Raw genomic sequence first — 72,089 nt, forward strand, 5'->3', positions numbered from 1 at the left:
CTTTGGATTGGGAACGATTGAAAGGGCCTGTAGGTTGCCAGATCGTATTATTTTGGTGGGGGACTTTAATACGCCTGATATTCATTGGCCTTCTGTAACCACACGTAAGGGAATACGATCCGTGGAAAGGAGACTTATTGACATGATCACTACTTTTAAACTTAAACAACATGTTACGTCCCCCACTCGTAGACGAGGTGAGAACCTCCCGCCTCTTTTAGATTTAATTTTAACTTACGATTGAGAATCTTACTCATTTACCGCCCTTGGATAAAAGCGATCATGACATACTCTTCTTTTCATTAAGGGATAAATGTAAAACTCCTGAACCGACTAATCCCCCTGTTAGATTTGCCTACAATCGTGGTGATTATGAGCTTTTTAGAGCTGCCCTTATCGCAAAGGACTGGGAGTCAATGAATAATGCCACTATTGTCAAAATGTTGGAGATATTTGTATCTTTTGTAACTGAAGCGCGTGATGACTCGGTACCACTAGTGAAAAATTACTCTACTGAGCGTACAAGTTTACGTAGAGAACCAGGTGGTCTTCTGATAAAGAAAAGTTAATTTTGGAGAAACGCGACGCTTTTAGGACATATCGCATATCTCCCTCAGTAGAAACCAGGCACAACTTCGCGCGAAAACGAAACCAACTGAAGCAGCACATACGTTCATCCAAGTTTAGATATGAAGCTCGCCTAATTGAAGATATTCCTAACAATCCTAAAGCTCTCTTTTCACACATTTCGCGCTCTCTCAAGCCTAAACCCCCACTAATGATTGTTGAAAATGTGGATGGTGAGCCACTTCGGGATCCAATGGAAATTGCTGAGGCGCCAATGATTATTTTCGCTCAGTTTTCATTAGTGACCCGCATCCCGAGGCGGTGTATTTAGGTGACTTTTTCTTCTGTTTTGAGCAAACTTCCCTGTTAAACTACAATAACTTGTCTCCAATTGACTTTGGGTTAACTTATGCTGCAGTCCGAAAATACCTCAGTCGCTTAAAAATTAACAAATCTCCTGGACCAGATAACATTAACCCAAGATTACTGTCAGTAGGCTCTGTCATTTTGGCCACTCCATTGCTAAAGATTATTAACTGTTCTATATTAACTGGTCGACTTCCATAATTGTGGAAGAAAGCAAATATTACAGCAATCAAAAAGTCTCCCAGCTCCTGTGCGGTAGATACTTTTCGTGGTATCAGTTTGACTTGTCTTCCTTGTAAGGAATTAGAATCTCATGTTAGGGACACGCTGGTATCTATCCTAACTGAACGGTCATTTTTCTCAAACGATCAACACGGTTTCATACAGAAAAATTCTTGCTTTACGAATTTACTATTTACTATTGAAGAGGTCACGCAGTTCCTGGATAATGGGGACTCTGTCGACATTATTTATCTAGATCTGCGGAAAGCCTTTGATACCGTGCCGCAATCGTTACTTATCCGTAAAATGGTTGACCTGGATGTTCCTCCCATTATATTCGATTGGGTAGCGGATTTTTTGAGGGATAGATCCCAGCGTGTTGTGATAAACGGTGTCTCTTCGTCATGGTGTAATGTTACCAGTGGTGTACCGAAGGGTGCGGTGTTGGGACCCACACTATTTATTATCTTTATTAATGACCTGGCACTTGTAATTAAGAACTGAAGCTATTTGCGGATGATAATAAAATTGGTCGTGGCATTTCTGGTCAAACTGTTGCTCAAGCACTACAAAGTTATATTAACGCACTCGACTTTAGGGTGTCTTCCAATTGCATGAATTTTAATCCAACTAAATCTATGGTTTTACACTGTGGTGATAGGAACCCATGTCAGCAATATAGGTTGCACATTCTGTAGTAAGAGACCTTGGATTTATGCTCTCAGGTCATATGTTGGGAGACACTCATAGTCGTGTTGCAGCCGCCGTGGGATGAGGGCACTGTATATGCTACGTAAATCTTTTTCACACTTTAGAGTCAAGTCCTTTAAAATTCTTTACAGTTCGTATATACACCCTCATCTTGACTACTGCTCCAGTATTTGGTCCCACACCTTTTGCGTGATATTGACAATATATTAGAGAGGGTTCAGAGGCAAGCCACGAAACTTGTCACGGGTTTGAGTAAATTACCATACCCAACTCGCCTTAAGCGTTTGGGGCTTCTGTCACTCGAGGGCAGAAGACTGCGTACTGATTTGATTGCAGTATTTAAAATTATTTATGGTAAAGCTCCTACAATCTTTAAGAAGAGATGTGGTAGCCTCTCTCGAATATGTTTTTTTACACAAAGGGTAGTTAACCATTGGAATGACCTGCCATCGATAGTAAAGGTCTGTTCATGCATTTAAGTCGCGTCTTGACAAGTTTCGGGGCTGGTACTAACACTTGAGTATTTTTCTTTTCATTTGTTTTTTTTTTTATTTTTTTTTTCATTTTCATTTTTCTTATTTTCTTTTGCTTTTTTATTTCTTGATTTTGGGTTTCCAGTTTTATTAGGAGTTACTAACGTTTATATCCTTGTGTATGTATTCGGGACTCAATAAGTGCATAGCACTTTCTCTCCTGATAAATAAAATTATTCTTATTATTATTATATCAGAATGAAATCCACCACCAAAAAGGGAAAAATAATGCCAATGCCGATGTTCTTAGCAGGCTGCCTTTGCCAATCAAAGAAAATTCAGCAACGCCAATACCGGCTGAATATGCTTTTTTGGTCAAGTCACTAGAAGAGTCTTCAGTATCAACCCAAGCGTTATCTGAAGCCACCAAATTGGATTCCATGCTTCAACAGGTATGGAAATATATGATGGAAGGTTGGCCAAACAAGGAAAAATTGGGCGAAGATATTAAAATTTACCATAGGAGGCAAACAGAGTTATCTAACATTGACCATATAATGCTAATGGGTGACAGAGTGATTGTTCCGCCACAACACAGACAAGCCATCGTCCGTGAACTTCACAGTTCCCACAAAGGGATAGTAGCAATGAAGGCTTTGGCTCGTTCAAAGGTCTGGTGGCCAGGCATCGATAAAGATCTGGAACTTAAGGCTCCAACGTGCAATAGCTGTCAAGAGAATGCCTCAATGCCAGCAGCAAAATACAAAGAATGTCCAAAGGCTGATGGTCCGTGGAAACGAGTCCACTGTGATTTTGCGGGACCTTTTGAGAATAAGTATCTTCTTATCACAGTTGATTCTGTCACCAAATGGATGGAAGTAGATGTTACACATTCGACTTCGACAGCTGAAGTCACGCAAAGTCTACGCAGACATATTGCCAGGTTTTGAATTATGCCTACTCTGGTAACTTATAATGACACTTGTTTTTCATGCAAAGAGTTTATGGATTTCACTAAATTAAATGGTATACAACATTTAACTTCAGCACCATACCACCCAGCCTCGAATGGGCAGGCAGAGCGCAGTTTAAGGACAATCAAGTCAAGCCTGAAGAAAATAAATGGAGGTCACACGGATGAAACCATCCTGATTGACGGAGGACTTCATACCTTCAAAACCGGAACTCTGGAAGAACGCATTTCAAGGATTCTTTGGAACTATCGACGCACACCCAATGCAACTGGGAAATCACCCGCAGAAGCTATGTTGGGCAGAATCATTTTAACTCGTTTGGACATTTTCAAATCTTCCAAAGCATTCTCAGAAGAAGGAGATAAAGGGAAGAAAAACCCAAAGCCTTATCATTCGTATCAAATAAATAATGATGTATCAGTCTTAAACTTGGGGAATGGTCCAAAATGGATAAACGGCAAGATAAAGGAAATTCTAGGAAATATGATGTTTGGAATTTCTGCTCCCAAAGGCATATTTAGAAGGCATAGAAATCAAATAAGGCCCAACATACAGTCAAGGTCCGAATACCAACATACAAGCACAGCTACAACAATTCCATCTACAACAACGAGATCATTAATAACAACGCAGCCGACAGTAGCTACCACATAAAGTTATGTATTTGTACCCCGCCGTTCCGCTAGGCACTACGGCGGCCCACAACACTCAACCAGGTCCGGACAAAAATGCGCTTTGCGAAAAAAACGTTCGGCCAGTGAGACAGCTATAAGAACAGGCTCACATATGGCAAACAAACGCCCTCATCACGGCCCAACAAAAGGCGACACCATGGGCCTGCCCGAGAACCCATCCTCGCACAGCTGAGGGCTAGAGAGACTTTCTCTTCCACTGCAAATACCATCCCCGATAAGGTTATCAAATGACAGGTATGGAGCGAACCATCGCGCAAACCCAAAGTCCGAGCCCAGCAACCACGAACACATCCGTCACCCCTCCGGCTGGCGGCGAAGGGGGCGATGCGAACTGGCGCGCAAGCCCAGAAATCAGGCGCGGCAGCCGCGAACGACACCAGTGACCCCATTAAGGACAATCCGGATAGGGACAGTGATACCTGTGCAAATCAGCCGCAGGTTATTAGCCATACGTTGCCCGGCTCTCGCCACGAGGAGGCTTTGCAATCAGGATTTAAGAGAGTAGCTACCACAGCAGCGACACAGCAAACCATACACCAAGCAACCAACAATTCAACCCACCGCATCAGCTGCACTACTATCACTGAAATTATCTCAGCCAGTTTCTCTACCAGAGGTAGCAGAGCAAGTAGAAAATCAAGTATCAAGAGATAGGCGGACCATTCAAATTCGTTTGGATTTTGCCACGCCACAAAAGCAACCATGAAATCCAGAACAGGTTCCTATGGAGCAAGGTCAACAAGTTCCTATGGAACAAGTTCAACAAGTTCCTTTAGATCCGGCGAGTTCAGTACGATGAAAGGTCGTACGGCCGAATAAGGAGATTCAGAGGTTAGACAGGCCGTGTAGATCCAAGAAGACAACAGCGAAGTTAAAAGACTTTGAAATGAGCAAATAATTTTTATCTAGTGTAAAATAATATTGTAACCTAGAAAGAGACTTTTTCTTTTATGGGGAAGGTACTGAAGTGTATGGATTATTATTATTTTACTACCGCATGGGGGGCGCCACGGGAACCAGAACGCGCCCGGTTTTGGGTTAGATTATTCGACTAGCAAGGGCCTAGAAAGGATGTTCCTAGAAATATTAGTCTTTCACAATTCCAAATATTAAAGTGTATATTAACTAGTAACCGAATTAATTATTCAACATACAACAAAAATATACAACACCACCTTAAAACAGCTCCACATTACGAACGACAAACACACAAACTTATTATTTTATTTATAGTCGCGATGCTTTAGCGCGAGTTTGATCAAAATAGGTTAAGAATTGAGGCGAACAACAAACCCACAAACAGACATAGTATTTTATTTATATAGATAATCTTCATTGCAGACCAAGGGAGTATCCATAATTTTATTTCGGTGGAATTTAACTTGTACCTCCTTTAAGACCTATAAGTCAATTACGTTTTGCACCATATCGGGTGGTTGAACCTTTAACCCCCTTAAATACGTCCTTTTTGCAGACTGCAGGATCGGTGTTCAATTTAACGTGGATTTTTGAGGTTTCCAGCCTCAAGTTTCCCCACGATTAGGAATCTCCAGTTCTTAAGGCTTCACTCTCCGTAGTGACTCTAGGTTTCCGGTCTACAGGATTCCAGTCACCAGTAGGCTCTGGGACTTCCAATCTCCATCGAAATTGCAGAGACTGGAGATTGGAGGCGGCAAGTCTCAGGGGGCGTCTCAGTGTTAAAGAAAATTGAAGGAAAAAAAATATTTTTATAATCGGGGCAAGCAATGGGGGTGCCATAATCGGATCTCGCTCCATCTTAAAACTTGCCTCGGGCTGGCACTGGGTACGAAAAAAATAGTAACGTCACAGTCATTTTCGCATAGCGTGAAGCCCGTGTTAAGAACTCAATCTAATGAAAAATGTATCGTTAGCTACATATAGGAAATAGGACTTGAAAATGGCAAATTATCATTCGTTGAATCTGCTATTAAAAAGTATGAAAGAGAGGAGATCTCTGAAATTCGGTCTGAATTTTCAAATAATTCTGAAGCCTTTTAAAGGGCTACACCAGCGTTTGATTTTACTGGTTTCGAACGCGTGCAAGTAGTATTATTTTGCCATTTCTGGAACAGTTGGAGCCGTTGGAACCGTTGCAGCTCATTGGAGCCCAAACTTTTTGTAGCTTATCTATACGAGGCTGATATAAGATAATGTGTATCGGTACTTAGAGGACAGATAACTTAATCAATGGTGCTTATTGCAACTAAAAGTAAACACGTACGATTTGAGGGATCAACAGTTTCCGTTATTCCGTATGAGGATAGATGCCAGGGGCGCAAGGGGGTGTATTCTGCTTCCCCCCTCCCTCCCAAATTGCCAGAATTTGTTATCGCTAGCCAATCTCTCTATATTTTGCTAGTGAGGGTAACCTCTCCGAAATACATCATGTACCCAAAATTAGACCGCAAGTGTTTTCTTTTTAGGGGAATCTCTATGGAAGTTTAACATTACAATAAAGCTAATAGGTCCAGTTGGGGGTACTTTTGGTCCGAAATGGGGTATATAGGGCCGAAAATGGTGACGTTGGTCGCTTTTAGGGTAGTTTTGGTCCATTTTGGTCCATTTTTGGGTACATCAGAAAAGCAATTGGAAAAACGAAGAGCCGTAATTTTTTCCTCCCATCCCCAAACTCCATATACTTATCGCTATATCTCCCCCAGCTCTCATTGTTTACCCCGTTAACCATTATTTATAATCTCTAGGCAATAAAGAACAAGTTATTTAAATTTAATTTAATTTAGTATAAATTTTCTGATTAATAGGTTAAAATACATTTCCAATATATAAAACAACGCCGTTTTTTCATAGCTTACCTACTGTTGTGTCCAGTGTTGGAAATAAGGTGGTGGCGTCGGTCAAAGACCAGTTTATTTTGGACTATGACCACTTTGACCAGTAAATTAAATGAAATCTAGGGGGTTCACTAGTCATAATGACCAGTTTATTTTTAATTAAAAGTATAATTCTATACCGAAAAGAGAAAGTGATAAAAGCGTTGCGCTCTCAGTTTCCCACAGCCAATGAAATTGCGGATTTTGACTTATTTCTACTCCTAATTCGAACGTATTTCCCGGCATCTGGCAGTAATGAAATTTGACGTTATTATGTTACAATCAGTGAGATTCGTCGAGCTAACTCCGGACTATCTAGATTAATCATTAAGAATATGTTTAAGAAACATAAGCATATAAGACATTGATGTCTTTCCTGCAATTTCTTTATGGCTTTTAGAAACAAAAAAGAAGGTCAAAAAGGAGTAAAACTGTTTTTATTCAAAGGCAAGAAGATGATGTAAAACTGTAAATACGGATAAGTTTTTATTCGAAAAACAAGAATATGATGAAATATTTTTTAAAGTTCATTAAGAAATGTGATAAATATCAAAGCTATTTGGTTTGTGATAAATAAATCTTATTATAGTTCCTAATCGCTATTAACAATTCACTTTCAAAGGTAAAGTAAAAGAGGGATGGAGATAAGTTAAATTGCCCAGTATGGAGCTGCCAGATGATAAAGTCAGACGTTGAGACGCGGGTGGCGCCCGTGCCCCGCCGGTGCCCAGCTTCCCATATCAGACGTCAACGGGGGGTGCGGGGCACCATCGGGGCGCAGGCGCGGACGCGGGGCACCCGCATTTCAACGTCTGACTTTATCATCTGGCAGCTCCATACTGGGCTATTTGAACATTTCCTTGACTATATGACCGAAAAATTGTTTAAAGGTCCATCTACTTGGTTACAAAATTTGTTAAATACTTGGCTTTAAGGCCATCTAAATTAAAGTTAGAAGAAGCTAGACAAAGAGAAATTGTTCTGAAAAATAAAGTTAAAGATATAAAAACTAGAGGTGTGCAAACACCATTTTTTTCGGGATCGAATCGAATATTAAATATTTTTTTTCAAGGCACGTCAAATACCAAATAGAATATTTATAACGTCAAATAATTTGGTCGAATATTTGTAGAGCAAAATTTTAAGCCAGTTAACTGATCAAATACCAAATAGTATTTCGAATACCAAATAAGTCGACGTATTTGTTTTTTAAATAATGAAATAGTTTGCATATTTGTCAAAAAAATAAAAAAGTAATTGAAATCACTTTTCATTTTACTTGCAATAGTAAAATATTAAACCAAATGTATAATTTATATTTTATTTTATTTAATAAATTTAAACTATAATACTAAACGTTTTCGAAGAAAACTTTTACAAACAAAATTTAAAATACACATTTTTAAAGTTTAACTACCCCAGGTCCAAGTCAGCTAGCGACTTTTATTTTTTAGTAACTACTAACTACAATTAAAATCAAAGGATCTGCTATATTTTTCATGCTTTGCAAACACTTCATTAAAATCTCGAGTTTTTAAATATATGTAAAACACGAAGGAGCAGATCTTTTATTACAAATACAAAAATTATATTTAATTTAGTTTATAATAATTTTAAACCAATAATTTAGTGAACTCAAAAAATCGAAACAGAAAAATCCAAAAAGTTACTTACTTGAACCTTTCTCCCAGTTATTAGTTTTGTTTTGAACTTGGTTTACGTTTTAGTTTTACTTTGCTATTCTAGAAAATTCCATAACAAAGAACTCGCGAATAATCTAGCCAATAGGCGCTAGAATAAACAGCTTCTGCCTTTCGCTAAGAATTTTTAATACACACGGCATCAATAACTATTTGAAAATACCAAATACATTTTTCCTATCTTTTCGAATATTCGACTATTTGATCAAGAAAAACGAATATTCGCGAACTTTCCCAATATTCGATTTGGTATTCGATCGAATTATTTAGTCTAACCAAATATTTTGCACAACCCTAATAAAAACAGATATAATTGGACTGAAAATATTGCAAGATAGTTGGAAGAATGCAGAGAACTAGAAATATAAAGTGAAACACGCGAACTAGTTTAAACAGTCTCTCAGTTCGAAACGAAATCTAGAATAATTGCCATCGTGAATCAGTACCATTAGAACTTTTTGTAATATTGTTTACCATTAAGTGGCTTAAGTCCTGTTAATATTGTGCGATTTAATTTTAAAATAATAATATATGTAAATATCAATATTGAAATATTTATAGAAATAAAAGGTGACTATTGTAGAAAATAGAAGAGATCCTATTTAAAACATTTCTTAAATTCTATATTGACTTAAAATATTTACAATATTTTACAAATTTTTAACGTCTATATTGGTCTATGAGTTAGTGTACAAATCGTCGGTGGGTAAAATATACTGGATAAAGCCATTTGGAGATAAATAAAGTTTACTTTCAGTGTTATTGACCGGTTGTGGAAAGTTACCATGGAGCGGAGGTAGCTTAGCGACATCTCGATGAGCTCTAAAACTCTGTTTTATTTACCCTTTAGATTTTGTCTAATATATTTTTATAGTTCAGTTCTCTAAGTACCCATATAGCTTCGAAGTTCAGTTCTCTGTCCTCTAAGTATACCGATAAACCGTCGGAGTTAGTTTCAATCGCCTATTTTATTTCGCATTTTAATCGTAATCAGAAGCCATCACTTTTGGCATAGATAATTACTTATCGTAGAGATCGAATCGGAACTTAGACGCAATATCTTAGATTTCATTTGAGATTCATATCGGTATTTGATGTTTGATATCGATTAAATATGAAAAAAAAGATTAAAGAAAATAATTTTGAGATTTTTTTATATCAGGAAATTGCAAATTTTATTTTATCACAAATACTGTTTTGAAGTACCAACAATTATAGTAACCATTTGCTTACAATATTTAAAACTTAAAAATGTCGAATTATTGTAATCTTCAGTTATTAATTGATTCGATAGTAAAATTACTGATGGCACTTGAAATATGCATGTCCACACGTTCCTTCCCATCATGTACAACACACTCACGTTGTTATTGTACTTATCAAAAGATTAAATAGGTAGGAAAGATTTTAAATAGAGAAATATTATGGGATTTTTTTATGAATATGAGGAATTTTTTATATTGCTAAATTTCCAATTTGTATTTATTCAAAAATACTGTTTAAAAATACAAACAATTATAGTAACCATTTGCTTACAAAATTCAAATCTTAAAAAAAAATGTTGAATTATTGAAAACTTCCGTTATTGACTCGATATTTAAATAAAACTAATTGCTCTATGAAATGTGACCTCGCTCTCTCTCGTTGTAGCCTCTATCCATACAAAGTGATTTAAAATGACGTTACCCTCGATATCAGAGCAATGACTTAGTTTAATCGGTGGTATTCTGAGATTTTTTCAATAATCGATGATGAACTATAAAAAAGGGTTTTTAATATTGGAGTTTGTTCATGCCATTTAACAATGACACTTTTCCTACAGACACTGATATCTAACGACGTCATAATAAATTAACAGGGCTTAGCTCGGAAAAATAGCCAAAAATTTCCGATAAACGTTGGTACATTGATACCTTATTAATTTATTTATGAACAAAATAGATATCAAAATATAGGGAAATTTATAAAATCTAGTCACGACGTCAGATGAATTTTTATTTATTTTAGTTCAATGTTTATTTCTATGATTGGTAAAGTTAGCAATGTGTAATCGCGATACAAAGTTCCGACAGTGTTATAAAAACCAGACTCAATTACATTGAGAATTCAAAGTTTAATAATCGGTCTCAGCACCCGTATCTGGAAAATCTTCAGAAATGGTCAAACGTCCACATTCCGATTCCAAGAGTTCCGGCGATTTCAGTCGGGATATCGATTATGATCCACGGTCCACCATCCGACTACCAATAGGAGTAAGTAAAACTAATTTCATAATCACCCTTTTTTATTATTTTCATCCGTATGTAATGGTAATTTAAATGTGTATAGTTCAGATGCCGAAACTCTAACGTACGCCCCGGGTCCATCGCTCTTAGACCCATCCAGCATCCCATCCCACCAGTTCTAAATGAACTAAAAATAAATTATATAAATGCCAATGCCATAACGTATGTTCACATATTCGCTATAAGTCATCCAAATAATTATTACAATTTTTTATTTATTTATTTATTTATTTATTTATTTATTTATTTATTTATTTATTTAGTTATTTATTTATTTTATTTTAGATATGCTCATAAACGCTATTATCTCGTTTATGGGACCCATGATTGGGGCACCCGGGTATGGAACGTCGTTTGTGTCACAATCGACACGATTTTGTCTAGTCAAAATTATGTCTAGTCAAAACGACCGTCCAATCAACGGTCAAAGAAATTCCAATCCACCAATAAGAATAACGGAAACGTTACGAGACGATTTTTCGACACTACGCGATAACGAAGATGTAAAAATTGTGTGTAGTCATTTCTTATTTTGTCTAGTTGATTTTTAATCCAATCGTAATGGAGAACAGGTAAATATTAACCAATCACTTTGAGAGTTTTCCACCTAATTAATTAATAACGTTAAAGGACCAATATCGGAGTCGTATGCGAAGTAGGAGGTACAAGGGTGGAACCATGCAACGATGCTACTACCACAAAATGTATACACATTTTTGACTAGACAAGACTAATATTTCACTAGACATCAATTTTGCAACGACATTTACCGAAGCGTGTCTAGTACTTTAAATCCAAAAATTCGGGAAACTATCATTGGCTATTCGCAGAATATTACACATTTCATTGGTTAAACCTAATTCCGCCCTTATTTTCTTGTTTCCCCGCCCTTTCATTTCAACGCTGCATTTACTCGCAAATTTGAAAATTTCACTACACAAAACTTTGAACGTAAAATTACGAAACAAAACTTGTCGAGTCAAAATTCTGTCTAGTAATAATATCATCCCTAGTGACTATGTAAAACATTTTGAAACGCCTACTGTATAAAACGAGGCGTGACAGACAGTGAACTACATTATTACTCGTTGTAAGACTTAATAAAGCTTTTCTATTGGTCAACTTATATAACCAACCACTGCTTTAGGAAAATTACAAGATTATCATTGGTTGCAAAACTTAATAAAGCTTTTCTATTAGTCAATTTAAGGCCATACTCCTTACCAAAAAAATCCAATTACTAAGCATGAATCCAAAAAACCTACACATAGTTCATTTTCGACTAGACATAATCGAACGACCAATCGCTAACTTATCACTTTTCAATTACCCAATGGCTTGGCTATCGCTTTTCAAACGGACCAATGGCTAGCTTATCACTTTTTAAATTGACCAATCGTTTACTTCGTAAATAGGAAGATTTTGTCCAGTAAAAATTACGGGCTGCAGCTACGGACGTTTCACTAGACAAAATGTTTCAAATACGAGACGCATTCGGTATTTTTAACTACACAAATATCGAAAAACAGCGAGATGCGTATCCACAAATACAGACTACACACCCCATTTGTGTCACAATCGAGGATTTTTACTACACACAACTCGCTTTTGACTAGACAAAATTGAACATCCAATGGTTTAAGTCTCCATTTTTGCTCGACCAATTGCTGAAGTCTCCATTTCACCCATCCAATGATTTCATAGAGGTAAGAATTATTGTCTGCTTAAGTGTCTACTTGTAAAGAATGTAAAAGTTTTGGGATATAGTAGAACTAACGATGAATATATATTTAACAATTAAACTAAACTAACGTTGAAATTGTGGAAAAATAGGTTTATTACTTCTAGTAATTACTTAGAAAATACAACGATATTTTGTAAACTATAAAACTCTTTTATTTTCCCTTAAAGAGGTATTCGTGATTTTAAACACCAAATCTTGAGGTCCCTGATAAATTCAATTTAGAGACCCTTGGAAATTCTGGTATTAAGAAAGTAAAAACAAATATTTAAACAACAAGCAAATTGGAGTGGTATTTGATAAAGGATAGGTTATGCTTTTTCCCAAATGAACAAGACTTTGGCTATTAAATAAATGTTTTAAGATATAATATGGCATGCCATCCATTACAAAATTCTCAAATTAACAAATTTATAAGTCGAAACGCCGAATCGAGTTTTTTTTACATCGAAACCCCGAATTGCATTAATTTTTACATCGAAACCCCGAATTGCATTAATTTTTACATCGAAACGTCGACGAAAATAATTATCATTTCGAAGTTTACACTCGCGTTACTCGAAGTTTACACTCGCTTTACTCGAAGTTGACTCTGGCTCTACTCCATTATTTGCCCTATACAAGGACTACATATACTATAGATGGACTGCAAAGTTTCAAAATCTTATGATGGATGGATAGATGAATGAATGCATGAATGGATAACGTTACAAATCAATTTTTTGTGGTCAATTTTAGTGGAATACCATGACCAGGGGTGGGCCCGGCTGGTTGAACATTCAAATATAACCTGCCGAAACAAGGCTCATTGAAAAGGCCTCATCGGCGTTTTGAAAAAAAATGGGGCTGGGCTTCAGGTAGCTCGAGCCACGCCTGACCTCCTCTCCGATATAACAATGAGCGCGTGCGGAAGCTAGCACTGTAGCATAGCCAACGCGCACCTATGCTGGTGGGTGACCTTTATTCAGAAGACATTAAACTTAATTTTATAAAAAGATTCGTATTACTTTAATACTACGATAAACATTTTACTGGGTGGTATTTGACAAGAGCGTATCCAGGATCTTATTTCTGGTGGGATTTAAACTTTCAGCCGCATTTGAGACTTAAAAGTATAATTGAAGATTCCCCCCCCCCCTTGATATTGAAAATAAATGTTACTTTAAGCTCGATGATAAAATACGCGAAAAAGTAGATAAGTCCATAATTAAATGGGATAATATAGCTAAATCCTAAACAAATTTGAAGAAAATTAAAAATTTACTAATAACTCGTACCGATAGGTCTTCGAGCAACGCGAAACTCGGATCAAATAGATCTTCGAGTAATAAACTAAATTAAAAAAAAATAAAATAGCCAGAAATTCCAACGGTAGACCGGTTTCGTTCTATTTGGAACTCATCAGTACCGTGCGGGAAATCTGGCTGGCGACTATGAAATCGAAAAGAGAAACTAAGCCTAAACATTAAAAATTTCAAAACGCGTTGCGTATAGCAACGGAAAGCCGAAAAGGGGGGAGTGTGGTGGACAATAGTAAATACGATAAGTTAGTTAGAAGAAACCACCTATAAGCTCCCCATCTTGATCAAAATTTTTTGACATTTTTGTGAACCCCTCTATCATATTGTCGTATGAATTAATCTATAATTAATTCATGCTACTTATACTTTTCTCGCTGAGCTATCGCTTTCCATGATGCGAGGAAAGAGCTGTGTCCTTTATTTTTCTTCACCTGCCGGAAGGAGTGACAAGAGTCTCAGCTCAATGCAAGAAAATACCACCATTTCGTCTCAACCTTATTTCTCCATAAATAAAAGAAATGAATCAATTGGATGTATTTTCTATGTGCTCCTGGATTTTCAAAAAAGTTATTTCTATTGCACATGGAAATAACCGTTACGATACTTTTCTGATTTCTACCCTTGACTCCGCCGTAACGATACTTCTCTGATTTCTATCCCTGACTCCGCCGATATAATAATTCTCTGATTTTTACCCTTGACTCCGCTGTTATGATACTTCTCTGATTTCTATCCTTGACTCCGCCGTTACGATACTTCTCTGATTTCTAGGCCTCACTCCGCCGTTACGATACTTCTCTGATTGCTACCCTTGACTCCGCCGAAACGATATTTCTCTGATTTCTACCCTTGACTCCGCCAATATAATAATTCTCTGATTTCTACCCTTGACTCCGCTGTTATGATATTTCTCTGATTTCTAGGCCTCACTCCGCCGTTACGATACTTCTCTGATTTCTATCCTTGACTCCGCCGTTACGATACTTCTCTGAGTTCTATTTTTGACTCCGCCGTTACGATACTTCTCTGATTTCTTGGCCTCACTCCGCCGATACGATACGGTGGGGCCCTTTAAGTTAAACAACATTAAAGTTTTTCTAAAAAATGCCATAATGTTTACTCTTTTTTAAATACTTAATATATATTCTATGTTCAATTATAGTCTCTATAAAACGAATGTAATTTATATTCTATTAAAATAATTTTGTGTTCCGACTTTATAAATACTTAGTTTAACATAAATCTATTAGAAAAAAGGTTTAAATCAATATATTACACTTTGGAAATGAAAGAACGATAGTGTTACCATATCTCAAAACCAAATAAACAGATTTATGTGATTTTGGAACTAAAAATTTGTAACATAAAATAATGGACTTATTGCATTTAGCCGTTACATTAAGAAGTTTTTAGCTCTCGTTAGATATATTTCAAAAACCCTAGTTATTATTCCGTGGAATTCAGTTTATTTTTATCGAGGGAGTGCTTCCGCATGTGGGGTAGTTTACGAAGCTCGCGCGGGACGCGAGTGGAGTAATTGACTCCATATTCGACCATTCCCTAAGATTTCCATTGTGTGTAGGGGAGTGATGACTCCTTAGGCCTAGGGGTCCCGCTTCCCCGCTTTCTTCGCACCGAAGTCGTTCACTATTGTCCGCTTAAAGCGATAGCTGCTGCTGTCTTTCCCCCTTGCGTAAAAAGTAATTCCATTGTATTTTTAAAGTATTTCTACCGTAAAATGAAGGTCACATGTGGCCATCTCCTTATCTTTCCTTAACCACGCGAATTCTTGTTCTTTCCTTAACTTTTCTAAATATGGTTTGCCAGCGGATTTATAAATGTATCCCACATGATTAAAAGTGTCGCGTATGTTTCCCGAATGTTGAAGGTGTACCGATGTTTCCCAAATGTTGAAGGTGTACCGATGGTACTGTGTTCCCCATATGCCAAGAGAATTTCCACGTTTGTGTCCCAGGTGTAAGGGGTGTGACCCCTTCACCAATTGGGTAATAAAAGGTCAGCCCCTTGCCGATGATTTGGTAATGAAAACAATGACGCTCCGTTGATGGACAGGAGGCTCGAACAAAACTAAGCTGCAGAGCCGATAACCCTTAGTTTTTCCTAAGTCATGCTTGGAACTCGACTTCTAATCGGAGCTGAAAGCTTGCCTACTACGATCGCGCCAAATGACATAACTTTTGTCCTAATATCAGTTGTGCTCAGTTTCCGGCTAAACTTAGCTGCGGACGCTCTCATAAAAACCTAACTCGCTGAGTCCGAGGATTCGACCGTGCGTCGGCCCAAGCTGGTGCGTGAGCGAGTGATCCAACTGTGTCCAACAAGATCTCCAATGAGTGCGCTGTGGCAGTGAACCAATGCAAAAGGACTGATGACTAGGTATTAAAACCATTGACTTTTAATGAAAATATTGTGGGAATTGATGAGTGGGAACTTGTTTATGTTGCGTTATTTATTTTATGTTTGAGTGTTTAATTACTGTTTGTAAAACCATTTAAATCTAAATTTAATGATAGCTGTAAGCTAACCATTTTCTAGACCAGCAGCTACGCCATCTCCAATAGTGAACAATACGCGTTTCACCCGGGACGAATTTAATTGTAACGGCAGAATAGGTAAGGTAGCCATGGTGCGATCAACCCTTTATTGCGAATAGAAGGGTGCGTGTAAAAGTTACGTTACAAATTTCAGTACCAAAAACAAATAAATATTTTTTTTACTCAGCTTAAGAAATTAAAAGAAAATAAATTCACCATTAAAAAACCATTGAACCTAAAAAATGTTTGAAAAATTTTGAGGAGCAAGTTTGAAAATGACAAAAAGTCGTTTTTCTAAAATTGAACATTTTTAGATATCGGGTTTTGGAACTCAGCTAGTAACGACTTTGACTTTACTTATTTGGCGTGGGCATCGTGGCGCGCTCCGCAGTTTGAACCAATGCCTTTTCCACGTGATCACGTGATTAGTGACGTGTAATTGTCCAAATATTTTTTAATGATACTGCGGCCCTTTTAAAGGGCCCCACCTACGGTTGAATTAGATATACTCAGTTCCAACCATAGAGATTAGAACTAAACTAGAGCACTTAAAGCTATGTTGAGGAGTCAGTTGATTTGATACGTTGGAGTCCGGTAAAGAAATCAGAGAAGTATCATAACGGCGGAGTCAAGGATAGAAAACAGAGAATTATTATATCGGCGGAGTCAAGGATAGTAATCAGAGAAGTATCGTTACGGCGGAGTCAAGGGTAGAAATCAGCAAAATATCGTAACGGCGCAGTGAGGCCTAGAAATCAGAGAAGTATCGTAACGGCGGAGTCAAGGATAGAAATCAGAGAAGTATCATAACAGCGGAGTCAAGGGTAGAAATCAGAGAATTATTATATCGGTGGAGTCAAGGATAGAAATCAGAGAAGTATCGTTACGGCGTAGTCGAATCTTTTTATTAAATTAAGTTTATTGTCTTCTGAATAAAGGTCGCCCACCAGCATAGGTGCGCGTTGGCTATGCTACAGTGCTAGCTTCCGCACGCGCTCATTGTTATATCGGAGAGGAGGTCAGGCGTGGCTCGAGCTACGTGAAGCCCAGCCCCATTTTTTTTCAAAACGCCGATGAGGCCTTTTCAATGAGCCTTGTTTCGGAAGGTTATATTTGAATGTTCAACCAGCCGGGCCCACCCCTGGTCATGGTATTCCACTAAAATTGACCACAAAAAATTGATTTGTAACGTTATCCATTCATGCATTCATTCATCTATCCATCCATCATAAGATTTTGAAACTTTGCAGTCCATCTATAGTATATGTAGTCCTTGTATAGGGCAAATAATGGAGTAGAGCTAGAGTCAACTTCGAGTAAAGCGAGTGTAAACTTCGAGTAACGCGAGTGTAAACTTCGAAATGATAATTATTTTCGTCGACGTTTCGATGTAAAAATTAATGCAATTCGGGGTTTCGATGTAAAAAAAACTCGATTCGGCGTTTCGACTTATAAATTTGTTAATTTGAGAATTTTGTAATGGATGGCATGCCATATTATATCTTAAAACATTTATTTAATAGCCAAAGTCTTGTTCATTTGGGAAAAAGCATAACCTATGTGATGTTTCCTCGTTAATCCTTTATCAAATACCACTCCAATTTGCTTGTTGTTTAAATATTTGTTTTTACTTTCTTAATACCAGAATTTCCAAGGGTCTCTAAATTGAATTTATCAGGGACCTCAAGATTTGGTGTTTAAAATCACGAATACCTCTTTAAGGGAAAATAAAAGAGTTTTATAGTTTACAAAATATCGTTGTATTTTCTAAGTAATTACTAGAAGTAATAAACCTATTTTTCCACAATTTCAACGTTAGTTTAGTTTAATTGTTAAATATATATTCATCGTTAGTTCTACTATATCCCAAAACTTTTACATTCTTTACAAGTAGACACTTAAGCAGACGATAATTCTTACCTCTATGAAATCATTGGATGGGTGAAATGGAGACTTCAGCCATTGGTCGAGCAAAAATGGAGACTTAAACCATTGGATGTTCAATTTTGTCTAGTCAAAAGCGAGTTGTGTGTAGTAAAAATCCTCGATTGTGACACAAATGGGGTGTGTAGTCTGTATTTGTGGATACGCATCTCGCTGTTTTTCGATATTTGTGTAGTTAAAAATACCGAATGCGTCTCGTATTTGAAACATTTTGTCTAGTGAAACGTCCGTAGCTGCAGCCCGTAATTTTTACTGGACAAAATCTTCCTATTTACGAAGTAAACGATTGGTCAATTTAAAAAGTGATAAGCTAGCCATTGGTCCGTTTGAAAAGCGATAGCCAAGCCATTGGGTAATTGAAAAGTGATAAGTTAGCGATTGGTCGTTCGATTATGTCTAGTCGAAAATGAACTATGTGTAGGTTTTTTGGATTCATGCTTAGTAATTGGATTTTTTTGGTAAGGGGTATGGCCTTAAATTGACTAATAGAAAAGCTTTATTAAGTTTTGCAACCAATGATAATCTTGTAATTTTCCTAAAGCAGTGGTTTGTTATATAAGTTGACCAATAGAAAAGCTTTATTAAGTCTTACAACGAGTAATAATGTAGTTCACTGTCTGTCACGCCTCGTTTTATACAGTAGGCGTTTCAAAATGTTTTACATAGTCACTAGGGATGATATTATTACTAGACAGAATTTTGACTCGACAAGTTTTGTCTCGTAATTTTACGTTCAAAGTTTTGTGTAGTGAAATTTTCAAATTTGCGAGTAAATGCAGCGTTGAAATGAAAGGGCGGGGAAACAAGAAAATAAGGGTGGAATTAGGTTTAACCAATGAAATGTGTAATATTCTGCGAATAGCCAATGATAGTTTCCCGAATTTTTGGATTTAAAGTACTAGACACGCTTCGGTAAATGTCGTTGCAAAATTGATGTCTAGTGAAATATTAGTCTTGTCTAGTCAAAAATGTGTATACATTTTGTGGTAGTAGCATCGTTGCATGGTTCCACCCTTGTACCTCCTACTTCGCATACGACTCCGATATTGGTCCTTTAACGTTATTAATTAATTAGGTGGAAAACTCTCAAAGTGATTGGTTAATATTTACCTGTTCTCCATTACGATTGGATTAAAAATCAACTAGACAAAATAAGAAATGACTACACACAATTTTTACATCTTCGTTATCGCGTAGTGTCGAAAAATCGTCTCGTAACTTTTCTGTTATTCTTATTGGTGGATTCGAATTTCTTTGACCGTTGATTGGACGGTCGTTTTGACTAAACATACTTTTGACTAGACAAAATCGTGTCGATTGAGACACAAACGGCGTTCCATATCCGGGGAAAGAGTGGACGAGTTAATGCTGGCGTTAATTGCTGAAATCTCTTATATTTTAACAGCTACCAGGTATGGTTTATAGTAGGTCGATGTAAGGGGATGTATATTAATTGAAATTGGTTTAGTCATTTCAACACACATTTGTATTTCGCGCTATTCTCTAATTTAGTAACGCCACCGCCAGGGGCATACATAAGCAACAATCACCCGTCAGTATCGGGACGGACGTCAATGCAGTAACTTGGCTCTAGATACAATGTATTAAAACGCCAACTTTTGTAACCTTAAACTCTAGTTATTAAACGATTTAATATAGTTAAACTGTATGCTCGATTACTCAACTCCAGACGCAACCAGTGTTGGAAATAAGCTTTTTATAAGTACTGGACAATATGACCGCGATACCCACTACTTAAAAAATAATTTACTGGTCATGACCACTCTTTTCTACCCCACTTATCTCCATCCCTCTTTTACTTTACCTTTGAAAGTGAATTGTTAATAGCGATTAGGAACTATAATAAGATTTATTTATCACAAACCAAAGAGCTTTGATATTTATCACATTTCTTAAGGAACTTTAAAAAATATTTCATCATATTCTTGTTCTTCGAATAAAAACTTATCCGTATTTACAGTTTTACATCATCTTCTTGCCTTTGAATAAAAACAGTTTTACTCCTTTTTGACCTTCTTTTTTGTTTCTAAAAGCCATAAAGAAATTGCAGGAAAGACATCAATGTCTTATATGCTTATGTTTCTAAAACATATTCTTAATGATTGATCTAGATAGTCCACATTTAGCTCGACGAATCTCACTGATTGTAACATAATAACGTCAAATTTCATTACTGCCAGATGCCGGGAAATACGTTCGATTTAGGAGTAGAAATATGTCAAAATCCGCAATTTCATTGGCTGTGGGAAACTGAGAGCGCAACGCTTTTATCACTTTCTCTTTTCGGTATAGAATTATACTTTTAATTAAAAATAAACTGGTCATTATGACTAGTGAACCCCCTAGATTTCATTTAATCTACTGGTCAAAGTGGTCATAGTCCAAAATAAACTGGTCTTTGACCGACGCCACCGCCTTATTTCCAACACTGGACACAACAGTAGGTAAGCTATGAAAAAAACGGCGTTGTTTTATATATTGGAAATGTATTTTAACCTATTAATCAGAAAATTAGTCCTAAATTAAATTAAATTTAAATAACTTGTTCTTTATTGCTTAGAGATTATAAATAATGGTTAACGTGCTTTTCTGATGTACCCAAAAATGGACCAAAATGGACGAAAAGTACCCTAAAAGCGACCAAAGTCACCATTTTCGGCCCTATAAAACCCATTTCGGACCAAAAGTACCCCCAACTGGACCTATTAGCTTTATTGTAATGTTAAACTTCCATAGAGATTCCCCTAAAAAGAAAACACTTGCGGTCTAATTTTGGGTACATGATGTATTTCGGAGAGGTAACCCTCACTAGCAAAATATAGAGAGATTGGCTAGCGATAACAAATTCTGGCAATTTGGGAGGGAGGGGGGAAGCAGAATACACCCCCCTGCGCCCCTGGCATCTATCCTCATACGGAATAACGTAAACTGTTGATCCCTCAAATCGTACGTGTTTACTTTTAGTTGCAATAAGCACCATTGATTAAGTTATCTGTCCTCTAAGTGCCGATACATATTATCTTATATCAGCCTCGTATAGATAAGCTACAAAAAGTTTGGGCTTCAATGGCTTCAATGAGCTGCAACGGCTCCAACGGTTCCAGAAATGGCAAAATAATACTACTCGTGCACCGGAAAATGTAATTGGTTGGATCTGCTATCGCGCGGTACGGGTATGGAGGAATTATTTTATGTCAATTCATATTTTTCAAACGCACTTTAACCGAAGGTTTTAAGGCCAACTCGAGTGTTCTGGAAAAGGGTGGCGAGAAAATGTCCCAAGGACAAAATCACGTGCCGTTTAAGAATAAAACTTGTTTGGTAATATAAACACCTGTTTTAGAACAAAAGCACACGTTTTATACATGTAACATAGAAACTCATAAGTAAAACAGTAAGTTAATAAAACTTCTAAGTAGTCAAACGAACCCTTTCCAGGTGGAACCTCTGTCTACAAAAAGTTATGTCAAAACGTGTATCTCCGATTCCCGCGAAAACGAAAGAATTGAAAAAACATTTCGGACTCAGCGCAGCTGTGCGGTCGAGAATGAAACTAATTTTACTAGGAGGCGCCTAGTGAGTTGGAGGGGGAAAGATTTTTTTTTTGCTTCTGCGATTCTGCGAGGCAGCGTGGTAACGAAATTTTCGGGGAATACCGAAATTTTTCTTTTGTCCGTTCAGGCTAGCCCAGCACCAAATGGGATTAGAGAAACGTTGGCTTCGGTAATTCAAGTTTATGTTGATAGAGGATGCGGAGATATTATATAAGTCTATTTGGACAAACATATCCGCAATAGACAGCATAGTCATTTGAATACTTAGAGGCATCATACACTTATGGTATAACATATGGTAATTTTCTTTAATGAAACCTTGTTTACATGTCTAACGAAAATCACGTTATCAACTTCAATGGAAGTTATCGCAGTGGATTTTGAAACCTCAAGAATTCCTCGGACATTCCTGGCTTAGACAATCATATAGTTTAGTTAGTGCCTCGTAATCACCAGATTTTGTTACATGGTAACCTTGGAACGATAACTTTCCATTTATCGTTTAATAATAGACTTGGCAGCATGACGTCCCGTTGCACCTTTGGCTATGAACACCATGCTGGCTAGCTTTTTTCCTCAATTGTAAATAGCATGGGTGACGTCATGCTCATTGAATTTTTTCTATGGAAGTGTTAAACATTGTCATACTTATAGTGCAGTTCATTTAGACATGAAGTTCGCATTAAATGTAGTAGTAGGTTTGACTTTTTTATGTTCTTAGGTTCGGTCCCAGTAGTATATACTCAATTTTGCAACTTCGAAATCCCTGTGCTAACTCTGGGGTACGCTAAAAACCGCGAGATTTTCGGACTTTTTTCAGTTTTTTCCTCATAGCTCCAAACGTTTGCGTTTTAGCGCAAAATCACTTATCATCGTTTTAAACCAGAGTACATGTTCTACAATTTGAGCACAAAACGAGATCAGTAAGTCTAATAGTGTCTGAGATACAGCTCTTCAAAAATAGGCAATTTTTGCAATAATTTTGGTTTTTAAACTATCATCTATGTTTCGAGTCAAACGTTGCCATAACGACGTGTCCTACGACCCTTAATATAGCCAATAGTTTGTAGGAAATTTAATTAGCTTTCATTGAAGCATAAGTACCTTCCTGTAGGCCTACTAGTTCTCGAGAAAATGATCAAATAGTTAAATTACTGTTTACCGCTAAATTAAAGCAAGTGTCGGCCCTAGTGTAGTTGCGTTCTGGCTCAGTAGATGTCACCGGAAATTTTTGTCAAAAAGGTTTTTTTAAACTATCGTCCGTGTTTCGAGCCCAATATCGATCCAACGACGTGTCCTACGACCCTTATAGTTTGTAGGAAATTTAATTTTCTTTCATTTAAGCACAAGTACGTTCTCAATAAATAGTTAAATTGCTGTTTTGTGGTAAATTAATCCTATCATTTTTCTAGCGATTCCTATGGTTTTATTTATTTCCTTTGATATATTATTAGTACTACGGTTTCCGTTTAATATATCTTATATATATATTATAGATATTTATATATGTTTTATTTATACAAATTTTATATTTTACTATGATTTTTCTTGTGTTTTTCGAATAAGAACAATGCGCCAAACTGGAAAAATAGTGTTAAAACAAATTATTCAATTACAGTAATTAGCTAATTACAGACGATATTGGTTCTTAATATTTACTGAAAACGTACACAACTAAACAGAATAACAAACGTATTGAAAATTAAATTAATCACAAACTGGTTTTTGTGCCATTTAAAACTATGTCTTTATTTGAACATACATGTACATGAAAAACATACAAAATTACAAGAAAAAAGAAAATACACTAAGAATATTTCGGTTTCTTTGATGGGCCGGGTGTGTCTTCAAAATCTTCGTCATGTTTTGGCTGCGCCAATTTTGTAGGAGGCGCTAGGCTTAGGTCTTCTTCATCAGATTCTTCCATCTCGACGGCTGATACGTTGACGCAACGCTTCTATTCACAGGATCTGCAGAGAGCAGAGCATTTCAGCCCTGCTCTCTGGCATTTGCACCTTCCACCATCACAGCCTTTCTTGCATGTGTCAGAATTTATAGCCCGGTGTACCTAGTAACAAAGACCATACCACCGGAGGTCTATCATCATAGTGCCCTACGCCAGCGTCCACCTAGCCCGGACAGGTGAACCCTATTACTGATGGTCGCACCTTTGACGCAAGCCACTTAACCCAACAGAAAGTACAGCAATGGGCGGACAAATTCCCACACGCAACTCCAGACGACACCCTACCTACGGAGGTAAGGAGTCAAACCCTTTGGAGAGAGCTCCTAAAGGGAAACGACGAGCACACAGCAGCCCAAGTAACCCGGCACAGCTGGCATCGGAGATCCCGGTAGGACCCCAAAGGCCGGGAAACAGGACCGCCGTGCCCTCATACAGAGGCCCGCCGCCCCACAGCAGGCTACCCAATCCGCCGAGGCGACCAGTTTGCACGGACCCTCTCCGTTAGCCTGAGCCAAAGCTCAGTATCCAGCCCAAACCTAACAGAAGTTAGAGGTGGAGATAGCACCATTTGATCGGAGAAATAGCGCAAATGGAAAATATCTGCGCAAGTGGTTGGGAGAAGAAAGAGACCCAGATAGATGGGGATGGGAGAGAATCCAACAAGGGCTGATGCCTACTACGATGAAGAATGACCCTGCCCCTCAGAAGCTCCTAAAGGGCTCTCGTGCACTTGAAAGATAGGCTGTGATGGTGGAAGGTGTAAATGCCAGAGAGTAGGGCTGAAATGCTCTGCTCTCTGCAGATCCTGTGAAGAGAAGCGTTGCGTCAACGTACCAGCCGTCGAGATGGAAGAATCTGACGAAGAAGATCTAAGCCTAGCGCCTCCTACAAAATTGGCGCAGCCAAACCATGCCGAAGATTTTGAGGACACACCCGGCCCATCAAAGAAACCGAAATATTCTTAGTGTATGCTTTTCATGTCCATGTATGTTCAAATAAAGACGTAGTTTTAATTTTCAATACTTTTGTAATTTTGTTTAGTTATGTCTTATTCAAAAACTGACAAACAAAAACAATAAGAAAAATCATAGTAAAATATAAAATAAATAAAATTGGTATAAATAAAACATATAAATATACATAAATATCTATACTATATATAAGATATATTAAACGGAAACCGTAGTACTAATAATATATTAAAGGAAATAAATAAAACCATAGGAATCGCTAGAAAAATGATAGGATTCATTTACCACAAAACAGCAATTTAACTATTTCTCGAAGACGTACTTGTGCTTAAATGAAAGCAAATTAAATTTCTTACAAACTATAAGGGTCGTAGGACATGTCGTTGGATCGATATTGGGCTCGAAACACGGACGATAGTTTAAAAAAACCTTTTTGACAAAAATTTCCGGTGACATCTACTGAGCCAGAACGCAACTACACTAGAGCCGACACTTGCTTTAATTTAGCGGTAAACAGTAATTTAACTATTTGATCATTTTTTCGAGAACTAGTAGGCCTACAGGAAGGTACTTACGCTTCAATGAAAGCGAATTAAATTTCCTACAAACTATTGCCTATATTAAGGGTCGTAGGACACGTCGTTATGGCAACGTTTGGCTCGAAACATAGATGATAGTTTTAAAACCAAAATTATTGCAAAAATTGCCTATTTTTGAAGAGCTGTATCTCAGACACTATTAGACTTACAGAGCCCTTTATATTCCCTAAAGTTAGCAAAATATGCTGATTCTAGAGTCCTAAATTGGTAATTTACTCTGTTAAATTACCAATTTAGAACTCTAGGTGATTCATACGCAAACCTTCAATTTCAATGCTCCGTGTAGTATCTTAGACTTAAGGAATTTTAAAGATAATCCGCAAAGCTTTTTGTAATATTTAAATATTTTTGGGGGCCCCTTGGCACCCCCTGGCGCCACCACCTTAGACCCTTAGACATTCCAGATGTATACAGTTTATCGTTAATAATGATATTAATATTATTTTGGCTTCTTTAAAAGTTATATTTCATACATAAATCGATGATTTATCAACATAACTAGGTCGTCGCAAAAACCGAAAACGGCATTTTCAACAAAGACTTGAGCGGATAGAGCTGCAAATCCAGTGGTTAATTAGGCTTAGATTAATTAAACCCAAGTACAGAAAGAAAAGCTGCTGGCACTCTATTGTTAATTTTTAATTCCGAAGCTCCCCATTTCCCCAACTCCTTTGGCTTCCGACGGACAGAAATCTTTTCGCTATAGTCGCTTTCCGAAGTTCCCCTTTTCCTTTCCCCCAATGCGCGACGGACAGCCAACTTTCCTGACAAATTTCCACAGTGAGAGCTACGCTCAATTCTTTGGGCTAGACTAGTTATTTTGTTTGGGCTGGGAAACTCCCCTTCTATCTGGCAACTCTGGTTCCACACAGGCGACAGGCCTTGTTACAGATAAGCTTAAGGACGTACGGTACATTTTATCAGCTGCAGCTGATTGCCTCAAATTTCAAGGCGATTGTTATTTGAAGCGATCAACCTAAACGGAGTATAAGTGTAGTGCTTTGGCGCGAGATCTCTGGCTGTTATTTACGAGTATTCCGAACGAAATTTCTAGTTTGTGATTGTTTTAGAAACTTAAATTATCTAACCCATCGAATACACGGTCATTTTAAAGTAAGCATTTCAATTTTAGTTGACTCTCTGAGTAAATCCTTTTTAAGTTGATACACATTTCTAATGCATAGTTTTAATTTTCAAAAAGTTCATTTCCGTTTGGGAGGGCCAAAATCCTTATGATACAAATTTAAAAAAAAACTAATGCACACTAAATTTCAAAAAAAATATTAATTAGGCATACACTTTTAATTTTTAAAACCATATCTAAACCAAACCATAAAATCAAATTTTGGGTTTATTTTTGTTCAAAGTTTTTAATTTAAATGCTTAGAAATATCACTAACACTTATGGTATATATATTTTTTCCCTTACTAGTCAGTTCGGGGATATATAAATTATATTGCTCTCTTTTCGCGAGTACTGCTTCACTCAAATTCTCAGAATTTGTCTAGGGTAAAAAAATTCAAGGTCTGTCAATCTGTACAGAAGTGAGTTTTTTTTTAAAATTATCTCGCTTTTGAATATATTTCATTTTCTCTTTGGTTTTCGAATAAAAGTTGTTATTTACACAATTAATTTATCAATTCGAATAAATTAAAATCGAGTTTTTCATCTACTAACTTGGTAAAGTAATGTTTCTAACTCTTCACAGAATACCATATTTTCACGAATCGCGATACGCCGTAGAGCAAGGTCCGTTGAAAAAAATACACTATTGGTTCATGGGCAAACTACTACGGGACTCGTAATTCTATACTAAGCTCCCATAGAATATTTCTCTTCGAACTGTCGCGCTATTCGACTGGAGCGCCACCCTGCGTAATTCGGGAGAGTTAAAAATCTAGTACAAGATGGCGACGTATACCGTGGTTTGATTTAACGAGTTAATATTTAAATTTTAGCGATGGCACCTAAAAAATGCTTTTATGATGATTGTAGAAGTGATACGAGATTGCTGAAAGGTGTAAATTTAAAATTTTATCGGTATCCGAATCCCCAAAAACAGCCGTTTCTTTTTGAGCATTGGTTAAAAGCCAGTGGTTTGGACTTGGCTTCATCTGAAAAATTTCATTATTCTAAAACTCCTCGCTACGTCTGCGGCAAACATTTCCGGGATAACGATGGACCTTCCAAGTTAAATCCAAATCCAATTAAACATAATGGAAAGGTAAGCATCCTATTATATTTATTATACATACTAATTAAATTAAAACACTCTTTGCTTGTACCTTTAGGTTGTTATCTGGAATGATCGCCGGAAGGTTATTACCCAAGATAATGTTAGTACAACTCCAGTTTTAAACCATCAGTGGTAAGGATCTATTTACCAGTTATGATGATGGTAACCACTTGAGTGATACAAAAAAATTATGAACCTCAATACGATAATACCCAGCTTCAATATGATACTTCAAATGTAAGACATTTTTAAGTTTTGTTATGTTAATGTATAATAATCTTAACAAAATTATATGGCCCTCTATAAAGGCCATTTCTTCAGTGCATCGTAAAAGAAGTTATCTACAGCAAGAAGATCCTATTATGTTGTCCGAGACAACTGCTGATGCACTTGAATATGAAAGGCCAAAGGTAAAGTTTTTATTATGGAATAATTAGTACCGCTATTTTAAACTTGCTGACTTACTTCATTTTAGGCAAATAATATCACCTGTACTCGTTCACCAAGTGACCGTTATCAAGAAACAATAACAGTCAAAAAGATTAATCAAACTCACGATTTCTCAATATCAACTTCGGGCTCACAAAATGAAACTGTACGAGTAATATACCCTTATTGGTATTGGAATATTAACAATAATATATAAGCTATAAATTTCTATATTTTTCAGGTTGACATTATGCCTCCTTTTACAATTGACCTATTAAATCAGAAGTTTGGCTGTCCTAAAAAGTGGACAACTTTCTATGGAGTTGACTATGCCAAATACTCTAAAGCCAACGGCGAGGTTCTGGAATTGTCATTTTATATTTTGAAGGATCAATCAACTCGCATAACTGTATTGGGTAAAGAAGTACCTTCCAGTCATTTTATTATGGAAGAAATGAAAAGTAAAATCACAGACATTGAGGATATTCCTAAGATCCTAGAGAATCTTGAAAATTTTTGTGTTTGCCCAGGAAATAAAAAGTGTGATTTTCCGGATATTAACTCATTTGGAAGAAGTGTTTGTAATAACCTTGGGGACTCTCTTCACTCAACAAAATGTTTACTCCTCTTCAAAAAAGACGGTAGATTTCATCGATGTAAATATTGCAAAAATCTACGCAATATTTTACGTAAACTAGTGTCAAAAAATAAAACTTGCACTCCAAAGAAGAGACCAAGTTTTATGACCTAAAACAGCTGATTTGCAGTGTACAGAATGGAAAGAGAAGGGAAAAATATTTCTCAAAGCAAACTAAACTTCTAAGACAGAAATATCGCAAGCTGATTCGTGAAGAGGGGCATATGATATCAAAGGATGACAGCGTTATTTTTGAAGAAATTGTAAAAACAAATATGGATTCTACAAAAGACTTTTCAAAGGCTTTTTTAAAACAGCAGCTATCAGCTATTAAAGCGCCAGATAGTAGAGCACGTAGATGGCATCCAAGCGTGATAAAATGGTGTTTACTAATTCACAGTAAATCACCAAGTGCGTATGAATGCTTGCGGAAAACTAATGCGCTTAAGTTACCATGTCAAAAAACATTATACAACTATTCAGTGCCTTTAACTGCGAAACTAGGATTTCAAGCAAATAACTCGTTTACAATATTTGAAAATAGAATGAAGGAATTGAAGTGTTTTGATCAAGAACATACAAAGTATGTCTCTATCTTGATAGATGAAATGAAAATTAAAGAGGAATTAGTTTATAAGCAGACTACTGGTGATCTTGTTGGTTTTGTGGACCTGGGGGAAACCCTTAATGAAGTTAGAAGAGCTAACAATGCCAATAATGATAAGAAGAGAACTAATATTGAACTGGCCACGAATGTTTTCCAAATTATGGTGAAAGGCATTACATCCAAACTGCAGTTCTCGTTGGCCTTCTTCCCATGTAGCGGTCTGCATGCCGAAGATTAGAATGGGCTAATCTGGGAAGCTGTTGAACGTCTAGAAGCTATAGACTGTCGGGTTTTGACAATCATTGGAGATGGTGCCAATACTAACCGGTCATTTTTTAAGAACAATATGATTACTCCCAATGATGGTAGTTTCGCCCATTATGGCTTAAATTATTTTGCAATGGAACAAAATCCCAGACCATTGTTTTTTCTATTTGACAATCCCCACCTTATGAAGACCAGTCGCAACAATATGGAATGCAGCACATTGATTAAGAAACCCAAAATTCAAAGAAAGCGTAAGACATTAACAGAGAAACCACCAAAGAAACCCAAGGATGACTTGCCTACTAGACTTTTAAAGAAAAATAAAAAACACATACTTTGGGACCACATCCGCAAAGTATACCGCAATGATGTAAGACGTATTCCAAGACTTTACCCAAAATTGAGACTATCTCATATTAATTTGAAATTGCATGGTAAAATGAGAGTGAAATATGCAGTTCAGGTTTTGTCCGCAAAAATAGCCATTGGAATTACGAAGGAGGTTGGTGAGGAGGGCAGTGAAACCGCTAAGTTTTGTAGCTTGATGAACAATTACTTTGATATTATGAATACATCTGATTTCTCAAAATCATACCATAAAAGGAATCCAAATCTGAAACCATTTCAGTTTCCTGATGACAACCGTTTAACAGTAAGCTCACTATTTTGAAATTTTTATTAAAAGGGTTTTGTGTTTCATTAGTGGCTTGAAATGACTTTGTGGGTTATTTCAAAGAATGGGAGGAGGAAGTTTCATCTTTAGAGGGTTTTTCCAATGCACAGCGAAAGAGTATGCTCTTAAGCACTGAAACATACGAGGGACTCAAAATTACAAGTACATAAACCTTTGACTCATAAGTTTGCCTTATAATTAAAAGTAATTTTCTTCAACAGCTTGTTCAATAATAACAATCATTCGATATATGCTTTCAAAGGGAGCAAAATATATTTCAACCAGAAAATTAAATCAAGACCCTATAGAACAGGAGTTTGGAAAACACAGAAGCCTTTGCGGTTCTAATACCAATCCCACTGTCAGCCAATATGGGCTAAACGTCGGAAAATTAAGATTGTTAAAAGGAATTGTCCCTCACGCAGTAGGAGGAAATACAACTACAAATATATAATAAAATCATTTATTTACTGCTTAAAGGGAATATAACCTGCAAAGCAATCTTTATGGAAGACCCCTTCAATTTTTCAAATTTCCCTGTACAGTGGCGACAAACATTTTTAAAGGCAAAGGCAAGAGCGGCCAGAGCTACAAACGTTGGTGTTCCACACCAAATACCTGAGGTTATATTCCCTTTAAAGACTAGTTTGATTTTTTTACGACTTAAAGACTAGTTTTTATTTTTTTTCATAGGAACTTAAAGCTTTTCGTAAGCTAGGAACAGATTTAATGTTTTTTAAACTATCACGTTGATATTTTTCAGTTAAATAGTTTGTGAACGCTTTGCCATGAGTATTAAGGTATGTTGCTATGACAGTGTCCAAACCTTCTTGATATTATTAGATAGGCCAGTGCAAACAATTTCCCATGTTTCTAAAACACTTGCTTATTCTTCTTAATTTCTTCTTCTGTTTTTATTTTTCTGTTTGTAATAAGCTCACAACACTTTGAATCGTAATACTTTTTAGAGATTTCTGCTATGGTTTTAAACATTTCAAAACCCCTTTCATTTAGGTTATTTAACCCCCCACGATTAAGTGCTCGACTTAAATGATCATAATCATGTTTTTCACTGTCGAAACTGGCAGTCATATTGTCAATCACTTTCAGAACATCACTCTTTTTATACCCTTTAATTTTCACGAGCTTTTTCTTGAGTGATTGTAGGACAAAACCACCAACATAATGTATTCCTTCTGATGATATATTTTCTTTGTCATGATCTGGAGTTGTATCTCCTGATGGTTTTTCTTTTCCTGATACGAGATAGTAATTTACTACTATTAAAAATCTCCTCATAAAAGCTGCCGCTATGACATTATCAGTCACATCAGACCAATCCAGTCTGTAATAATATTTGTCATGTTCATTTTAATTTAAAAAATATTTTAATGGTAACTTACTTTATACTTTTCAGAAATTATCCGTATAACTTTCTGTGTTTTTAGTTGAAGAGCGTGGTTTTGTAGGATAAGCCCCATTTTCAGGGAAAATTTGCCTTTACCAGTGATGAGCACATTCATTACCACTTCTTTAACTGTATCTTTTAGTATCATATATTCAACAGAGTATCCTTTTGATGTTAAAATATTAATTACTCTCTTTGATTCATCATTGCGAGGAGTGCTTAAAGCATCATTAAGTTTCTCAATCGTTTCACAGACAATTGACATAAATCGATTTTCTATAATATCTATAACAAAAATCATTTATTAGTTTATTAATTATTAATATCCATTAAAAATTAATTATGTTTTTACCTTCTAATTGTCCAAGTTCAATCTCCATGGCGGCTGCCATCTGGTACCAAATTTTCAACTCCAAAAAATCACACTGGGTGGCGCTGTATGCACCGAAATTTTTAGTGCGACCGTATGGAAGCGAAGTTCTATAGGCTTATATTACGAGTCCCGTAGTAGTTTGCCCATGATTGGTGTAAGAGTATATATAACCACTCTTAAGCCCCATTTTCATGCTCGCTGGTAGCGGGTAAAAATCGACAGCAACTTACGACGTCATTATGACGAAAAAGCTCATCGGTGCCAAATATATATCCATCGGATTTTTTTCCGTTGACTGTTACTGAACGTACCCATTGCTTCTTTCGGAAGGGGTGGATTATTAGGTGTTTTAGTTAACAAGTAGTTGGACCCGATATGACCAGCAGAAGGACGAAGAATTACTTCTATTTTGGTACAATAAACTGAACTAGGGGTCGCGGTAGCAAAATGTTTGTGTTTGAAAAATCCGGGTTTACTGGAGAAACCAAATATGTTCAAATATGTATTTTATGAGCCCTCCGAAGTTTTTGGTCAAAAATCGGAATTTTGGAAGATAGTACGTACATGTGAACTACGTTATCAAGTCGATAATTAATTTGTGGGTCAACGAGGTTTAATTGAGGGCTGTTGGTTATTTCTTTATTTTATTTTCGACGGGGGCTCGAAAATCCCAAATTTTTGGGAGTGACCCGGCGTGACTGATTGAAGATATCTAACACATTGTAAAAGTTTGTCGTGAATATGCGGTTTCTAGAAAAATCCCGGTTGATGGTTGTGCTCTTGGTACTCTTTTGGAATGGCATCTTGTAAATCTGACCAAATCAATTCAGCTTCTGTGGTGTAAGAAGAGTGGAACATGAACTTTTTTATTTAATTTTTTTTATTTAGTATATATATATATATATATATATATATATTATTTAATCTCAGTTATATTTTGTTCTGTTATATGTACTCGTGAATTTGAAAAATAGGTTCTTCCCTGCTACAAAAAGGATCCTGGTAAATAGGAGAGTAATGAAGTATTCATTCATTCATAAACGATCTATGACCATCCCAAGTCCCTATGGAGCTCAAACCAAATGTTACAAAACATTTATTTTGTGAATTAGGGGAAACGGGTGGAAGATAGTCATGAGTTCCGCTGCCGGAGAAGAAGAGCGTCTCTATTTCGAGACACCGTTGATTGAAAGCCTTCCTTTGAGCGACGCTTGTGGGGCTCCAGTTTTTCTAAAATTAGAAAACACCCATGTGGGGGAATCCTACAAAATGAGAGGGGTCAGTCACATGTGCCAAGAGGTGAGTACAAAGATAAATAAGGAACCCCTCCCAAACTGAAAACAGGACAGCAGGCACCATTGACTGCTGTGGAAAGATCTCTTCCCTGGTCAAATATGTATCGATCTATTTGAACAAAAAATGTAAATATTTCTTATTTAATGTGATCATAAGTCTATAATTATGTCCATAAGTGTGTTAGTTTCTAGAAAAATTTACTGATAGCTATGTGTCGAATGACGTAGAACTAACTTAGACTTGACGTCATATTAAAAAAATTACGCCCCCTAACGATGAAATGGACAACTTTATCACCCGCCAATTCTATACTATAAAAGCGGGTAATAGATCTAATGACCTTTACTGAAATATATTAAAAATGTGTGTTCATTCTAGAAGTGGATTTCAATAAAATTTAATCTGACATACTTATGTTTAAATTTTCTCAATTATCCTCTAAAAGAAGCCGAAGTAATTCATTAAAGAACAAATAATCTTCTAGTTTGTACACTAAAATAAACTCCCCTGCTACCGTCAAGTCAAATCCCTTACACCTCTAAATTCCCAAAATATAATTTATTCAAATTTAAATAAATTTCAGGCCGTGTCTAAAGGGTGTGACACTCTGATATCTTCCTCTGGTGGAAGTGCGGGGCTGGCAGCATCGGTCTCCGCGAGATTACTCCAGACCAAGTGCCACGTTGTCGTCCCGAAAACGGCTTCCGAGTTTGTGAAGAACAAGTTGCGAGCGCAAGGTGCTAATGTCGAGGTCTACGGATCAGTTTGGAACGAGTCAAACGAACGAGCGCTGGAGCTGGCCAAAAAAACGGGTAACGGGGTCATTTCTTAATTGCCTGTTAATTCCAATTCCTGGTTACTGATTTTCGGAGAAGTTGGCCCCACCTGTTATGCAATCGTGTTGACCCCATTTCCCATTATTGGCAAATTTTCCTCTTTGGCCCCCGATATGACCTGCGATCGCCGGTTAGACACCCGGGCCTGCGTGGGTTTATCACAATTTTTCAGTGATTTCCACGGATTTTTCTGAATGTTTCAGCGACTAATGCACCACTGATCTTTCTCAATATTTTAGTGATTTTGAATGATTTTCCCTTGGTTACTAGCGAGTTTTACACCAGATTAATTAAGTGAACGTTCCTCTGGTCCCAAACATACATTGTTCTTCTTTCAAATTCATAAAATAAATTAACAGAATTTGTATTTCTAATTTCAGGTTCCTTCTATGTACATCCGTTTGATCACCCAACAGTTTGGTACCTATTATAATTTTATTACTTTTGTATGAATTAATTATATCCAAATTAATTGTGTAGAATCAATTGTAGTTAGCAAACTTTTTTTAAATCAATTCGAAATTTAAAATTTTAGGGAAGGAAATTCTACTATGATACTTGAAGTTGCGAAACATAAAACATTCAAGAACGGCAAACCCAGTTTGGTGGTGGTCAGTATTGGGGGCGGAGGACTTGCATGCGGAGTTCTTCTGGGAATGAAGAAGGTCGGCTGGGACGACGTGCCCCTGCTGACCATGGAGACTGTCGGCGCCGACTGCTTCAACCAATCGGTGGCTGCTGGCCGGAAGATCACCCTTCCTGGAATTACAAGGTGCTGATATGCCCGGTCATTAGTGGATAAAGTAACTAGCTTAGACCACTGAGGAGATAACACGCGAATTCAACGCGGAAGGAGCGGTTCCGAATTTTCACTCAGTGATCCAAGCTCCTTTTGCTGAGAGGCAAAAGTGCCAAGTGTCGAAATTCACTTCCGAAAGGGTCAGAAAATCCAAATTCAAACTACTTAGAAATAACAAAGTTTAGGGTTTAAACTTTTTCCTAAACGTCAAAATGCAACGCTTTTTTTAAACACTTATAAAAGCTAAATGCTTTTAGGACCAAATCTTTTTATCTAATACACATGTTTAGTACACAAATTGTTTAGGTTTTTGATATTATTACCAAAAATATGTTTACGTTTCATACACGTTTAATACACTTTCGTGTTTAGAACGATTATTGTTTTCGTAAATAGTTTTTAAACATGCTTAAGCTTGAAGCTGTATAGGTTTCAAACACATTTATGTATATTTTAATGTATAACGTATATACGTGTTAAGCTTGCGGGATTGGAAATATGGCTTTTAAAAGTATTAAGCTTGCTAAATGCATAGCATTGAAACATATCTTACAAGTTCTATAATTATTGATATAAAATCTTCGAATGAAAACCTTTTTATTATAGCATTATATACACTTAGCAAATGTGAATAAAAAATATAACTTATCTTTTTTGATAAGCATATCACAAATTAAATTTACATACATTTATTGTTTTCTATAAAACTATCTAACTAATCATTTTGGATAAATGAGTATTTTTTTACAAATACTTAATATTTATAAGATTTATTTTTCATCATAAAATTAGATTCTAAATGACAGATCAATATTTGATTAAGAGTAAGCCTTAAAATTCCAATATTATATTATTTTTCAAAGTTGTAAAATTTCATTTGGGTCCTTTTTACTGTATTTATTAACATCGTAATCATTAAAGCTTACCAAGGCTTAATGCTTACCTTAGACATTAAGGCTTATGCACTTTACTTTATTTACAAACGTATAGGAATTGCCTTTGAGTGGCGTCTGACGAGTCATATCTATGAAATATCTTGGTGTATTAATCGACGAAGGACTTTCTTTTGACCCACATACCATCCCCCGCACCAAGAAACTGTCCCAACGACTGTGGTGTATTCGTACTCTTAGACCCGCCCTTGATATTAAACTCTTGAACATGCTTTTTAAAACCCTTGTGCAGCCTCTGTTCGACTACGGGGACTTATTCTACAATGTTGCTCCAAATTGTCGTTTAAAGTCACTACAGATTTTGCAGAACAGAGCCGCAAAAACCATCATTGGAGTCGAAATAGTATTATGGAATGCTCTTCCGCCTAAACTCATCTACAGCAACCCTTCCCTTTCAAAGTTCAAACATCTTATTCATGACTTCATCTTAACATTTGATTAACTTGTCTTTTATTATTATTTCTATTGCTATTTGTATTTCGCAATTTAATGTACACTGGACCCAACTGGAAATCAGTATAATCATACTGAGTTGGATATCCATAATAAATCCTTATTATTATTATTATTATTAATTATTAACATTTTCTCTAAATGTTAAAATCAACAGCTTTTTCATGTAAAATTTGGTAATTCACCCCACTATTACTAATTTATTTATTATTATTTAAAATCAGAGTACTTACGAAATAAAACGATCCTTCATTAGTAATTGCAAACAGGAAAATTGCGGTTTATTTACCTGGACTAACACTCTAAACATTAAAGACTAAGCACTACGTTTCCCCATAATCATATAAGTTCACAATTGAACGTTTAATTTTCTTATCCGTTTCCAAAATAAACGTTTAGCGACGCATCATAACACTAATAAAGTGTTTGCAATTTTGGAGTTAATGTAAAAACATCTATGCAATTAGGTTTTAAACGATTTGCAAATATGTTTAGGAAATATATGAGTTTAGGTACTTAAATTGTTTTTAGAAGCTAAACGTTGTTTTTTCTGTGTACACGATTTGAGAAACGGCCTTTTGAGGATCTAGTTAATTAATCAATTATTTTTGTAAATGTTATTATTAACTTAAACATGAATTATTTGCAATTCCTATAGTGTCGCCGTGGGACTAGGAAGTACCTCAGTGTGTGACAGATTAATGCAATACCTGAACGAACACGAAATCATTTCCCGAGTTGTCACTGACGAAGAAGCTGTAAAAGCGTGTTGCAAATTTGCCGGTAAGTCTTATTATTATTGAACGGGGTGGTAAGCCGCACACTTCAACCCTAGGTCCGTTGTGAAACCGCTAACCTATGACTAAGTAAAAAGTCCTATTTCCGACCCAACGCTATGAATCCGCTTGGCGGCCATGTTGAAGAAGTCATACGTCTCTAACCGGTGCTTACCGAGATGCTCAAGCCTTTGAGCCGCTTAATAATCACCGCTGCACAGAATGTGAGAGGCAGTTTCCTTATTAGCTAAATAAGCCCTACAAATTGGTTCATCACTGACTCCAATAAGATTTAAGTGTCTGTGAAGTTGGAAATGGCCTGTTAGTAGGCTAGTGACCAATCTTATATTAGCCAGAGATAGTTAAGAGTAGCTCTTTTGCTCTCTGCCTAGTAGGGCCTGGGATAAATTCTTTGGCCTGCCTTTGACCATCCATCTCAAGCCCAAGCCGACATAAACTTTGAGACCAGGTTGCGGACCACTAAACCTCACATTGGCACCCCCCCTAGCCAAGGCGTCAGTCTTTTCGCTCCCGTGATGCCCTTTATGACCAGGTATCCAATAAAGTTCGACTTTCTTGTGCGTCCCAAGAACGAAAAGGAGATCTAAACAGCTAAGAACCAGTTTAGAGGTGATACCATACTGGTTAAGAGAATTAAGAGCGGCCTGACTATCCGAATAGATTTGGATAACCTTCCCGAGATGCTTCGTTTTCAGACAATATTCGACGCAGAAGCAGATAGCAGATATTCTGGCTTGGAAACGGCAGCGTATTCTCCCAAGGTTTCGTATAAACCATAATTACTAGTAAGGCCGTACCAGAATTGGTCTTAGAGCTATCGGTAAACTAGACCTTTGGTACCGAGGGAAATATTGGACCAGTCCGTGCAGCTTGGGAAGTTTACCTCAATAGGCTTACTAATGTGTAATTTAGCAGCCGAAGTGTTAGCACCCATCTTAAGTACCGGTAGCTGACTAGAAATATCTCGGTAGAGCTTTTTGTGGCTATTTTCCAAATTATTTACCTTCCACCACCCATTTTGGTTAAGCCTGTAGGCACCAAAAGTAGCAGCTCCCTCTATAAAAAGATATAGAGTAAGAATATTCAGTGGTATTATCGTGTGCTATAATTTTCTTTAATTTGAGAATATCTGATATGTCCTCAACGAAGTACCTCCACGAAGCTTTTTTAGCATCGCGAAAGGCCTTGTGATAGACAGTGAGGGTCCGCTTGTAGGCTGCCTCTTGGCTTTGTTAAAAAGCCTCCTGGTTTCTTTCCGAAGTCTACTAATCTCATGGTTCCACCAAGGAACTAACCCTGGCGGATTGGTAGTCGTCGTTGGACAATTTCGGTGATAGCAGTCGATAGTGGCATGTTGCATGCGATCAACAGCCAAAAGAAATCCAATACCGATGAAAGCTTTGGGATATCATCCTTAAGAAAGAGTTTTAGATGTTCCTTATAACCAGATCAAATGTACGTCTGGGATTGTGAACTTCAGTAAAAGCCCTACGGGTTTGACCAGAATATTAAAGCATATATCTGTAATACGACAGAGACGGTTCATTGGATACATGTCAGTCAGTAATTGTAACTGCGACATTTTCTGTACATAGTGTAAGATCAATGACTTCGCTTCCGTTGATTGTATTAAAAGTTGGTTCATTGTTCCTGTTAGCTAAATGCTAACCAGATACAAGCTCATTTCTACGCTGATCGCAGTCGGAGCTGGCCCAGTTGTCGTGGTTAAGCGTTGGCTTCACAACCGATAACCAACCTCCTCCCCGTTCCCTCATAGTGGTTGACCCAACTTGTTACCTCCCGTGAGGGAGGGGGAAGAGTATCGTCATATGTTAAGCTACTTCGTGTAGAGACTCACAGAGGGTTGTTGCCGTTAAGACGAATGTATATCATTATGCTTAGGGAGCGTGGCAATGTTGAGACAAGGATCCTGTATGTTAGAAAGATAGGTAGCCCTCCGGCCAGTCCGTGTTTTCAAAACGCCGGCAACGCCGTCGATATTAAGAGAGCCTCTAAACGTGGGACGTCTTTTTTCTATTCCCTCAAGGACAAATTTTTGCGGTGCTTCTTCTATGTTTGGTCCTTGACGGAATCTAGAGACGGATTCTCTATCGCGTATGACCCACCGACGGCGCTGCCATTTTTTGTCCCTCGCCTCATATCCTTCTAACATATAGGATCCTTGGTTGAGACGGCCCGCGGCATCCAGGTGTTATTTACAGCCGCCATGAATAAGGAGGGATGGGGGTGGGTATTCAAACATCACCAACGTGCGTTTCAATCCCGTCGGAAGTCTTAGTTTTAGGGAACCAATGCCAGCGACTTTTCCAATTGTCTTATTATTCGTTCACCTGGATTAACTTTTTAATTCACTCAACGCTACGCGACTTAAATCAACTTAAAATTAGCATTTAATTCATGAAAGTTTTGATCACCAAATGAAAATATCGGATGTACCGGACCCTCATAAAAGTGCGTGGGAAAATATAGTACCTCACAATCGCAGCAAGAGTCAACCTAGTTGAACTATTAATAAGAGCGAATGAAACTAAATTTTGTTTTGTTCATGGACCATGAAACTCTTAAAAGAAATCGCAAGAAATCACCTAGCTAGGCTAATACCCAAGGCACCACCTTAGGCCTAAGTCATCTAGCGATTTTTAAAGCCATTAATTCAGGTGGCCGGGTCGCAACGCGTAGGAGGGTGGTGGCAAGCCCTTCACGCCACGCGAGCCAACAGCTCCCTAAAACTATTATCGTTAACCCCGATAAGTTTTTATGGAAGGGGAAACCGAAGAGCTCCGGGGAAAACCCCTTAAACCAGTGGGGAGAGAACTCAACGCAGAAGGAGTTGTTCCGAGTTTTCAACCAGTGTCACAAGGTGGGATCGAACCCAGCTCCTCTTGTTGCAAGGCGAAAGTGCTAACCACTCCCCCACCCCATCTACCTAAGCGAAGTGGATTTCAAGCGATATATCTTTTCGGAACCATGGTGATTTTTTTTGGCTACATACATAAATAAAACTATTGTGGTGCCTTGGGTATATGACCCAAGTTTATTATTATTTTATAATCATCATAAAATTATTGAATTAAAGGGCTAGATTATCTTTTGCCAAATTCGACCTGAATTTCAAGTAGCAAATTGTGGAATCTAGCGTGACCGATAATTGAAAATGGAACGATAATGTGTTCCTTTAATTCATAACGTTACGTTGATGTATGTAACTTACGACGGGTCCGACACCTACGAACTCAGGTGTACGCGGCGACTAAAACTCAGCTGCACTCTTTGTTGAGCTCACTTGTACGCTCAAAATTTACCCAAACTCTTCGAACTCTTCAAAACTCAAGTTGAACTCTCTGAAACTCTCGTCGAACTCTGACAAACTCTCGTGGAACTCTCACAAACTCCTAAAAACTCGCGAATTGAAGCTTACAACAATGCGCTGTTGCCTCGACTGTTGCTGCCGGAAAACCTGGGGGCAAAGCCGAACTCGGGAACTTCAATGCAGTTGTGTTTGTCCTAACTGTAGAGAGCTGCAGAGCAGCGAAAATACCATACCGTTTCCGCTCCGTTTTGTTTCCCGGTATGGTACATATATCCGTTTCCGGTCCGCTTTGTTTCTCGTCCGTGGTTATCGTCCGTTTCCGGTCCGCTTTGTTTCTCGTCCGTGGTTATCGTCCGTTTCCGGTCCGCTTTGTTTCTTGTCCGTTATTTCTGTCCGTTTCCGCTCTGGTTTATTTCTAGCCCATTATTTCCGTCCGTTTCCGCTCTGGTTTATTTCTAGCCCATTATTTACGTCCGTTTCCGCTCCGTTTAATTTATCGTCAATATTTTCCGTCCGTCTCCGCTCCGTTTCTTTCTCCGATATTATTTCCGTTCGTGTTCCGCTCAGTTTCATTAATCGTCTATATTACTTAATATTTATGCTCAGTTTCCGCTCCCGTTTTATATTTTGCTTTCCCTCAGTATACACTCTTTTTAGAAACGTTTACTGGGCGCCGCCATTATCGTACAGACAACCAACGAGCCAGCCCTCTACCGCAGAAAATTCATCCCCCCAAATCCGGTTTTCTCATCACCCTCCCCGTAGACTGTAAGGTAATGGCGGTCGATTGGGAAGGCGCGTTTAAGAGTCTATAGTCTTGAAAAATTAGGAAAAATTATTTTATTTTCCTGAATACAGAAATTTACAGAACCAATTATTATTTCTATTGAATTTAATGTAAAATCAAAACTTTACCGCAAGCCGGGTCACCCCGCCAATTTATTCGACCTTTTCGCTAAACGGCCTTTGTACCTTTGGCGATTCTGCGCATTGATGTATGCAACGTAGTCGTAGAGAAAAAGGCTTCAGTTGCAGTTATGTTTCCCACGAGCCGGTGAAGAAGGGGGATTATGATCTCACTGTCTGGAAAAGTGGGAGACCCAATCAGCAGCCAAGAGAGAAATGAAAATAGTGTCCATGCTTCAATATACGACTTTTTTTTCGGAAATTTGCTACGATCCCGTTCCATTAGAAAGGTTTTGGAAAATTTTACTCCGATCCCGTTCCGTTACAACGATTTTTCGGAATTTCGCTCCGATTCCGTTCCGTTACAACAAATTTTCGGAAATTTGCTCCGATTCCATTGCGTTCCTCTACTTTCTTATAAATTAGCTCCGATTCCGATCCAGCGCCGCGGAACGGAACGGAGTCCGCGGAAACGGAATAATTTCCACTCCGTTGCAGCTCTCTAGTCCTAAGTGAGCAAAAATCTCCTGTCTCGATCTGGATTTTAGACGTGTGCATTCTGGAACTCATTTCGTAGTAATCGAACTTATGCATAGTGTTTCGAGGGGCCCATTTTTTGATAAAAAATAAAAATAATGGTAATATTCAAATAATATTGACATATTTAGATCAAGTAAATAACTAGAGACGTAGTAAAGATTATTAACCTCAGCTTCCCTTCAGCAACACAGTGTTTTTGGCGGCATTCGATATACCCTAATGATGTTAGTACGTGGAAAGAAATTCACAATCATTTATGTTACTTTCAACACTGTACACAAGTAATTAAAGGCTCTAAAATGGAAATTTTTCAACATGTTGACACGCTATTTATTCCAGAACAAGCAAGTGTATCTCCAGAATTTTTTTTAATTATAACTGGAAAACACTCCAACCAGTCCATCAAATTGTAAGTTTCCCTTCGAATCTCTTGGAGAAATTCCAGAAAAGCTCGATTCGTTTTTCTTGTGTCCTGAGAGAAATTTCGCCAAGGCTGATGGTGTGGACGCTTACAAGGAGACAGACAATCAGACACACATATATATATATATATAAATATATATATATATATATATATATATATATATATATATAGTGACACACAAACACTTTTAGGAATATATAAACAAAGCTATTACCGTTAAAAACATTTGGTAAATGACCTTATAATTTTACCGCCAAATCAACTGAACTAAAAGCAAACGCGGCGGTCACAATCCCAAGTCTATTTCTCATTTTATTCGCCGCCCACTTATTTACGTATTTTTAATTTTAAAGATATCGGATAAGCCCCAGTTAGAGTTAATTGCTCCAATATCTATGAAATCCTGGTGCTTTTCGGAGATAACAGTGGTTCATTATAAAGATTCTTGGACCACAAAAACACCTCGGTAAAGAGTAACCGAATTTCGTGTTTGTTTACAGATCACCATCGGGCGCTGGTGGATCCGTCTTGCGGTGTGTCCTTGGCGGCTGCGTACAGCGGACTCATAAAGACTCTGAAAGAGGAAGGTGCCGTTAAAGATGGCCCCATTCTCATGATAGTCTGCGGTGGTACTCACATCAGCCTTAAAATCATGACCGAGTTGAAGGAAAAATTTAATATATCTGATAATTTACCATAAGCTTGAAAATAAAAAGGGGGAAAGGGGGGTGAAATTACCCCCTCTGTAAATGGTTTTTATTTTTCTTACAAAGCAACTAATTGGCACAAAAATGTGAACTAAATTTTATATGATTCCCTTATGTATCACGCGCTTACCTGAATATTTTTGAGTTGTCTAGTGGGGGGTTCGCATTAATTTCTACCCCCTCCTTTTTAAAAACGCATATATTCCGATGGGAACCGAAAGATGGTTATATAATTCAATACTATTTATATTCTCTTTAATAAGCTCATGGGGTTTTTAAAAATTCCCACAGCTAATCTCTTAGTCAAGTAGCAACGTCTGTATAAGCTATTAAAGTTACCCACACCAAAGTGTAATCCCATAATTTAGCATTAGTCAAATGACTTTTACCTGGTTTTTGTAGCTTAATAGTATTGATTTACGTAATGCCGTTATTTGGTTAAATGAAAAAACTTCCACACTTAAAAAACAAATGCGTAGAAATAAACTTAATATCAGGTACTTGAATTAATTGACTAGTTAATATTAAAAATTAATTTTTTTAAATTTAATAAAACTATTCTCCATCTTCATCGTCGTCGGACATGTCTAAATTCAATAAAGGAGTATTATGGCAGTTATCTGAACAAAAACAGGCGTCTGTTCCAAATAAGTCATTTTTCCGACAAGAGCAATGGCCTTTGCAGCCACTTTTGCACCCATATTTTATCAATTCTAAGATGGCTTCTGGTGCTGGTAATTCTAAGTTTGTTATAGCCTCATATTTACCCGAGTTGTTTTCCTTTATTTTCCATCCGGAGTTTTCTGGAAGTGGTGTCTTATATGTGTGGTCTCATTGCGCCCCTTGTAGGAGGGATATTTCCACCTTGCAAACCACGCGAAGAATAAAGTTTCCAACGAAGGAGCTCAAGCGACTCCTGTTTCTTAGTTCTGTAGAGTAGGCATACACACCTCAAAAGATTGTCCTCGATAGTTTTGTTCAATTCTGTTTTCGACAGTTTATAAAGGCATTGGGGAAGAGCGTGCGAGGGCAATACTTGGTTACCACGCTTTACTGGATCTGATGTGATGGGGAAGTTTTGTGAACATATCAAAGAAAAGTCTTTCAAAATATTTATGACGATGAAATTTTGAAGGCATTCGCAACCACCTTTTATAAAATAATTTTTAAATATGAACCCATGAACCTGCCACTTTTAAATTTTGACAATCACTTAACGTAAATATATACTATTCACTGTATTTTTTAGAAAAAAATATTTAAAGATGCACTTTAAAAAAAATAAAAATATTTGAATTTTGAAAAATAGTTTATTTAAATAATTTACATTTGGTGTATATCATTGGATAGGGCACACACAGCTAAGTAAAATGACACCACAAGCTGCTATGAGGATTAGAAAATATACGAGTCATGTGATTTTAGTCATTTTTTGAAAGCTCTAAATTAAATAACTTTGCATTTTTCTTGGTGTCCCGACACAGTATCTCTATGCGAAATTCCGTAAAAGTCCGAAATGGTCAGCTTAAATGATTGTGTTGATTTCACATGGAATGCCTCGTCCCGTGAATTCTCAACAATCCGCACTTTGCACAATTTTTAACGTTAATATCAATTTAATTAAATGGATGTTAAAAAAGTGTTTTTTATCACTCTTTGCAAGAGTCCATAGGTGGTTCCTCTTAGCTTAATTGAATGGATGTATGGTAAAACCGAAAATGTTATTTTCAGGTAAATAGAACTGAATATAAAATCGTCTGTAGATTTTAATAGAAAAATTGCCAAAAAACTATTAAAATGGGAAAAAGCGTGCTACAAAATGTTACGGTTTTGACAGTTAGCTCTGATCGAGGCCCTTAACGCAACCGATTCTCCCAAATCCGTTGGTAAAACAGTTAATATCTAACGACAAACTAATTCATACTTAGCTTAACGTAAAACACGACCAAAAAATACTAATTAAAATTACGCTAAAATCGGGTACCAGAATTACTAATAAATCAAAGAACAAAAACTGTGACAGTGTAGCGCGTAGTAAATATTTCCTGAAGTAAAAAATAAAAATAAGATAATTCACTATATATCGAAATGCAAAACTAGTTATAAATAATGAGAATAGGAACCTTTATTGAATTAAGCTTAACATTTTTGTAATAATAAATCTGCAATTTGTCGATCATTTGTTATTTAATATAAACGTTTTGATCATATGGAAACTGCTGTTTCGTTGTCGATCAAATTTACGTCGATCAAAATGACCCCTTGCCGATCACTTGGAACTTGATCAAATCGACCCAAATATTTAAAAACGTCATAAAGATGGTATGCAAGGCAGAATATCAGACGGCTTGGGTTACTAACAATAATTCAAATGCGTATGCCAATAATTGATTCTTTGGTGTGTGTCTTAATTATTGCTCTAATTTTTAGGAGATTTAGATATATATGCGTTTCGTGTACAGGAATCTTGAGGAACGATTCAGGGTTCTAACCCCGCCTTTTGTAATAAGCCTCCTTCGTGCAAGATTCTCCTCGAAAGATGGGACATATCAAGGATTTCTATTGGTTTAAATGGCTTTAGTGCGACTTTTTCAAGATTATTGCAATCATTTTGGGGTCCCTGACTTCATTGTAAATTTTTTTCTTCCGTTATTTTTTGTCAAATGTTATTTTTGGTAAATAAAGCTCATTGTGATTAATTTTAGTTTCTTAAGTTCATTGTGATTTTTTGTTCCTTAAGTTCATTGTGATTTTTTGTTCCTTACGTTCGTTATGATTATTTTCATTACTAAATATAAATATGATTATTTTTCATTACTAAATATAAATATAATTATTTTTCATTACTAAATATAAATATGATTATTTTTCATTGCTAAATGTAAATATGATTATTTTTCATTACTAAATATAAATATGATTATTTTTCATAACTAAATATAAATATGATTATTTTTCATTACTAAATATAAATATGATTATTTTTCATTACTAAATATAAATATGATTATTTTTCATTACTAAATATAAATATGATTATTTTTCATTACTAAATATAAATATGATTATTTTTCATTACTTTAGTTCATTGTGATTATTTTAAGTTTCTTAAAATCATTGTGATTATTAGTTATTCCTAAATATCATTCTAATGATTATTTATCCCTAAATATCATTCTAATGATTATTTATCCCTAAATATCATTCTAATGATTATTTATCCCTAAATATCATTCTAATGATTATTTATCCCTAAATATCATTCTAATGATTATTTATCCCTAAATATCATTCTAATTACTTTTTATTCCAAATTCATTGACATTTTTATTACCTTGGTCAAGGTGTTCGATTTGTTACCAGATTTTAGTATAAAAATTTTGAAGGTCGTGATTACCGTTTTGAAGGTCGATATGTCAGTTATTTTGTTATTTTAATTTTTTTTTTAGTTTTCAAGGTCGGCATCGATATTTTCTAAAGATCGACGCAACACCTACGTTATGAATTTTATAGAAAAAGGTGGCCAAGATTTACATCCACTTTCGATTATCAGTGATGAATACGAAGACAGGCAAAGAAAGCCCAGCGAATAAGAGCACAAAAGCGAAGTAGAAATGCTCGACATTCAGTTGGGAAGCTGCTTCGCGCCTGGCCTTCAGGGTCTCCTTGAAATACGTTTCTCTCTTCCAGTACATATTTTGATTTATTGAATTGTGAAGCACGGCACCTTCCACGTAATACATGACCCTGAAAAATAATAAAACGTATAGTTTATGTTCATCATTTACAAAACTATAACTTTTAAATATCTTTAAATGTAAGGGTACACATATTAAATTTAGGGGTAATTATTGCAGAAGTTATTAAGTTTCACACTCCTCCAAATCTGCATTTTGGTTTACAACAATTTAGTGCTACGCAGATCCGGCTCCGAGGTCGGAGCCGGAGCCGATATTGGCTCCGAAGATGTGTCGGAGCCGGAGCCAAAACTCGGCTCCCCTAAAAAGCCGGAGCCAGAACGGAGCCGGATGCAAAATCCTAGAGCCGAAGCCGGAGCCGGCTCCGATTGCACTAATTATGTTTTTAAGCGCATGTATATATTAAGATAACAGTTAATGTTTCTGTGAAAGAATACACTATTGTGTTTCAAAAGCTAATCAAAGCGTTAAATAAAGTAAGAAAAAATTCGATTATTTTAAGACCAGTAACATTACTCGAGTTAAATCTATACATAAATAATTTGTCTTTATGTACCCTGCTTTACCAAAATATTTTAATTTTTCTTAAATAGATAGTCTTTACTCCTCACAAAGTTACCAGTGGAGTGCAAGGTTCGTAAATTTTAGGCTATACAAGGTTGCCTCGATCATATATGGGCACTTTCTGTTCACTCACGTTCTAAAACCCATATTTTTTCACGATAATATCAGATACAGGGGAAGATATATGTTTCTCGTCAAAACCAAGTGGTACAGTTTTAAATGAATGCCACCAGAGTTTAATTGCACTATTTGGTTTTCGACAATTTTTTCCTAACATGACCTTCAAGTTTAAATCTTAAAAAGAATGGTATTTATAAGAAGCTTTCTACGGAATCCAATAGGAACAAAAATAATCACGATAGAGTCGAAGTTTCTGCCGTGAACTAATATCGCATTAACTTGTGAACGAAGTTCACGCCGTGAACATTTCAAATGGATTCAAAGTCGAAAAAAAATCGTTGTTATCTGTCAAACTAATATTTGCGTAGATAGAAAGATAATAAAATATAGATGACTTTTCATGTATACTAATATTTTTTACCATAAATAATCTCCAAATAAATTCCGCTTAAAAAATAAAATAATTCACAAAATATTCGTTATCGGTTGATAAATTAGTTCCACTTTCTAAAAAATAAATGTCTACAATTTTATTTAAATAAGCGTACGATTTGAGTAGCGGTTTTTTGATAACCTCACATTGGAAATAGAAGACGCGTTAAATCGCCCTAGTACGAGTACGAGTACGAGCATGGAAAGCGACCATTCAGTTACCCTACCAGAAGAGATCATAGGCTCCCAAAGTACAGAAAATAAACTTAAATTACTTAAATGCCCATCTTTTGAAGCGAAGTTCAACTCTACCAAAAGTGACATAATTCCCAAAAGTGTGACACTCCTTTTACTTTCTTATGCTAAAGATTTAATAAATGATGGACTCGAGATCGACAACATGAAAGACTATTTATGATTGCCCTTTCTGGCTCTTTTTTAAGTCAAATCAAATCAAATCTGGTATTATATCGTAGGTAGATGGCGATAGCGTCTCCACAGAACGACTAAAAATCAAAACATACACTAGCTTTGACCAGTGCTACATAGTTCTTCCGTTCCTCACTACGCGCCGTTATTTCTTCGTTCTCCCTCCCCCCTAGATGACTTAGGCCTGTAGTGGTGACTTGGTATTAGCCTGGCTGGAGGGGGCCGGTGGCATTGCCCCTCCCAAAATATTAACTGGGAGGGGCAACTAATGTTATTGCCCCTACAACTTTTTGGTCGGTTCCAAACTTAAAACTTACAAATTATAATAATAATAATAAAAATCAGCTAGCCGAATACCCAAGGCACCACCTTAGGCCTAAGTCATCGAGCGACTTAAAGATACAGTGAAGATAACATCCTCACTATACGAAAATAATGAATTATTTTGGTAATTTTCGTAGTAAAGAGAGTTTACTTTAAAAAATTAGTCCTTTTCTATCAAATCGTACTTAATTTTTCACAATTTACTTCAAAATAAAAAAATAACACAAAGAAATTCAAAAATGTGAAATACACGAAATTAGCTTGTGACGTTTTGGCTTCCAAAAACCATTTTTACAACAAGGGAAGCTGCTTTTACCCAGGGACCTCAGGATTTGATTTGTATTTGCCCCCTAAAACTTTTGAAACGTTCCTACGCCCCTGAGTCTAGCTAATTGTTTACATAAAATGATAAGTATGACAATGTACGATGTTGGTTAATGATAGTCTGTCGCGGGGTGATTGCGTGATCGGAATATTCTAAACCGAAAATTCGTCGAAAAAGATCTTTACGGCATTATATACGAATCAAAACGCGTGTGGGTCTAAAATTCGAACAAAACTGCCTTCAGAAACAAAAATAAAGTTTAAAATGTGTTCCGATTGAACCCACGGAGAGTTGTCAGTCGTTAGGATGTAATGATTTATATGGTCATTGCCAGTGGCGTAGCCAGAAATTCGTCAAGTATGTGAATATTAAGAGGGGGTCGAGAAGGGGGCGGAAATTTAGAACAGTCAAAGGTAGGCCCAAGGGACACGGAACCCCCCTGGCTACGCCACTGGTCATTTCCGAGACAGACTATTATTAAAAAAATTATCATTAGTAGAATAGGAATTGTCATTCTTACAGTATTATGTTACTTATGGTACAACTCATTGAAAATAAGTGAAGAATACTATCAGCTTAATAACTTTTTATACGGAACTGATAATTTCCGTGAATAACCTTGAATTCAGAATTTCAAGGTTACTCACGCCATGTATAAGCCGATAAAACCGCTCTTCATTTTGAACGGTGTTTGTTCGTTATTTCGTTGTGTGAAATTATCGGTAGTTTATTTTATATAAATTCCAGTATCGAAAAAACCTAATGGAATATAAAGATTAAGATATTGTTCAAGTTATGAAATCGAACTGTTTGGGAATGATTGAAAAAACCTCGGAGCCCAAAACACAAAATGCATGTTATGTATCCGTTCCTTTTTTAAACCAACAGTTTAAATTGTTGAGAAATGATAACCCTAAAATTATGTTTTTTATCGGTATCTCGAAAATTGTCTTAATGAACACGAGATGTTTGTTTTCTGTTAAAATGGAGCACTAGGTGGCATTTCACTCCTTAACTTCGGTTCTAAGATCGACGAGGGAACGGCTCTTCTCACGCTAATATCAGTGAAGGACGATCACTCTTACACGCTCGCCGTTATTTGTATAGTGATCATGCTCATTCACGGAATTAATTTCTGCTGTGATGTGAGTAATTGGTGTTAGGTGATTTTCACTCAAGCGAAGGAGTGAAACAGATACTGAAAACTCGTATCTAGCCATCGATACGCTGTGGTTGCTAAGGGCTAAGGTTGGCAACTTCGTTGCTAACGAACATCGTGACGTCACTGAGATGAGATCCTATTGAAAATCAATGAGATCTCATCTGGGTGAGGTCAGCAACAGACGAATTTTGGAGGCAAACCAAATATTATTCAAAACCGTTTCTCGATCGAGACCCCGTTGAGTGGAGTGTACCACTGCTACTGCTAGGACTCGTAAATTCATCACAAAAAACTTAGGCATAAATTAGAAGACCAAAAATTCAAAACCAATGCTTACCAACAGTTCGGTAACATGAATTTTCCATTGACCTGATTTATTATTAACCTGAACCTCGTCGTTTATCTCATTTCCATTCTCATTAATATTTACTAAATTCTATTCTATACATAGTACATAAATATTAATATATATATATTACGCTTCACTTGTAATTAGTTTTGGTGCTTAAAGAGTGATCGCTTAAAATTACCATAAAGGTATTGGTGCCGGCTTCTTTAATTCGAGCCGGTTTAAAACACTTTACGCCGGAGCCGCAGCTCCAGATCCGGCTCCGGCCTTCATCGGAACTGGAGCCGATAGCGTTTAAGCTAGAGCCTGCTCCAGCTCCGGAGCCGGAGCCATGCGGAGCACTATACAACAATTGGAGGTTTCATCAAGTGTACGCTTTGAGTTAATTAAAAAAAGTCTAATTAGACTCTTTTACAGAAATTTGGGGAAAATCTATGCAACAGATCTCCTAAGGTTGTCGCAAAACAATTGCGTAATCTGAAGTTTCGGAAGAAGATCAAACTCGAAACTTCCCGCTTTCGTCGACGGCCAAATTACTGGCAGGTAAGTGTGATGGCCATAATTACCAGTGAAAACGCGTTTACGTATCCAATTCAAATTGACTGCCAAGAGAATCGAAGCGTGTTTTTAAAAGTTCAGGTTGTGTTCCGATTCCATAAATTTGCCTTATTTTGCTTAATTATGAGATGTTGTTTTTTATGAAGTTTTAATTTTGAATAAGCTTTAGCTGATCCGTCAAATTGGCAGGCGTCGGAGATTTAACGAGCTTCGTTAACTGACATTTCCAAAGACTGCGAAGAGTTCCTACTCGTTTGAATAATTAAATCAGGCCAACCACTCATAGTTGGGATAATAGAAAATGTCAGATTTATGCCTATTACATAAAGGTTTTTATATGGAACTGTGCTGATGATGGCCTTAACTATGACATTTAACGATAATATTACAATGTTGATTATTTATCGTGGCTAAAGCATTAACTATTCATTATACACGCACATCAGTTAAAACAAACATTAGTACATTTTCTTAAACATGTCCGATATCCGATGAGGTAGTGATCTTCGGAAAACGAATGAAACGTATTGTAGAACGAACGGTTCCTTTGAAAAGTAGAAGCCCGGACTGTCATCTGGAAGGTCGCTCAGAAAAATGCCGGACATTTCTATCATAATAATCCTCGAGAAGATGGCTATCGCTTTGCCCTTCGATAGTTGATCTACGATTTCCAACATTAAGTCGAGATCAGTTGCGGTTTGAAGTACGTCGAATCGTTCTTTAATTTTTAAAATTTCCGGGTCAGATGAAGTCTGTACGTCAAAAGAGAACTCATCAGCTATGTCAAATAAAATATCGAAAATTTAAAGTTCGCCATTTCGGATATTGGGCTGTGCAAGATATTTGAGACGCAACCTCTCTTTTCTGGTAAATGATCCATGTACGAAGACTGCGACTTCATAGCCTGCGGTTAATCACATAGAATTTGCCAGTACATTTATTTTATTACTAGGAAGTACGACTACATTTCTTTGGGCACACCAAGAATACGATAAATACTCTAAGATTACACAAATTTAGCGTATGTAAAGATTACGCGGACTATCCCAATCTTAGAGCGCAAACAATCAATTCTGTTTGTCTTTACGTGATCTTAGAATTATGTAAGTTTATTAATATTAATCAGCACCAAGGCACCAAGTCAGCTAGCTACTTTTAGGGCCATTAATCCAGGTGACCAGGTGATATTGCGTAAAACCTCTCCCTGCACTTACTATTTCCGCTAACCTCAACATTTCAAAAAGAAGATACAAAGGAATTCTGGGAAAACCCCTTTAACCGATTGGGATATAACTTCAGCCTATATCCCTAATCACAATCAGCTAGGCTAATACCCATGGCACTTCCCTCGGCCAAAATCATCTAGCGACATTTAATGCCCTCAGAGGCTCGGTACCGGCTAATTTCAGAGACCATCATGCTGGGGCATTCCTCGTAATAATAATATGAGGTTTAGCGTCTTTACTTACTTGAAATAGAAAATCGACTGGACCATTCTTCATAGACCATATTCTGTATTTATCATAATGAATAAGTTGCTGAATAGTCTCAAAGAAATGTTTTTCAACTGGCAATGTCAAAGTACTTAAGAGCGCTCCAGTGAAAGCGCACCCGATATAGAAGAATGCCACAACAAACGAGGTCCACAAAATTCTTTGAAACAATTCCAGGTGTCTGGGAATTCCTAAAAAGAATAAAAAATCATTTATAAACTTTACTCTTAAGAAATGATAAGAGGCGACGAGATACAGATGCATTGGTGAATTGGCAACGACCAAATTCATGTTTCAAATCTTTGAAGCTCAATTATTATTCAATTTATTTACTGTAAGTTTTTTAATTATTCATGTTTAATGGTTTTCAGGATAATAAGGCTTATTACGAATTTTAACTTATAGCCGCTTTTTATCAGTCGTTTTTATAATTTATATACTAGTAAATATTTATTTACACTTAGGCAGACGTACAATAATTAGAAATTTTTGTTGTTACAACCAATCCCCCTCATGTTAGACGATTAAGCTTCTTCCCCCCAAAAATAACAGTATCTCATTGGTTCCCTATAAAACTGACGTCTGTCGGCGTGATTGAAGCATAAGCCCGTGACGTTTCTCCTCCCACCTTCTTGGTCCATTTTAAAAACTAGGCCTTTCGGGTTACCGTGGATCGTAGCAGCCACAAAATCTTATCTTACATACCTTGATTGAAGATAAGAGCCAAGGCTAAAAATACATTGGTGAACAAATGATGTTTCAAATCACTTTTAATTGCAGGCCTTTCTCTTGTCAATGGAATTCGACGCTTCAGTTTCGATTTCATGAAGGAGCTGATTATTGGTACTAAAATCGCCGCCATTATCGACGACAGCCATAGCTAAAATCACGAAATAATGCATTAATGAATATCTGAAAGTTGAAAATTGCAAGATTACATTACAACAATATTATTATTATGTAATAAAGTGTGAATAATACGAATAGCGTTATTTTTGTTGCATTAGGTCGCATCTTAGTCGTAATTGAAAAAATAATTTGTTTTGGTTTATTCGATTGAAAAATATCTTTCTAGTGAATACAGATTATTTAATTTCTTTAGAATGCTTTTCTTTATATTTTTGAAAGAACAACTGAGATTTTTTAGAACGGTGGAAGTTGGGTCCTGAGCAGGAGGCAGCTATCCAGGCAAGGGCGTAGCCAGGGCCAGGGGGGGGGGGGGCACATGCTTCCCCGAAACGTAATTCTATTTTTTTCCTTTTTTTTAATGGTGTGCCCCCCCCCCCCTATAAAAAATTCTGGCTACGCCACTGGTTCCAGGGCCTGAAAGAACGGATCTCGGAGAGCTTGGCTGTGGTGTTTACTGTGGAGAAGTTTCGACTTTATCTTGAGGGCCGCAGGACATTGGGGTCGTTTCGGATCACCAGGGTCTGTGCTGGTTACTCAAATTACCGAACAAGCGGAGTCGGCTGATGCGATGGGCTCTCCGGTTACAGGAGTTCTGCCCTTCGAGGTCTTCCATCGTGTTGGGAAGGATAATCTGGTAGCTGATGCCTTATACCGCTATCCTTTGGATTCCTGTGTTGAGGTTAACATCGTGGATTGCGTTCCGGAGTTGAACGAGGTACCCGTTCACAGTACTCTAGGTGGGGTGCATGCCTTGGCCTGTGTGGTTAGTGGAATGATTGGTCCCGTGGAGGTGGTTTCTTTTCCCGAGATACGGGTGGCTAAAGGGGTTGACCCCTTCTGGGTGACAGTTAGGCAACGGGTGGAGATGGGCGCTAGTCCGCGGAGGTCGGGTTGTATGGGGTCCGGGACGAGGGGCTGTTCTGCAAGGCTATAAACGATAAGCCGGCCAAGGGGGGTTCTCCCTGAGGCTCTACATGGGCTGGTTCTACGGGCTTTTCTCGATCATCCTTTGTCTAGGCATAGGGGTTTTATATTTCTCGGCTTCACAGTGTGGTTCGCGATTACGTGAAAGCCTGTGGGGTCTGTAAACGCTATAAACATAGTATATGTAGTGGTAAAATTTAGTACACGGTTTATGGAGAACAGCCTAAAAGACCAAGGCATAGAGACGAGATGTAAAGATGGTAAAATAAAAATTCAATTGGGAGGGGAATAAGTTATGCAATATAAATATCAAATGTATAAATATTAAGAAAAAAGGTTTCAGATCCAGTGTTTTTCTTGGTATTTTTAAAAGTTTTTTGGCTTATCTTTTCTCTGATTTAATGTAGATTGTAGAATAGTGGTCTATATCTGGTTTTTGGAGGGCAATTTGTATGCAAAACCCTTTAAATAAATGTGTCATGTTTTCAGAGACAGTTTCAGAATCATGAAACCAGAGTCCTTAACAATTAGCGTTTGATGAATCGTTGCAATTCCTTTAACGTTTGTCAGGTAAGAGAGCAAATTAAAACTTGCGTCTAAAACATGATATATTTCTGTTATAAATTCCCAAAAAAATTTGGTACAATTACATTACCAAAAACAGTCTTTCGCTGTTTTTTACCTTTATATTATTAAAGTTCGTAGGGTAAATAATTGATTTCTCATATTTTATTTGACTAAGACAAAAACATTGATGGTTTAAAAAGCGCTTGTGGATAAGGTATCCTGATATATAACTATATTTAGTATTTATTAATTTATAGTCAATATTAAGAAGCAATTTTAAGTGCTTATGGAACTGTTTTTTACCTCTATTCACGTAAAAAAGTGTTGGCTCAGTTAAATATGTTGTTAGCCTATTTTTAAGTTAATATAGGTCTTAACATAAGTGTGCGACTTCCTTTTCTTCACATGCAAACGTTTTACAGAGAGTTATTCACAAGACAGACTACATAACTGTAGTTTTTGACAGTGCCTCTCTAGGGGGAGATTTCCTTCTGATGATGACGTCACTTCGTTACTAGCTCTCATTAAAATATGCTCCAAAGTTACAAACTTATGGAACAATATTATAGACTTATGGTCTTAATAATATTCACCGATCTTTATCTTTTAGAAACTTGAAAAAAGAAAGAGTTTTGTTTTTTATTTGCGGAATAATTTCTGACTGAACAAAACGATCCAGGCATATAAACAATTTTACAAATTAAATAAATTGACAAAATATAAAATGCAAACTGGTTTTTGCGTCGTCATCCATCAATGTTGAAACGCGCGCTATTAACTGGCGATACCGGTGGCGCCATCTCTTATCCGGATCCTATGGGCATTTTCCCGCCAGAAACGTTGTTATGGCTTTTTGAAAGAGATACGTCTCTCTATACTATACACTCTCTGCTATAAACCTTTAAAGGGAGTATACAGAAATTCTTTTTTATGTTCCTACCCTCCCCATCAGCCCAACGGATTTCCACAGAATGGTAGAGGGAACTATACTACTACTAGAATACTATAGTTGAAGAAAATCTACTTTTTTCTTTCATTTTGTTTAACCCTCGGCGGAGTCGACTCGATCGTCTAGTCTCAAACCATTTTTTACACGTAAATATGGCAAGATGCGATTGTAAAAACAACTTTTCCCATTTGTCGCGTAGAAATTTTGGTTTTTGTGAAGCTAATAATTTATAATGTGGGAAAAATTGTGGTTGTGGCACTTTTAAAATAAAGTGTGCCAACAAAGAAGAACTTAGCGATTCAGAAGGAAACGTGGCAAGGCCTATTGACCTGTTCTTACGGAGCTTTCATTAGAAAAAAAAAACGAGGAATTTTTCACTCCGTTTTCTCAGAATTTTGTAACTCCGGAAACCGTTCGCACGTTCTTTTTCTTCGCCGATTTTACAACACACAGCTATTTCTATTTTCTGATTTTGTGGTGCTCAGTTGATTTTTTCCAATGGCTGAAGATGAAATTAAACTTATTATGAGCTTGTTTCTATCAATACAAGCCATTTAAACCGTTATAATCAATAATCAAAATTTAGTAACCGAATTGATGAACGTAAAGAGAACCATAAACAGAAAGAGACAATATCCAATGATGGAACAGAGCCAATTATATTCCAAAAGGAAAAGGTAAAAACATATTTGACATTCTTTTCAACGAAAAATAATTTTTTATTGATTTCAAACATTTTTATATACAGAGAAGCTGAGCTTGAAGTTGAATGGCCAAGAAAATGGAAGAAACCCTGCCAGACCGTTTGGAGGGACGATGTTGTGCCAGAGTTGGCCGAAAAGGATTTTGTCGCTCATTTTAGATTTACTCGAGAAGCATTTGAGTATATAGTTGGACAAGTATATAACGATATGTTTACCCAAGATACGTTAATGAGAAATTCAGAGAAAGGCATTGCCTGTGAACAAGAAAGTTGCCATAGCCCTGAAAGTCTTTGCGTCATGTGCAGAATACAACGTCATTGCATCAATTTTCAGAGTAAGGAAAACTGCACGACTGTTTTGAAGCTTTTATTACTTCAGGATCTAAATGCTTAGTTCCTATAAACATTAAATCCTTGAAGGCCGAAGAGTTTGAAAGGCTTTGGAACTTTCCGATGACCGTAGGAGCGATAGATGGCTGCCATTTCCATATTTGCCTCCCGAAAAAGTTTGCAACCGACTACTATAATTTTAAAGGATGTTTTTGGGCGACTGAAATGTCGATTTCGAAAACTAAGAAAACAAATAGAAATGAAACTGTTAGATGTATCACCAATGATTAACGTGCCAATAGCTCTAAACAAAATTGCTGAAGATTTCAAAAAAAACCCTGGAGAGGAGAAAAGTGGTGACAATTATAGCCAATATGAGAGAGAAACAACCGGACCAAATCAACGGAAGAAATGACGACGACGAATCGAAACCATTAGGAACGCTCTGATGTCTCACTTTTTGAAACAAAAATTAGACTTCGAAAGCAGTGACGAATAAGATGACAATGATAACGAATTAATGTAATTTTTAGTAAAAAATGACACTAGAATAAATATAAATAAATCCCCAATTGAAATGATCATTGTTTGTTTATTTCCCCATTAACAAAATTATTATTATTTAATTGCCCAGGTTATTTCTAAAAATTAGTATTATTTGATTTCTCAGGGAATATATATCCAAAATGAGGTGGTGGGGTTGGACTAATAAATGAATCTCTAACCCCTGTATGGTTCATAAACGAAGATGGTGAGGGGGGTGAAATTAAATGAGCAGGAGGGCCTGGAGGGGCAGGCAGAGTAGATTGGGATGGGGTATCTGCTTTCTTCGTGAAAGTTGCGGTAAGGCTAGTAAAGCAAATTACTAGCGTTTCCAAATGCGAGTTTGACTTGCTCTGCTCTGCAACAGCATTTGTTAATTATGCATCACTTTCCTTGAAGTAGGTCAGAGCCATCTCGGTTTGTTCGTAAATAATACGATCTTTTTTCCCAAATGCCATTTTTTGGTTTTTCTTCGGATTCTTTTCGACATCTAATTTGGAAGATTTTACAATAACAATATTAGTTTAAGCTCTTGTTACCATGTTCACACGAGGAACTTTAAATTTAAATATTTATAAGGTTTCAATTTTCAAGATAGTATTTTAATTTTATAAAGAATGTAACGGATTTTACCAGGGGCGTAGGAAGGTCTTTATTTAAGGGGGGGGGGGCAAACCGATAAAACTCCCAAGTCTTCTCCCAGTGTTGAAAAAAAGCCTATTTTTTTTTCAAAGACGAGAACCCACCAGATATATTTTTTTGTTATTGTTTCTCTTTTTGGGTGAGAATTTCCACGGGGGATCAAAGTTTTGTAAATTTTAGGTAATTAAAAGAAATAAAATTTTACTTAACTATTCGCAGTTTCTCACTGAAAAAAAAAGAATCCATTGAATCCAAATACATGATAATTAAATAAAACGTTTTTATTCAAAATCAGAACATAAATGCTAGACCGAATCGCAATATTTGGATTCTAGATAAAACATATTTGTTTTATTCAGGACTAGAAAAAAGCGGTACGAACTTAACTCAAATCAGATGTGGATAATTATGGTCAAATGGGTTAAAACCGTGGAAAATTCGATAATATTTTTGCTAAATTAAAATTTCCCGGTTGTAGAGTTCAATTTTTCTTACACTTGGTAAGTAATTTTTTCTTCCGCCCGATTACCCCTCATTTATATTCGATCCCTCTCCCGCTAGCCCAAACCTCTTTCCATCCTGTAAAGCAAAATCAAATCCCTTACAGACTCGCTTACAGACACTAACTAAAAACGTAAAATATTTAAAATTCAAAAACAATACACTCCCTTGTTTGCCTTAGTCTAAACTTGTCTCTCAACGCGAACTCAAGTCCTACGTTATCTCAACAATTATGAATGATGAATTTTCCCGTACTCTAGTCTCTAACCTATTAACAGTACCTAAGATTTTAACTTTAAGTTTACAAAATCTTTCACTTATTGTTTAAATATTTAAGTTCACTTATTGTTTAAATATTTAAGTTTATTAAGTTTCGTATAACAAAACATGTAGTCGTAGAAAGCTAGAAACCTCAGTCATAACTGTTTTATGTTTAATAAATTTTAAACATCTGATCTAAAGATAATCAGATATATTTTTTGTTAAGCCTAGTGTAACAAAAATAACGTGTATTCATAAAAAATTAGAAGGATCAGTAGTGATAACTTTGTAAGATATAAATTTTCAACATCAGACCTAATTGAGTGATCATTTAGATATCAACATTTTAAAAATTAAGTCTATTAAATAAAGGAATCATAGAAAGTTAGAAGCCTCAGTGATAAATTTTAAAAACGATCTTAGATTATTCTTTAACATCTTACCTGATTGCGTAAGCTTTTATTCCAAATAAAATTAATAGGGCTACAAACACTGTCAAATAATTCAAAACATATTTACTATTTAACTACCTGGGCAAAGCCGTGGCGCGAAACCAACTGAAGAAATCGTAGGTTGCAAGATAAAGGTCGCGCAAAACACGCAATTTTGGTATTTCCCAAGGTGCAGAGGAGAGACCATTGACAGTATAAATCCCTAAGGGATATATACTGTCTATGGAGAGACAGGACTCGAGAGCGCCTGTTTTATTTAACAATATTACAGTGCGATCAGAGATCCTGGCAGTTATAGAGATGCGAAACTCCCTATACCCTAAGCAAACCAGTTTTTTTCAAATTTTTGCCGATCGCAGCGACGCCTGTACGTGGGGAGTAATCGCAGAGATCCTAGGATTGTTACCGTTGTTTACAATTTTGCGTCTCTCGGCTTGAAACGGGCGCTTCCTCCCGGCCGAAGGGCGGCACTGATGCTTGCATTTTTTTTGTCAGGCTTTCGACGGAGTTTCGCATCTCTATAACTGCCAGGATCTCTGGTGGGATGTTGCGGTTGCGCTGGTGTACCGACGCTAAACCCTATCACGGCCCACTGCGCATGCGCTCGCGTTCTCTCGCCCCATAGCGCTGCCGTGCAAAGCACAAAAGCATTAACGACCAAAACCAAAATATGGAGAAAACCCGCGAAATTCAAACTTTCTTTGCCTTAAGATACCCCAACTTACTTCTTTCAAGTTTATATAGTAGACTTGGATTTTTCAACTCAAATTATATTCTGGTACTAAACAATTTACAGACCAAACGATATTTCAGAAATATCATTAAAACCATGTCTTAAAACGCGAAAAAAATGCGTTTTGATTTGACTTTTAAAGAAAATAAACACATTAATTCGTTTTTGGTTTGAAAATAATGCAAAAACCTAAAATAATGCGTTTTTCAACAAGTCATTTCTCTAAAAACAAAAATATTTTAATTCGAACATTAGTTCAAATTGAATTTACCGTATAAAATAAGGAGAAATAAAACCAAAATCTGTAAATCGAAAATTTGGTGGTTAATGCTTTTGTGCTTTGCACGGCAGAGCGGCCCGCTCAATCAGCCCAAAATAGTGAATTCCATTTGTGACCGCTACGTAGGCTGTAGCGCTATAATCTGACCCCTCTTTAACATTGAATCCTACGGAGATATGTTGGTTTTTTATTCATTATGAAAAAGATTGAGAATTAATCGGCATTTTCAAGGAAATGAAAGGTAAATCAACTCTTTTTATACGTTATAATCACTTTTTTAAAATTTTTACTTTTGTTTTTCCCGCCGAAAATAATATTTTAAAATCCCATGTTCCTAGAAAAAATTCTCGGTACTAAGTCATCTGTTACAGTAACTGTTGTCGATGAAAAGAGACTGCTTGGATAATCGCAATTTACGCTTGTAGCTAAGCCAATAGTAAATATTTTAATAACTGAGAAATTTAAAGTTAGTTATTATTTAAATATTTACAATCCACAATATGGAGAATTTTAAACAAAGTTATTATTTACATATTTCTCCAGGAATGACTGCTGTAAAAGTTGTATTGAACGTTTCACATTTTGAGAAACTTTGCGGCTTTAAAGTAAGTTCTTTAAGTTTCTCGTAACAAGCTGAAATTATCTGTGATATATTATCAACTAAAGGTGGAATTATTTTGTCACAGATAAATTTTGCAGAAGTTGAAGGATGAGTGTCATTGCAATTACACTGTAAAAGAGGTAATTCCGGAAGTTTCGGCAATAGGTAATATTCAATTTTGTAACAAATTCCATGAGTTTCTCGTAAATATGGAATCGCTTCCTCTATGAAGGTCAAGACAATTGAGATAATCATGACAAACTTCTGCTTTTGGTATTTTAAACCACCTCTGTCTGAGTCCCAATTCGAAATTTGATTCGTTTAATCAATAAATCTAATATTATTGGTTTAAATTTGGTTACTTAATTTTTAAGAGGCAAGAAAATTACTAAACATTATTTTCATTTTTGAGGGGCTACTATGAGATTTTTAGGGTGGACTAATTTTTAATTTCAGGTCACTATATCCCACCCCCAAGGGCCTAGACACTCCAGTGTATTTATATCCAAATTGTTTACAGGTTCTTTGAAAATTTCAATTGTCATTTAAAGATGAATTCTGTATCTTTACTTAAGTGTAAATTGCATACTACACTTGATGCTGATGTGTCATTTATTTTGTAATTATCACGAGATATGATTTTCAGCCATCTTTCTCGCAGAGTTTCATCACTTTTTTAGATTTGCAATAAGGAACGCAACGCAAAAGCATTTTAATCTAGTTAAGTAAGGGTAACTAAGTTGTCGAATAAAAATTATTTAATTTCTAATTACCTGTAAACTGTATTACTACGCTCCAATAGTTTGTATAATTTATTGAATCATTTGACTTATTGAAAAATTAAATTCAAAACCATATAAATATATGTTGGAACTTATTATTAAAAGGGTTTCAAACAATGTAAATCTTAGAACATATTTATAATAAAAATTAACAAATTCCACCTATATACACATTTTATTTTCTTTATAAGACAATAAAGTTTATAATGTATGGAAAAATGGCTACAAGAAAAAGTAAAGTTGTAACTAGAACTATCTAGGGTTAACTTTTTTGCTAAACAATTTGAAAAAAAAACTGAACTTAAACCTAATTTTTAAGTTATAAATGGAAATGTAACTTTCAATTATATTTATAAAATTAAAAAAATTCGCTTTAAGAATATTTAGGTACTTTTTAGCAACTTGTACTCATCAGTTGTTGAGTTTCCCACCATAGAGTATGATGTTAAATCGGTTGTAAAAAGACGCGTTTTTAGGGTTGGGACGAAGCGCTCCCGGCGGACGACGATGACACTAATCGCTAAACTTTAGTTTCGCGCCAATGCATTGATTTGAAATTCTTTGAGCGGGCCGCTATGGGGCGAGAGAACGCGAGCGCATGCGCAGTGGGCCGTGACCCTATTCACGACTCCAATACACCGATTCGGAATTATCTTCTGCGCATGCGCAAAATACACGAGCGCCATCTATAACCTATAAAGGGAAGCTATAGTACGGGAATTTGCTATTAAAAATTTTCCCCTCAGTTTTGCGTGTTGCTCTCTAGAGTAAACGTCGACTTCAGAAAATTTAATTTGACCAAGGCTTAGTTATTTAAAGAAATTAAAGTTTAGTTTAAACCTATTTTTCTATGGCAAGTACCAGTTTTACAGATTGTGTATTAGAAACAAATAAATGGAGGACTTTAGGTTTCAATTATAAAAAGACTAAATCGTGGGTTAAATGTTTAAACGGTTTCCCTTCTGGTTTTGCTTGGAACTTGTGAAGATTCTTTTACCAAATTATTCGATGTAAACAGAAAAGCTAAAGGGCTTAGGTTCTTTGAAGAAGGCTATATTCAAAAACTCTAGTACAATGACCATGCAGCCTCTTAAAGAAAGTAATAGGGTATGTGCAATTCGTTTAAATTGCTTTCCGTCAATGAAGAAGGCCAACTACAATATTGTAATCGGATTGTCCAAGCCAGAAGGGCAAATTCTGCATAGCTACTGCGAATGTCCTGCGGGGTAAGACAATTACAACATTTCTTAAATTTGTGAGACTAACATTAATCAAAATTTATCATTACAAAATTACAGGCAAATGCCATCATGTGGCTGCCACTTTCTATGTGTTAAGAGAGTACATGGGCTTAAAGGAGTTGCCTGAGGACGTAACTTGTACTGGGAGGCTCTGTAAATGGATAAACCCTGGAGGGAACAGTGTTCCATACCCCAAGTCAATAAAAGTCCTAATTATAACTAAACGTGTGCCAGGAAAACCTACAAAAGTAAAGAACTCGCTCAAGATTCGGTAGGACCCAAGACCAATAAACCGTAGATCTCTCGATGAGGGTAAAAGAGCTCAGTTATTTAAAACTTTAGCGATTCATAATAACACATGTGTCTATTATACAAGTTTTGAAAGCCCTTGATTTTTTGGTGTACACTGGAAATCAAAAAGATAAACAAATATGTATCAGAATAGTGAAAGATGACATTTTTTGTGAGTGCATGGTTCAAAGTTTAATATATTTATTCATGAATGCATTTATGCCCGAGATAATTTTAAAACGAGTTAAAAAGAATGAACCACTGTATGAAGTATTTATACCATATAAGAAGGTTAGCAAAACGGACTATTTAAATTAATTTTTATCAAGATATGAATGTTGACAAAGTAATCAAAATAAATATATTTCAATGGTTTTTAAATTTTTACACAACTATTGTTTATTTACTTATCGACAACCCAAAAGTTAAAACTCTTCTTCAAGAAGAAATAAATCTCTCCCCTTATTACCAGTAGTTCTTGAGAATCAGGGGTGAGTGTCAGTGGTGGAACAGATTCACTGATTTGTTGCGTTCCAAAACTACCAATAGTAACGGAACAGTCTTCTAACTAATATGAGACAAAAAGTTAACGGTTTGTTTTACATTACAAGAGGTAATTATAAATAACTTACATTGGTATTCAAAGATAATAAACAAGGTACAGAACCTTTTTTAGAAACCTTTTCTTGACATTTATTATTATTATTTCGTTACATTGATGATCGTTTGGAAAGGAATGCCACGCTAAGCTTTTGTTTAATTTTGTTATATTTCTACAAATACAGTAGGCACACAATAACCGCCTGATACAGCGGTTGCCATACCAAGCATATTATTAATCCAAGGCCATACTAACGAACTTTGTTTTCTAAGCCTTGGGAGTTGGTGGTTGTCCAAGGCCCCTAAATGTTTTCTCTCACGTTAGGCATTTTTTTTTAAATGGTGTCGGCTTAAAGCCTTAGACACCAGCCTTACGTCAGACATCGCCTGCTAATTAAGCTTCCCAAAACACAAATTCCCGTACTAGAGTTTCTCAAACTTGCCGCCGCGAGCGCTGCACGTAAAGCCTAAGTGGTGTATTAGTTAAAACTGGCCGATTTAAAGGGGTTGGCAACCTGTATTGCTACGCGAAGGTTAGGTTATTTGTGCGATAAATTTGCCGCCTCATTGAAGCGGGAAACATTATCGCACAAATAGCAAAACTTATACATAAAACCGTTTTTTTACATGATAGTGTTGATATTAGTAGTAAAACCGGGTACCCGACACATATGAAAAAGTATATCACGAAACTAATCTAATACTACTTTAGAAAAAAGACTTAAAACTCCCACATTGTCTAAGTTATGTTTTGAAATAATTTTACGAAAAGTAAGTAGACTTAGTAGGCTACTAAAATACTAAATGATATTATGTATATTTTTGGATTTTGACCAAGGTACGACGTCCCCGCCCGATGGACTATGGTATGAATAAAAGCAATTTCCAGGGGGGGGGGCATTTGCATGGGTTGCCCCCCAGGGAAATTCCAGGGGGGGAATGCCCCCCTGCCCCCCCCCAGTTCCTACGCCGCTGGATTTTACTCTCCGTTAACTATGACGTTGCCTCGCGGGTTTTCCGTTGTCCAAAACTTTCCCCGCCGGGAAGGAGGTTTCACCTAATTTCACAACACCCTTCGTAGGGGTTAAAACCCCCGACCCGAGCGAGAGAAAAGGCAGAATTGAAAAAATCGCTGAACTAAAAAGACGCCATGTCCCAGGAGTAGTTTTTAGTGCGCGTCGAAACGGCGGGGCCTTAGTGCCCGTAGTGTGGGTCGGGTGTTTCGTCCGGTGGACATTGGGACGCCATGGACCTTTATCGGTTGTAAATATATTATTTCCATTGTATATAATTATTTTGTTTGTGTATATTTTTCATTGTGGCCTGACCAGCCTTTATGTTTTTATTATCATTAATTAAATTTCTTCTATAACTATATATTTTATTTCTTCAATGTAACAATTTAAATTTAATCATTATTATATAACCTTAACCCCTAGACAACGAAACTAATAATTTAACTTCCCTAATAACATTTAAGTATAATCCCACACATATATAAAAAATTTTACATTTTGGGGGTCTTGTCCGTGTATGAATCGACAGGCTACATATTTTAATTTTCCTCTCGCTTCCATTGTTATTGATTTCCCATGCTGGATAAATTTTCCGCTCGAAATTTTTGTATTAATTTTAACACAGTGCATAGGTTTTTTTTGTTCTCGAACTTATGAAATATTTGAACATTTATTATTCCTGACACGTGCTGTTAGTTTTTTTACTTATTTTTAATTATGGTTACCCCATTTAATAATTTGCTGTTTTTGGTATTAATTTATCCTTATTGGTTGTTTAGTTCTTCATTTACTTTGTAAAGTAGTTAATCTGATTTTATTGTTTTAATGGTCGTGTCTTACCCGCTTAATTTTTCATTTGATATGTTTTATATTAATTTGCACACTTCCATTTGTTATATTGTTCTTTTTTTGATGAGTGGTTGATCACTTAATTTTTAGCTAAAATTTAATTTTCTAATGGTATGCTCTCGCCAGTATTTTAGGTTTTACCCTGTTTTTTTTTCCACCGCCAATTTTCGGTGTTTTGTTTATATTTCCAAGTATTGGGCAATTTTGTAGTTTTTCCCGCTAATTTTCGGTGTTTTGTTTATATTTCCAAGTATCGGAGAATTTTGTAGTTTTTCGCGCCAATTTTTTCTTCCAAACATTTTGCGATGACTCCTGTTGAAGCCTTCCCCGTCTTAGGGTAGGGCCACAGGGTTTTTGTTCATCCCTCCTCCGTTTACCCCTCCCTTCTTGGGCCACTTTATTTTTCGATATGGCTTTGAAACCCTTACCCTTGACGGTTATATTTCTACGGTCATTATTTTTTTGTGAACGTTCGCTTTAGGGTCCCCTTCATATATTAGATATTTTAATTTAATGAATGTGTTCTCTTGTGCCGCTCCCCAAGAGGGTCCGGCGTGGTTTCGGACGCGTTGCCACGTTGGTTTCCGAGTAATTTGAATTTGAGTTGCTGGTCAACTCTTTCTTTTAACTTTTTCGGTTATCCCTCTTTTGCATGCCTCACATGCCCCATTATTTAAGTACTCCGTCTATATCACCATTTTAAATTAATTCTCCTCTTATTTTTGAAGTACCGTTTGCCCCATTTGTTACTTCTTATTATATCCCTTTTTTTACTTTCGATTACTAACCCTTTTTGTTCTTTATTGTTTGAGGTATGTTCCCTCTGTTTAAAGCTTATTTTTTGCCCAATGTATTTTTAAATTTAATGTTTGTTAGCTAGTTATGGGCGTCGATTGGGTTAGCGCAGAAGTACGTTGGACCAATTAGTCAAAACATCGCTTGGCAATCCTTATTTCGTTCCCCGTTTCATACTAAGCTTTTTTTCTTTACAACCCCCGTTGGTATGGGTGGTGTTGAGGATACCATAGCGTTCCTTAATTTCATTTTGTTAATTTGTTTTATTTTGTATTATCCCCCATGCCTGAAACTGCCAATTTAAATGAGTGTGAACCAACCTCTTATCTGTGCGGAATGGCCAAGGGTTAATTTATTTTAATTGTGATCACACTAGGGTGGTGAACTCGAACCTTTTCTTCCGAGTGGTGAACTCGACGTTTTTTTTATGGGTGTTGTACCCGTGGCCAGAGCGTGTAAACCTCTGTGCGTTTGATTTAATTTCGTTGCGTGATGGTGCCCATTTCCAGAGTGTGTAAACCTCTGTTGTCTACCCCATAGGAGAGTTTAGGCCTCAATTCCTTATGTGGGTTATTTTATATTTTATGGGTCAGCTCGTTTTAACCGCGATCCAGTTTTTTTTGTCGTTTTAATGACACGTAACGCACTTGTATATTATGTAAATTGTCGATTTTGAATCATGATTTCGATTTGATCAATTTGTTTTAATGTTTTGTGCACTTCTAGGTAGGGTATAATTTTGTTTCATTCCCTTAGTTTCATTTTCTAATGGCCATTTCATTGTGTAACTATTTTCATTTTGTATCTATCCATAACTATTTTTGTTTATATTTCGTTGTATATATTTTGCCTAATTTCTATGACTGTATTTAGTGAATTTGAAAATCCAAACTTGTTTATACATTTGTCCGGAGTAGTTTTCTCTGTTCTTTTCTGTTTTAGAGTTCAGTGAACCTTTAAGTTGTTCGGTGTGTGTTCCACCACTGTTTTTCTGGTCTATGACCTCTTTGGTTAACTTTGTGGTTATCTTTGTAAATGCCTTTGTATTATATGTTTTTTAACCTCCATAACATTCTGTAATTTCGTGTTTTTGCGTTTATTTTCAGTAACGCTATTTCTGGATACTTCGAGTAGTAATCTGTGACGAGGAGCTACCACCGATTGTCAAGATATAACAAATCCATCGCTATCTTCTGCCATGGCCTTGTGGGGAACTTGGATGGCAGTGTTGGCTCATGATAGTTTTTTGTTTCCATGACGCATTTTTGACAAGATTTTATTAGATTTTCAATGTCCACTGACAATCCTGGCCACCATACAGCGTCGCGCTCTCGGGCTCTGCATTTGGTTATCCGTAGGTGTCCTTCGTGGATCTTGCTCAATATATCCTTTCTCATCGTTGCGGGGATAACAATTCTTAGGCCAAACATAAGCAGTACTTCGCAGACTGAAATATCGTTTCTATGTTGCCAGTAGTCTTTAAGATCATTGGATAATTCTGCCATAGTAGGCCATCCATGACTGCTTTGTAAATTAGCTTCGAGCAAACGCTGTCTTCGGCTTGTGTTTGAATTATTTCGCTTAGCCTTCTATTAGTTGCCGGTAAGTATTTCGTGACCATTTGTACGTATGAAGTGCTGTTGTCGTCTAAGTCTTCATCGGTTTCCGAATGTTTCAGTGGTTTACGAGAAAACACATCAGCCACTCAAGGTTCTTTCCCTGGTACATGCTTGATGTCGTATACGTATCTCGCCAGCCTCAGTCTCATACGCTGTAGTTTCGGTGTCAGGTCATTTAAATTCTTTATGGTCTGTTTCGAGTTGTAGTTTAATTCCTGTTATCAAGTTTTTGAAACGCTCGCATGCCCATACTAAAGCGTAACCTTCTTTTTCAATTTGCGCCCAGTTTTTCTGGTACGAAGTTTTAGAAGCATAAGCAACCGGTAGATACGTTCCCTCTTCCTGTTTCTGTTTTAGCGTGGACCCAACTCCAGACGATGATAAATCGGCTGTTATTACCGTTTTTTTGTTCGGATCAAACCAAACCAGTACGGGTCCTTTGACTAGTTCATCTTTGAGACTTTCAAACGCTTCGATTTGCGACGAGCCCCATGTAAACTCGTTTTTATCGCTGAGCAGATCATTAAGATGTCGCGCTTTTGTTGCTAAATGCGGTATAAACCGTCCAAGGTAGTTGATCGTTCCCATTAGACCTCTTAACTCCGATACGGTTTCCGGTTTATCCATTTCTTTAATTGCTTGGATTCGGTCCTCATTGATACGAACGCCTTTATGATCACTGATGTGTCACAAATATTTAACTTTGGTGACTCCGTATTTGCATTTGGAATGATTCAGCGTCACTCCTGCATCTTGCAATCGCTCGAAAACTTTACGGAATCTCGCGTCGTGTTCCTCTTTAGTGTCCGCGTATACAAGGAAATCATCCAAGTTAATTTGAACTCCGTCGAGTCCTTCCAGTATTTGCGACATTCTCTTTTGGAAAAATACTGGCGCGGCGTTTATCCCAAACGGAAGACGTTTGTATAAGTACATAACCGTGTAATATTACGTAATCAACGCACATCCTAATCGTGCCGTTAGTTTTTGGTGCCGGTACGAGGCCCGCACACCATTCAGTCGGTTCTTCAACGGGTTCGATTACGCCCAGTAAAACCATATTGTCCAAGTTCGCTTTAATTTCTTTGAGCATAGGTAAGGGAATTCGTCGTGGAGCGTTTAGCGCAAATGGAATCGCGTCAGATTTCAGTCAAATTTTATATGGAATTTTTACACGTCCCAACTTTCCAAGCCTTTAAATAATTTTGGGTACGCTTCTTTCGGATCGAAAGACATTTTATTCTCCGTTCCCTCCACTGCTTCAACATCCGTACGTGTTATGATTCCTAAGGACATCACGTAGTTTAGGATTATGACGTTTAATTTGGTCAGAGTGTTTATGTTGTTTGAAACTGACGCTTCTGAAATCTCTGAAATAATCTTAAGTTTAAAAAATGATTCGGCTCCGGGTCTAGATGAACTCATAAAATGCATTAATCAATATATTGTTCCTCCATTGGTTTTTTAATTAACTTATCATTCAAAACTGGCATTTACCCAAATTCACTAAAAAATACTCTTATAATTCCTATTCATAAAAAACGCGATATCGATGACCCAAGAAACTATCGTCCGATTGCGCTTCTTTCTATTTTAGCAAAAATTATTGACAAATGTTTTTATCGACGCCTAATGAAATTTGGACTAAATTTAATTTGATATTCGAAAGACAGTATGGTTTCAGAGAAAACAGTGGGGAAGACTATGCCCTAGCACATGTCTATAATAAAATTGCATCTGCATTAGATTCTTCTAACATTACCATTGCAGTTTTTCTGGACCTAAAGAAGACATTTGATTATATCGATCACGATTCACTGTTTAAATTTTCCGCATTTTCACCGTTTTTCTTTTGATCCACAAGCCCACCAATTGTCAAGTTTTGGTACTTTATTCAAAAACCCTTTTTCGCGTTTCGTTTTCTCTACAAGTCTTTTTCGATTTTGGTTAATTTTTGATTTTTAACTTTTAAGGTAGAAATAATCGAACTATGGGACTTTGAAAGAAAAATGTATCTCTATCCTAGCCTCCTAGATTTCCGAAAGTCTACAAGTGCCACTCCACCACCAATATCAACGTGTCGGGGGTCAGTTCCATTTTGAGAATTAACAAAAGGGTAGCAGTTAAGGGTATACGTCCACTGGCTTTCCGTTTCGTATCCGTCTTGCCCTCAAATACGATTATTTTTTGACTATCTTGTGCTCCTAACTCGTAGGTTATTATAAAAAACAGTAATTTCAAATATATCTTTCTACCTTAAAACATGGTACAATCTCGACGCCACATAAAATGAATATTTTCCTCGAGTAAACAATCACATGTCAAGTTAATATATCAAAATGCAAAACTTTAGTAAATTTAGCTAAACTTTATGCAATAATGAAACAGCAATATATCATTAGGGCTTTCAATATTAACAACCAACTCTGACGGATTCACAATTTACTACCGAAAGTCGGGGGTAAATAGACCCTGCGAAGAAAATAAATTGCCTACTAAGAAAAACCCATGATAGCAGTGTTTCCGGTCATAGTATGTTCGAAATGTTCACCTGTTGACGCGAAACTAAAATCTATGAACAAGACCTATTGAAGACGAAAGTAACTTACATTGACGCTGAAAATTCGAACGAAGGCGAATTTGTCCCTTCTAATGGAAATCGGAGCTCCAGAGAAGATTGACCAGTCGACGGCAGCGATTGGAATGGTGAAGTCGACGTATTCGAACGCTTCGAGCATGTGTTTAATCGGAAAGAACGAGATGTCTGCTTTCTGGAACAAATTCAATTAATAAATAATTGGGCAAAATTGAACAATAACCTTTAAAAGTCGCTGATGCCTTAGGCCTTGGGTATAGTCTTAGTCGATAGCTACGCCGCAAAATTTGAGTATGAATTGCTGAATAGGCTTTCATTTTATATATTTTTGGTTTGGGAATTCTCCATTTTTCGTTAATATCGATATTTCGGACTTAAGAACCACAATTCTATACGTTCTAGTTCAGTAAAAGTAGATTTTGTGATTTGTAAAGCGTTAAATAATTTGATTACGAAATTATACTTTGGTTTCAAAATTAATGTATTTTTCGACTCGAATGTCTCCAACCCTAACCGTTCTTGCACTAACCGTTGCCTACGCTGTTATAAAGGGCCATGCATTGGAAACTCTTTCAATTAATTTCTAGTATTTTACTTCGAAAATTCTGACCACTAGATAATTTATTATCACAATATATAATGGAGTTGTTAGCGCAAGTGTTCCATTAATAGAAATTTGGGATTAAAAATAATTTTTATAGCTTCTTTAAATAAGTTTAATTCCCAAAATTTCAGAAAAAGAAAAGTGATGACATATTGCATTATTATAATTATTTTTATTTTATTTTAAATTTTTTTTCTCATTGGAACAGGTTAAGCCGAACGTTTTGAAACCCCTTATTTGGTACAGATCAGAAATCATCTTAAGTCAAACTGAAGAAAAGGAACAAGTCGTTGGGTCGCTTAAATGCCCCCTCTTGACGTTAGGCGTGCACGGGCCTTTATATTAACAAAGGCAACACGTCAACTCGAATCCTCTAGCCCTTACCTTTCTGCCAACAGCTGGAACTCATCGCATTTGACTCACAAATCATACACTTCTATCACTTCCAAGTTTCAAATCGAATCAAGATAACCAGACTCAACTAAACAGTACGCCTTTAACTCTTAGGTCAAATGGAACGAATACGTCAAACAAGAAGACAACGGCTTCCCATGGAAATTTAACTGATTTAACCCTTTTGCTAGAGTACAAGGTACACTACAACTCTCTTACAACAACTACGACTGGGCTTCAAACTTAAAGATCAATTGCTTCTCAGGTCTGAATACAATTTGGTC

The 72,089-nt window shown here is 36.6% G+C and overlaps 3 protein-coding genes across 5 annotated transcripts in view; all 3 read left to right on the forward strand.

Annotated features, from left to right (window-relative positions):
* Nucleotides 1-3,289, forward strand: part of LOC149939262 (uncharacterized) — a 4,627-nt gene extending 1,338 nt beyond the window's left edge. Inside the window, exons 2-6 of the mRNA XM_090179084.1 lie at nt 308-488; nt 536-800; nt 1,361-1,591; nt 1,654-1,796; nt 2,597-3,289. Coding sequence (XP_090035210.1) covers nt 308-488; nt 536-800; nt 1,361-1,591; nt 1,654-1,796; nt 2,597-3,289 — 1,513 coding nt within the window. The remainder of the gene's footprint in view (nt 1-307; nt 489-535; nt 801-1,360; nt 1,592-1,653; nt 1,797-2,596) is intronic.
* Nucleotides 3,290-26,472: 23,183 nt separating this feature from the next.
* Nucleotides 26,473-43,213, forward strand: LOC149939263 (serine dehydratase-like). Its single transcript, XM_090177900.1, has 7 exons — nt 26,473-26,610; nt 33,241-33,427; nt 34,008-34,236; nt 34,641-34,680; nt 34,796-35,032; nt 37,124-37,248; nt 42,964-43,213. The coding sequence occupies exons 2-7, from the start codon at nt 33,263-33,265 to the stop codon at nt 43,161-43,163; spliced, it is 996 nt and encodes a 331-aa protein (XP_090034026.1). The 5' UTR covers nt 26,473-26,610; nt 33,241-33,262; the 3' UTR covers nt 43,164-43,213.
* Nucleotides 27,112-33,267, forward strand: LOC149939264 (uncharacterized). 3 transcript variants are annotated; one of them, XM_090177902.1, is made up of 7 exons: nt 27,112-27,722; nt 27,790-27,971; nt 28,043-28,144; nt 28,210-28,329; nt 28,405-28,624; nt 28,694-30,509; nt 30,569-33,267. In XM_090177902.1, exons 3-6 carry the CDS (start codon nt 28,097-28,099, stop codon nt 28,912-28,914), a joined length of 609 nt encoding a protein of 202 aa, XP_090034028.1. In that variant the 5' UTR covers nt 27,112-27,722; nt 27,790-27,971; nt 28,043-28,096; the 3' UTR covers nt 28,915-30,509; nt 30,569-33,267. The 3 variants fall into 3 exon arrangements, with proteins under 3 accessions (XP_090034028.1, XP_090034027.1, XP_090034029.1); XM_090177901.1 differs by having other exon boundaries at nt 28,405-30,509; XM_090177903.1 differs by lacking the exons at nt 27,112-27,722; nt 27,790-27,971; nt 28,043-28,144; nt 28,210-28,329; nt 28,405-28,624 and having other exon boundaries at nt 28,919-30,326; nt 30,411-30,509.
* Nucleotides 43,214-72,089: the final 28,876 nt, after the last annotated feature.

This window comes from Leiobunum rupestre, chromosome 6, assembly GCF_980474605.1.
Source record: "Leiobunum rupestre chromosome 6, qqLeiRupe1.1.hap1, whole genome shotgun sequence".
In the NCBI taxonomy this organism is placed as follows: domain Eukaryota; kingdom Metazoa; phylum Arthropoda; class Arachnida; order Opiliones; family Sclerosomatidae; genus Leiobunum; species Leiobunum rupestre.

Bases quoted from the DNA above. Each gene is read 5' to 3' on its own strand.
- LOC149939264 (XM_090177901.1), top strand. From the start codon at position 28,097: ATGTTGTCCGAGACAACTGCTGATGCACTTGAATATGAAAGGCCAAAG. The intron at 28,145-28,209 runs GTAAAGTTTTTA...ACTTCATTTTAG, and splicing joins TTGAATATGAAAGGCCAAAG to GCAAATAATATCACCTGTAC. The intron at 28,330-28,404 runs GTACGAGTAATA...TATATTTTTCAG, and splicing joins CGGGCTCACAAAATGAAACT to GTTGACATTATGCCTCCTTT.
- LOC149939263 (XM_090177900.1), top strand. From the start codon at position 33,263: ATGAGTTCCGCTGCCGGAGAAGAAGAGCGTCTCTATTTCGAGACACCG. The intron at 33,428-34,007 runs GTGAGTACAAAG...AATAAATTTCAG, and splicing joins TCAGTCACATGTGCCAAGAG to GCCGTGTCTAAAGGGTGTGA. The intron at 35,033-37,123 runs GTGCTGATATGC...CAATTCCTATAG, and splicing joins ACCCTTCCTGGAATTACAAG to TGTCGCCGTGGGACTAGGAA.